Here is a 72089-nt window from a genome sequence, read left to right on the forward strand (position 1 = left end):
GATGATGGATGCAAAGAAGACCCAGCAAGCTGGATGCCACCATTGTTATCACCAAAACCACGGCCGAGGCCAAATGGACTTCCTTGTGAACCTGCAACTGTTGGGCTTAGCGGCGTCTTTATTCTTCCATCCTCTGCAGCACCGACGGTGTAAATGACATCAAAGGTCAATTTTAAAAGGATTATTGAGTACATTGTATGCATACAGAATGCATAATTTATCCCAAAGCAACAGCTAGGTTATATACATACAAAAACCAAAATCATCCGCAGAATATTGGATAATGGGGTTCGTCGGATTTGTGACAACTTCAACCTTTTGATATATTATCAGAATGTAATAATAAAAGTTTTAGTAGTAAAAATTTATCAGGATGTATAATTGTGATGGCCATTAAACTACATTTAATAGTAAAAATTTAACATATAATTGGTATCTGGTAAGCATCTAGGAAAAGCTTTAAACCAAACAATTCATCTGTGAAGTTATTATTGGGTAATCAGGAACCGGTGTTTGTGTAGATAGCTTACCAGAGCTCATTGGACTCCATCGCTGAAATCTAAAAGGAGATTGAATATTAAGAACAGAAGCACCGGAACCACTGTTATGCCTGAAAATTGGAAGATATTGCCTCCGAAATAATCTTGGCTTCCAATTGCCAACACATGATAAAGCACAAAGAAGGACAATAAGAGAAAACAACACAATAGCAATAAAAATAGGAGGATTTATTTTCGTCTGGAGCAATTCAAAGTTCCGAAGCCCGAATCCAGTGGAATATGCCTTCCCAGCTTCTAACAATGCAACCCCAAGTGTCCAAGTGATGCTGCCAGAGCCAACAGAAATTTGATTATCATTAATATGCAAACCCTCTCTTAGTAGTGAGGCAATGTATGGTGCCCTAAAGCAGTACTGCTCAATGAAGGGCTGAGGTGCAACACTCTTCTTTGCAACATCCCATCTTTTTTCACAAAAATCCTCACCCTTTTTCAACACATCATCAAGTGTGGCATCAGAAGACAAGTTGAAAAACCGATACACAACATAAAATCCAGAAATCACATAAAAGTGGCCGTACGGACGAGGGAGATTTTCTCGCAAAGCACAAGGCGTAACTCCGCAATCAAGTCCTGGACTGAGATTGGACCATTCAGACAAATTGACAACAACTTTTGCAAGTGCACTGCATTGTTGCCAATTTGGAGCACCAACAAGCACTAACGAAGTTCGCCGGCCTCCTTGCCTACTCAATTGTTTCTCATTAACACCAAGACTTCCGCCTCTGTCACAACGCGAGCATGTGTACCGACTCTTATACCCTGACTGCAAGCAAGGATGTTTGAGCTCTAGATCTTTACCAGCCATATCTGCACTGGCCGATGATCCAAACTCTTTCTTAAACAAATGCGCCACAGACTTCCCAAACGCCTCATTGAGACCATAACCCTCAAGAGAATAAGCAGTAAGATGATGATTCACCGACCCTATCCTAACATACAAACTAGTCTCAGTATTAACTTGTTGATCACTCTCAAAAGTAACCTGCAACGACGATCCCCCTAAATCAAGTGCACCATAAGTTGCCTTCCTAGGACTAACACCCAAAATACCACTATGATAATTAAGTGAAATCCATCCAAAATAAGCTTCCTCGGTACCAGAAATAATCTTAATCCAATCTTTCTTACACAAAAAAGGAGAATCCTTGATCACATTCCAAGCATTATCTAACAACCACTTAGACTCCTTCCTAGGAAGTCTCCTAACACCAGCAGTAGCATAAAGGAACACAGAAGTACTCTTATGTGAATGCACGGGTATCTGCTTCTTCGCCCACCTAACCAACGGCTTCAACGCACCCCTCAAACCCGACACATTATAAACCAATTTATCAATCCCAGGCTCCGTTTCCATTCGGTCATAAGCACGACCGGTCGGCTTCTTCCTATGCAAGCCATCTCTCAAAGACTTAACTGCTATAGGAAGACTACTATGTCTCTTATATTGAACATAAGCATTATAAACATAAACACGAGTTCCAGTACTACCACAATCAAGAACAACATAGTATTTACCCGACCCAATATTCCAAAAAGAGTAAACAAACATAAAAACAATGTAACTGAGTAAAAGAAACAATGTGAGTAAAATTACAAGCCTGAAAGCTTTGATGCATTTCTTCCTAGAAGAACTTGGTGTTGTTATTGTTGTAACTGTTTCAAGGGGTTGTTTCAAATGGGTATAGGAAGAGAAATCTTGAAGAGAAGAAGAGATTCTGAGATTGTTTTTGTGAGAAAGTGAGGATTGTTGGGTTGGGAATTTGAAGGATACCAATGAAGCGATTTTTGCAAAGACCATGACTTTAAGCGATTTAGATAAAACCCAGATGGAAAATTGGGGTTTTGGTTAAGTGGTTGAAGAAAAAATGGCATTTCGTGTGATGAATCAAGTTGAAGAAGAGTGTGGTGTTATTGAAGAATTTGCGTATGAGAATGAGATTCTGGTATATTGTGATGGAGACATTGTGAAAGAATTTAAATTTTGAAGAGGAAATTTGTGGAAGAGAGAGAGATTGAAGAAGAAAAGGAAGAAGAACATTCGTTTGTGAAGGTCGTCGGTTAGGTCGAAAGCAATCACTGCAGACAAAATACCAACAAGTTCAACAAACATTTTTAGTACACTTTTTATTTTGTCTGAAAAATTAATAATTTGGTTAATTTAATTTTTTTTAATTTTCTTGCATATGGTAATACATGCTTTTATTTATTGTATTCAAAGTTTTTATTAGATTACTAAATAATCAAAAGTTGGTTGGAAAAAAAAAAGAATAAGAATATTAAATTAATATAATTTTTTTTGACGCATTAAATTAAGAATTATAGATTTTCCAAAGTACTTTGTTTGTTAGAACAACTTTTACATCTTCTAAGACTACTAGTACTATGACATTAATTACTACACTGATGATGTATATTTAAATTACACATAAATTTTTAATTGATAAATATGACAACTTATATGTTTTTGTATTCATTAACATGAAGCGAGAGAGAAATGGAAGAATACGAATTTGTGAAAGGTCATCGGTTAGGTCGAAGGCAAAGTTTATGTAAGTTGAACTTACAGAGTTAGAGCAGATATCAAGACTAAAAAAGTGTTTGCTCACAATCACGAGTGAGATCAAACTCAATGGGAGTCACATTGACAACGAAAGTTGAACTCACGATCTTACATGAGTTAACTTTTTATCAATTGAGACAATTTTTATCCTGCATTTTTATTGTCAAATATTTAATAATAATTATTTAGTTAATTTAAATTTGCTTCCATATAGTAATAAATGCCTTTTTTTTACAAAACTAATAAATGCTTTTATATGCTCCTATTCAAAGTTTTTATAAGATTACTAAATAACCAGAGGTGGGTGGAAAAATATAAGAATATTAAACTAAGATACCAACAAACCATAAAATAATATTAGTCAAAAAAGAAACAAACAATTAAATAAGAATTATAAAATTTCCATATTGTTTTGTTTGTTAGACCAACTTTTACAATCCTATAAGTTTAATTTTTTTTTTTGAAGGAATCCTATAAGTTTAATTATTTTACATATATATTTAATGATGGGTTGTCATATTAATTAATAAATATGACAACTCATGTATATTTATTAAATTTGAAGAGAGATTGATAGAAAAATAGAAGAATAAGAATTTCTGAAAAAACGTCGGTTAGGTCGAAGGCAACCACTGTAGACAAAAAACCAACAAGATGACATTTTGATTGTATTTTATTTCAGGCAAAAAAAAAATTAGTTAATTTAATCATTTAACTTTCTTCCATGGTTATAACTTGTATAAAGAACCACCAAAAAAAAAAAACTTGTATAATTAAGATTTTTTAATAACGTCAAAAAATAAATCTGATACTAAATAAATATAATTAAGTTTTTCTTGGTGATCAATGAATTTATTCCATCAGGTTAATCCTCAAATGGTTTTATATTTTTAATTTTTCAACAAAATCCTTGTTATTAATTACAACATTTTCTTACCACAAAGTTTATCTAAACTAGTCCGTGAATTGCACAGGTTTATATCCAATTTATCAATTAATGTGACAGCAGTAACAGATTGAAGAACCATGACAAAACTTTTTTTTACAAGGCATTGATAATTTGTAATTCATTTCCTTAATCAGCTGCTGACTTTGGACTTGCAGATAGACTAGAGGACCCTGAAAAAATTTGACCTATCTTGTCATGGATGAGTGGTTCAGCTTCCCATCCATGAGGAACAACTCCAACTGTTGCATGTCTTTCTCTATATGATCCCCAAGTAACCGTATATAGACCAGCAATGATAAATGATCCTCCTATGATGCTGTTGTCACATGGATAAAAATGACGTAAGAATAATAAGAAACTTCTAAATAAAAATAATTTCAAAATGCATACTACAAAAAAGAGGATGAACTTCTTCATCAAGTAATGACATTTTGATATAAGGGGAGGCTTCTAATATGGTCTAATGGTGGATTTCATGGACTGACTTGCTACAATGCTACATCATGTTTCATTTGTGTTGTTATCAGATTGCAATAATATTAACTTTTCTTCATAGCAACAAAAAATTGGATTAACTTGCTATATCAACTATCAAGTTAACTTCAACTGTCCACCATTGAACCTCCCTTTTCTAAAAGGTTCATATTAGACGCGCCCTTTGTAAAGTCCTAACCAGTAAAATTGTTTCAGAAAATGAAGTGGTAGATTGCAGTTTTCCACATTTTGTTAATGTTAGATTTTGTAGCAATTTATTCCAGTTAGCATAGAGAATGCATGAATCAATAAATGGAAGTAAAAGGAGGTATACTATACCTGCCCAAGTAAATTGGACTTCCGAGGAACATCCGAGACAGTAGGGCAGAAAAGGCAGGTTGAAGTGGATTGTATAGGGCAACCAAAGCTGGCCCTAATATCTTGTTACACCACGTAATGAGTCCATAGTTAAGGGCAGATGCAATAATTCCCTGAACAAAATAAATGAAAATATTTGTTGAAATCTACACGTTAAAAAACCACCAAAATAATCTAAACGAGGTAAAATCTATCAGAATATTTGCAAGAACATCGGATACTCTTCAATCTTTTCCCTCCATTTAACAATCTTGCATCACAGGACAAAGCATGCAACTGAGTCGTAGCAGAAAAATCTCATCTTACTCTATACTACTGTCACTCCAAGGTAGAAACTTTTTCGTGGCTTTTGTCAATAAGGGCAACGGCGAGTTCAGTTGCTTCGGCAACAACGTGTCCTTTCTATGGTTCATACAAATGAGATGATATCACACTAGCATTTGGTTTTGCGCAATCGGAAGAAGACTCAAGAACCAACATTTCAAATTTAGTATGGAGATAGAAAATAGGAACAGCATCAAGTAATGCCAATATTTAAAACTCCAGCATTTGGTTTTGAGCCAAATAATTTACAAATAGTTAAAAAATTTATACCAACAGTCAATCAAAAATAAAACCATTGTTAAAACTTTGAAAAGTAAAACAAACTAGCAAAAAACTTTGACTCCTACATCATTATGTGAGAATGACTTACTTTACCAAACAGTCAATAATTGATAGCTGATATGTTGCAATTAATTAAAATGGACAACATTTTGAAGACAACTCCGGCAATTTAATATAGTAATATAATATGGACCAAAATCATAAGCAATTACTGATAAAGGTTCCTGAAATCGGAGACTGATTTTAAATTTCGGTAACTCACAGCATAAATAACAGCAAGTATTTCTGAAGATGTCAAACTCCAGTCAGTTGACTCATTAGTCATTAAAAACGACACTGCCACCATCAAAGCAGCTCCGAAGAAGTATGAATATGCTGTGACAGATAAGTTTGCAGGATATTTTTTTAATACTGGTGCCTGAAAATAATTAACGGTGATAAATTAAATGCACCAACCATACACAAACTGAAGACCACTAAAGTGTTCGCTGACGCTGTAATTAATAACTAATTAATTTAATAGATATAGTAAAAAGATGCATACTTGTATGGCTAGAAAAGCAGCCATACACATGCAGTTCCCTATCAAGCACAGAACCCCAAGATGAAAATGGTCAAACCCAAGATCCAGTAAACCACCGACAAACCATCCAGAAGGTTCGGGCTGACCTCGCGCACTAATTTCATTACGTGCTACATGATCAATTTCTGAATACCCTATCACAATTGGACCGCGAAACAAAACCATCAAAATGGCACCAGAAACACAGATAAGTGTTCCTAGAACCTTTGCCAAACCTTCATATCTGAGCAAGTTCACTCTTTCTGTACTGCATTAAAAAGTTCATTAAGGTATGTATTACTGTATGTCCTGGTTTATCCGTATAAGTTTATTAATAATTCACATAGTGCAATTTGTGTTTGTGTTTTATGATACACAAAACTGACCCCATAATTACAGCGAACAAAAATGTAAAGACTGGAATGGCAGGCTGTGTGGCAGCAGCATAAGTTGGATTTGTATAGCTTAAACCAATGAGAAACAGAAGCTGGTTGCCAAATATCCTGGTCATGAATCACAAAGCAAAAATGCCACAGCAGTCAATAAAAAGATTCTCTCACTCGTATGTGAAGGAAATAGGAACTAAGTGACTAGTATAAAAAACCTCACCCAGTTAATCCAAGAAAGAAGAATGATGTCAGGAGGTTCTTAGTAATGGGCGGTCGTGTTCGTCTTCAGCCATCATGGTATGATCAAAAATACTCTTACAACGTTAGAAAAGTGAACAATGCAATCAGACTTAGAGGGCACAAAGAAGTTGTAAGTTAAATTTTATTTCTAAAGTTTGAATATGCAGATTGTAGCATAATTAAATGTACATAGCAGGTATTGGCCTATGCTGCTAACAATCAAACTAGTCAACCACATATATACAGAGTAGTTAATAGCGGCGCTATAGCGGCCAATAGCGGCCGCGCGGTGCGGTGCGGTACCGGACCGCTATGCAATAAGCCATGGCGTAGCGTTGAGATAGCGGCGCAATAGCGGCCGCAACACTGCATAGCGGTTTTGCAGTCTAGCACCGCTATTTCATTTTACGTGAAAATACAAGATTCTCCTTGGTTTTAAAAAAAAACAAGGGTATTTTTGTCATTTTTGTCAAACCCTAATAACTTCATTTTCTCTCTTCCTTCTTTCATTCTTTACGGCGCCTTTCATCTTCTCACCCCAAAACGCATTTCTCTCAAAAAACGGACGATTTGTACATCTTCTCACCGTAAAACGCCGTCGTCGCACCGTCATCCGCCGTCGTTCCTTACCGCCGCCGTTCCTCAGGTTTGTAACTTCTTGACCTCGTGTTTGCTCTCTTCTAAAAATCTTCCTCTCTGTTTTGTTCATAAACATATCACAAACATCCTCTGTTTTGTTCATCCTCTATTCTGCTCTCTGTTTCCTTATTTTTGTTGTTTTTGTGGACAACACAGTCATGGCAGCATCAGCTTCTGGTGTTCAATCAAACTCTGTGTCTGTTGACTCATGTGCTCAAAGACATAAACGGACCGGTGATAATCTCGACATTGCTTGGCAATTTAATATCATTGGAAGGATTTGAATGATAAGAAAAAGATTTACTGTGATTTCTGTGATAAGGTCAGCAATGGAGGAATTAGTAGAGCAAGAAGACACCAATTGGGAATTACGGGTGATGTAAAATTATGTCGTAAAAGTTATGAAATAGCGGTCATAGCGCTAGGCGCTATCCCGCTATAGCATTTTTGGGGTCGGCCACTACGCGCCGCTATCCGCTATTAACTACTATGCATATATATCATAAAAGTGGAAGTCTGAAAGCACTGGGCACAAACAAACAATAATATTAGAACAAGATTTTTTAAATAATAATGAATAACATCAAACTAAAGGTGGTCAGACCGGCTCCCAGGTGAAAATTGGTCATTGGCAAAAAATCAGTGGATACTTCGCACCAATAATATGGTTTTTCAAAAAGAAAAAAAACTAATGTGAAAAGGAATAAACAACATCATAAAATATAGTAAGGGAATATATCATATTCTAAAATAACAAATAATTAATACTCTCATTCATATTCTAAAATAACAAATAATCTGATACAAAGAAATGTTCCAAACCGGAACATAATATGAGACCTAGGGAATATTCTCATACTATCCCACACCCTAATCTTAAAAAAATTGTAGGTCATAAAACCCATAATCATAACATTTGTGTTATTTGACATCAAAATACAGATACATATGTATTTATCTCTAAAGTTTAGCCATCACTTGCTTTTGATCTTATATAACTTACACACTGTTAGATCAATCATTGATAAACATTACCATAGGAGACCCAGCTAAGTGGGTTAGTTTCTGATTATTGAAAGAGGGTAGTTATATGTTATGTTTCTTATATATTTGAGTAATAAATGGGAAGTTATGGGAAAAGGAAAGTTGTGGGAAAAGGGAAGTTGGTTATTTGGACTAAGATTTGGGAGGGAGAGATCCAAGCTCTCTAAAACTTGGAAGTGAATCAATGTAACAAACTTGTTCTGAATTGGCCCAAGGTTCAGTCCTTCGTTATCTTCAGACCCATTTCACAAAGACCTTATCCAACGGAACCACTTCCCAACCTTGAATCCTCTCCAATGGCTCCATTAGTAATGCCTCCCAACGGCCACCGGATCCAGGCATTGATAGGCGCCATTCGCCCCTCCATCACTCTCCAACGGCTCCTCTTTGGCACCTCTAAATACCATTCTTCACAGCAATGCAAGGTACACAATTTTTTCCATCTAAAACCTCTCACTTTTCACTTTCTTATTGACTTAAAAGTTGGAATGTTTGCAGGTACCACCCCCAACATCCATCTTGACAAAACACTGTTCAAGCTCGGCCAATCATCTTGATCACCTAAGATCAATACTGACTTTTGACTTTTGTCTATTTGTTCTTACTCATAAATTCTGTTTTCTTCTATACTTACTCAGTCAGATTATCAGAGTCTTACAGAACCAAATAAAAATTCAAATTTTATAAAAGAAGGATTAAAAATAAGGCAACGGATTTCAATCACATCCAAACCCAGATAAATAAAACAACAAAAGAGTACATTTTTATAACAAAAATTCAAAAGGGAAAGGAAAAAGGAACATACTTTTCACGAATATAAGCAATAGGAGCAAGGATAGAAAGGGCAAGTAGATCTCTGTAGAGGCAAAAAACCAACTGATTAACCCCAACATTAAGGGCTACTTTGGTAATAACATGGTAGCCACCATTGAATAACTGCACCATTGCCATAGCCAAATGGGCTTTCCATGTGTCACTTCCCATTGCTGTTGCCATTGAAAAACACCGAATTTCTAGCTTGATTTCTGAAATTGAAACACAAAGATGAATTTTTTGGTAACATGATAGAGAAATAGAGAGGAAATGAATTGTTAATTGGGTTGGTGATGGTTGAAGGGAACAGATACCAAACCTGATGGTTCCTTTCCTTCGTGTTAAAGTCACAAAACAAGATTAACAAGCTCTGATTTGGTGATGCAAAACTATGAGGCAAAAATAAGAAAAATTCTTTATGAAAACTTAAAAATCACGGATTCATTCACATTAATTATTATTATTATTATTATTATTATTATTATTATTATTATTATTATTATTATTATTATTATGCACCTTGGTTATATCGGTGAAGGAAGCAAGCAGAGGGTATGGGATATATGCAAGGCCATATACAAGCTATGGGCGACACTCTTTTCAACATTTAATTTAATGATTATTATTTTATTAAATTGAATGAAATCAATTTGAATCTCATCACTTTAGAATGGAATCCATTTTTAAACGTGTGATCTATATTGATTTTATTCAATAAATATTAATAGTTGTGAACTTAACTTAGTCAATCGAAAAAGACATTCTATAATATTTATAGAGGTCGTTTATGAACTTTAAACACTTCACTCATTTATTTAAAGGTGAATTTTTAGTAATTATCCTACTCGACAAAAAAATCTTAAAGATTGTTCCTAGTACACATCATGATATTTTTTAGTTAAATAAAAGGGTAATAGTCATTTTAGACCCTGAAATGTGTAATAAGTAGCCACAATAATTATTCAATATGCTGAAATTCCAAAATAATACTCTCTCCGTTTCAAAATGAGTGTCGTTTTAGGTGTTTACACACATATTAAGAAATGCAATGATTAAGAGAAAGAGAATGGTTATTTTACCAAATTATTCTTATTAACCATTGGTTAGTTTTAAAAGTAATACTTTGGAAGTAGTGTGCAGAGTATTAATTAGAGGGTACAACTCAAAAGAAAAAGTTATTATTGCATTGGAAACTGAAAGCGACACTCATTTTGAAACAAATTTTTTTGGCTAAAGCGACACTCATTTTGAAACGGAGGGAGTATATGATTGTGCACTTCGCTAGTCAAAATAGTCTCTAACGTTAAAATAGTTTTTCAGTGCTAATATTAACTCTGTACATATAAAGACTAATATGACAATAAATAAATATTTATATTGACTAATATGGATACTGGGGGATTGATAACATACTATTTTGACTAATATAGTGTAGAATCATAAACTATTTTTAAATTTCGATACATTAAAAGATTATTATGGATGTTTATTATACATTCAGAGATCAAAATGACTATTACCTCTTTAACAACTCTTTGAATTATTTTATTTTTTCTAGGAGCTCTTGATTTTCTAGAAGAGAAATTAATGTAGTGGTCTATGAGTTAGTTAAAATGACTTTATTTTTCTAACGACAAATATTAGTATGCAATAGTTAGCATGTTAGTAAGTTTTTATTTTTTGAAAGAAGCATGTTAGTAAGTTATATAAAGTTAATACATCTATGATGTGAGGTGACATCTATAATAGTTTTGTATCTATACTATAAATAAAGAGAATAAAGATTTTTGGCAGACATTTTGTTATTCAAATTATATTTTTAAACAAATTTTTGTATATAATATTATATTGTTGTTGTTATTAAAAAATATAATTTTTTTTGTTATATTTGTTATATTGTTGTTTTTTTTTAACAAGCCAAAATGAAGTATATTACCACTACAAATGTAATTGTTATAGCACAAGGAGTGCTAAACAATCACAAAAAGAACAAGGTCCTGTCAAATTTACAAAGTTTTCAGTCGATACCCATACATACCAAAGGGCTCAACCACCAATTATGAGCAGCAAAGCTAAAAACAACATTACTAGCTTTTAACCACCACAATGAAGATGATTTTACTTTGTCTAACATTTGTGGTAAAGAGCTCTGCTTATTTCTAAAAATTCTGTCATTCCATTCATTCCATGAGACCGCAATACATTGAAGCCAAATCAAATGGAATAAAGATCTACGGGATTTCGAGCAACCTGCATAATGAATAAACTGCAAAAAATGGTCTGAAATATGTTGAGGGTCAACACCTTTAACCCCTAGCCAATCCCTCACCAATGGCCACAAGGCACCAAAAATTTGGGCAAGACAAAAACAAGTGATTCACATTTTCAACATGCCCACAACCAGTAACACATAACCGCCCCTCCATAGGAATGATACCGCGGTTTGCCAAATTTTCTTTCGTAGGTAAACGGTCCCTCAGAAGTCGCCAAGCAAGAATAGAGACTTTGAGAGGAACCTGTTTATGCCAAATTAACTCCATAGATGGATGCAACTGAGGCTGTTCCTGTGATGTCAGCATGTCATACACACCACAGACTGAATACCCGCCTCCATGATCCGGTAATCACAACCATCTATCAAAAAGATTTAAAAATAAATATGGTTTGTTGAGTTTGTTACATTTGAAAGTCACAAATATTTATACTTATAATTTTAATTTATATAAAATAACGTTGATAATCTATACGTTTTAGCGGAACGTCTGTCTTTCCGTTAGTTGAAAATAATACATGTTTAGCTCTTAGAAAGTAAAAATTTATATAAAATAACGTTGATAATCTATACGTTTTAGCGGAACGTCTGTCTTTCCGTTAGTTGAAAATAATGCATGTTTAACTCTTAGAAAGTAGAAAATACCACTTTCAACATGATATGAAGGTTGAAGAGTTTAATTGATTTAAGTTAAGAGATAATAGTTGAAAGTCTCGAGTTTAAATAAAAAGAAGAAGTAAATATTACTCTAATCTTAAGAGTTTTCAAAAAACACTTTTGGCATTAAAAAAAAAACTTTGCAACATGATAATTTTATATTGGCTTGTTCATTTAACCAATGCCTAAGAGCATCTGTTAGAAAAAGTGTGTTAAAATGATGTTGCTAGCATTGCTTTGTTATTAATAACTCACTCATTTTGTCATCCAAAAAACAACACCAAAGTAATATTATGTTGAAAATCTCTTAATAAACTCAGTCACATGGAATGGAAAATGGAGGGAATATTATGTAGAGGGTTTAAGACTGAATATGTGCTACTAACAAATCTTTATCCCTTAACAAATTAATAACTAATAATTTTCCTTGTAAAAAAACATGTTTCACCACTAATCAGGTGTTGTGTTTTGGAGTGTTGATGCTACTGGTGACCAAGCGTAGGACCAAGATTTCGATATTCAGTGAAGATTTATCCTTCCTTTACTTGCTTCCACCAATCATTTTCAATGCCGGAGGAAGCATGATTAGAATCCTTCTCTACCCCTTCATTAATTCATATTTTATTTGTACATTTCCAAATGCCATGTCATTTCCAAGTCAAGAAACAACTCTTAAAATCTCACTATTGTAAATCTGTTTAGACTTGGGAGTCCTTTGGGGTAATTATTTCATTCTGTCAAGATCATACTGTAAGTATGTAAGGCAACCCTTTTGAGTTTCAACTTGTTTTAATATCACTCTGAACCTCTCATAACAGTTTCTTTCACCGTCAATTACTTAATCCGTATAATATGAAAAGAATAAATACTCATATTGTTACTTCTGTATGGGTCTTTCTGCTCTTTAATAGGGTTAGTGTAGCATAAATGAATATAACAAAAACGCAGTTCAATGTCAACTTCTTTAGGTATCTTTATGCTCTTTAATAGGGTTGGCATAGATAACCCAGGCATAAAAGATCACCTAGGTGAGACAGTTTTTGTTTAAAATCAATCTGTATACAAAAACGCAGTTCAATGTCAACTTCTCTAGGTATCTTTATGCTCTTTAATAGGGTTGGCATAGATAACCCAGGCATAAAAGATCACCTAGGTGAGACAGTTTTTGTTTAAAATCAATCTGTATACAAAAACGCAGTTCAATGTCAACTTCTCTAGGTATCTTTATGCTCTTTAATAGGGTTGGCATAGATAACCCAGGCATAAAAGATCACCTAGGTGAGACAGTTTTTGTTTAAAATCAATCTGTATCACTCTCAATCTAATCATCTTTTCTCCTATCAATTCTGTTATACAAAAAAATAAATTACAAGATTCATCAACTATGGATTACCCTCACTTATATTGGAGATGCTCTAGGTTTGTAATCCAATTAACTGTTATTGATTGTTGAGCAATGCCTATTACTGACCTTGTCACAGTAGTTTACACCTTTGACGCATGTTGTTTCTGAGGAAGGGCTCTCCAACCAATATCCCGACGATAGAAGCCCCCTGGCCAGTTCACATTCTCAACAGCTTGATAAGCTCGATTACATGCCTCTTCGAGATCATTTCCCTTTGCTGTAACCCCAAGAACACGGCCCCCAGTTGCAATAAATCTTTCTTCAGAATCTGAAGCAGTTCCAGCATGGAATATCTTGATATCTGGAGCAACACGCTCAGCTTCTTCAAGGTTTTCAATTATAGTTCCCTTCTCATATGATCCGGGATATCCTTTACTTGCCATTACCACAACCATTGCCGATCCAGGAGACCAGTCCAGTGATACACCACTCAACTCTCCCCTGCAAGCAGCAAGCAGAACTTGCACCAAATCAGACTCCAACCGAACCATCAAGACCTGTGTAAAATTTCAAAAGGAAAAATTAAGTTATAATAGCTTCAATTTAGTAACAAAAATTTCAAAATGTCAAAGAATATAAGATGAAAGTTGTGAAAGTGTCGGATATCAATTTGTTTAATAGCAGAAATATCAATTGTCATAAACATGTAATTTGAAAACCAAAACAAAGAAAAGTGAACAATCACAAGCATTATAGACATCAAAGTTACTTAAAACATTTTTAAAAGAACAAAAGGGCAAAAGAATTATAAAGCGAGATTGTGACACACCAACATATCTTAACTACTGACTGTGCTCCATGCATATATGATAACTATAGAATCCTAATACAATTTGTGTCATCGATGCCTTATAAGTTCTAGACTTTAACAATGTATTTCAATTTTCACGGATGAAGTAATAACTATGTACGATAGAAACTGCAATTTATGACTTAACTGACCTGGCACTCTGGATCACCAAATCGCACATTATACTCAATTAACTTAGGCATGCCAGACTTTTTCTCAATCATAAGCCCAGCATACAAAACACCAACAAACTTACGACCTTCTGCTGACATTCCTTTTACTGTTGGCATGATAATAGAATCCATTACTATAGATTGAAGTTCCTTGGTTAAAATAGGAGCGGGAGAGTATGCACCCATGCCACCAGTATTTGGCCCTGTATCACCATCACCAACTCTCTTATGGTCCTGAGCTGATTCTAGTGGAATTGCAGTTTCTCCATCAACCAATGCAAAAAATGAGGCTTCTTCTCCTTCTAGAAATTCCTCAACAATGACGCGACAACCTGCAGAACCAAAATCACCCTTCACCAGCATTGAATCAACTGCTTCATATGCTTCTTCAAGTGTCATGGCAACGGTAACTCCTTTTCCAGCAGCCAGTCCATCGGCTTTGATAACAATTGGTGCTCCTTCTTCTTGAATATATTGCCTTGCTGCGGATGGGTCTGTAAACGTTTTGTACTGCACTAATAAGTCCATTATAAGTAAACACTATGGCAAAAACCTGGGAGGAAAACAGACAAACAGGAAGGACAGGGAAGAACACCATATACATGGAATAAAGAGAACAAATAAGGACAAAACATGATGATTCCATTAGTTATATGCATCATTTCTCAAAACTATATTCCAACCTGACTAATAAAAATATTAAGAGACATGACTAGTAGACAAGTACAACTCTCTTAAGAAAATTCTGCCAGCATTACAATTACAAATACTAGACAGTTTTAATTGAACCTTGTAGGGCCTGTTTGGACCGACTTATCACAACTTATCTACTGACATAATCACTTGTGAGACTATTTGGGAGAGCTCATAGAAACAACTAATGACATGTGTGTAAGCTATTTTCAGCTTATTTTCATAAACTCTCCAAGATGGCTTACGAAAACAACTTATAGCTTATATGAAAACAATTTGACTTTATTCTATCTTTTATTACAGAAATAGTTTATACATAAAACTTACATGATAAACTCTTACGATATAAGTACTCAACTAAGTTGTTTATACAAACATGGTCCTAGTACTGAACAAAATTAAGGGAAGAGAAGTAATGAATTTGTTATGAAGATACAATACATGAAGAAAACACACAAAAATATCATTCCAATTAAACAAGGGTCAATCGTTGATATGTTTGGTGAGATTCAGAACAAGAAGACAGACCTTAGCAGTTGGAATATCATACTTGTCACACAAATGCTTCATGAAATTCTTAGAACCTTCTAGAGCAGCAGCTTCTGCAGATGGACCAAAAGTCGGAATTCCAGCCTTAACTAAATAATTTGAAAGACCTGCAACAAGCGGGGCTTCAGGTCCCACAACAACTAGTCCCACGCCCCATTTCCGGCAAAATGACTCTACAGCTGCACCATCACAAACATCAAGGTCTGAGATGCAAGTCGCATTTCCTGAGCTGGCGATTCCTGCATTGCCAGGAGCACAGAATACAGTATCACAGGACGGTGACCGTTGTAACGCATAGCAAAGTGCATGTTCACGTCCTCCTCCACCAATAACCAGAACAACCATCCTTTCTTCTTAGGAATAAGCACAAAAAAAAACACACACACACACAGTACATGCAATAAAGTTAGTATACAATTCATATTCATGTCATATAAGACATTTAATCTTTTTCACTTCGAATTCACAACAAAAAGAGATTGATTTCTATGCACTGGCAGTGTAAACCTTTTTGGTTTTACATGTACTGATGTATATTCAAAAGGAATTAAAAAGATTGAGCAAGTAGAATGCTTACTTGAATTGTTGCTTGTCTCAACAGCAACAGAAGCTGATGAATCTGAACTCTGAGCAAAACATTTGAAAACACTTTGGAATGATCGTGAGCTAAAGCTATGATGAGTGAAGCTTAAATTCAAGGTTTTTAATAAATGGGTAGAGGAATTTTGGAAAGTAAAGTGGTTTCTGAACCCAAACGGGTTAGAAACTTGATGGTTAATGCATGGATGAAGATTGAAAGAAGTTCCAACATTGAAGGTGGTGCAAGACATTCTGCTACCTGTTTCAAAATTAAACAGTTTTAGAAGATGAAGTAGCGGAATCAGAGTAACGAGAATCAATGGGAATCGTAATTAGTGTCGCAACAAAGCAAAATCAGAGAATAATAAATAGAAAGCGAAAAAGGATTAGGGTTTAGGATTTGCACGAACAGAGAACTTGGAATAAAATAAATAACTTAAGTTTGAAAACCCAAAGAATTTAGTTTTGAATGAATTCACGCTAAACACAAACCAGAAAACACTAATCCCAAATGCAGACAAAAAAAAAATCATAGCTTTCTTACTCAAATCGAACACAGTCCACGGCGAAAGAGATGAAGAATCGAAAACTTACTTGATTGGATTGCTCTTGAAGAAGACACGCGAGCGGAAGGAAAGAGATGAAGCGGCCAAAAATGGAACGTGCGTGTGAGCGATTGGATGGGTCTTGAAGAAGATGCTTCTTTCTGGGTTGGTTTGAGGATGAATACGTGAACTGCTTATGGGTTTTGAGTGACTGAGCAAGATGAAAGGGTTTTGAATTAAATTGAAATTTTTATACATCCCAAATGAAAGGGTTTTGAGTCATTTTTTACGTGAACTGCTTATATAAAATATCGTTTATAATTTACACGCCGCAATAAAAAGAGCAGAAAGACAGACACGTGAGTACCAACTTTTTGCTAGTATAATATAATGTCCATAACAACTGAAATAAACTTATATCGTCTTGTTAAATTAATTTCTAAAATATCTCTACAAATTACTATTTGACAATTTTTTTTTGCGTAAACTAGATATCCTCCACACGCAACTGCGATGACGAATCTATCAAGACATGTGGCACTCAAACAGGTGTCAAACTCTTCTAAAGAGTTTAACGTCGTTGCATTTCCAAGGTGAGCAATTCTTGCCCAGACACAAACCCAAATAAAAAATATTTGGACACACATACATAAATGGAGAGAATTAAAAGAAAAAGAAATTAGTCTCATCATTTTTATTTATCTTTAAATTTTTCTTATCTATGTGTGTGTGCCTAAGTCATTTTTATTTATGTTTGTGACCATGTTAGACTTTCTCTCTCAAGGTTGGATTCAAATACAAAACCTTGGTTAAACTAAAAGAGATCTACGTCATCTCATCTAAGCGTTTTTGGGCAACTATTTGAAATCTCTTGATTGAATGCACGTAAAAAAAATTGCATTTGCTATGTATAGGAATTAAATTCTTTGGAGAAATATTTAAGGAACTAACTTAAAAAGTTTCCCTATGTTTTTTGTAAGGGTAAAGTTGCATTATGTTGTGATTTGATTGGATGTATGCGTAAAAATAAATGTTTATCGTAACTCGTGAATGCATTAAATCTAAAAAAACATTACTTTGAAGTTGGAAGTTTACCTTCGAAGGGTTGTCGATGAGAGGACTTTCATTCCCTTTTTTTAGCTCTTGACCTTTTATTTTCAGAAAATCTGAGGGTACTTTTTTGAGGTCTAATCTAAGCATGTTAACTTATCTATATCTATAAATTATAATATAATATAAGCTTAATTAGCCATTCCGCTGAATCATTTCAACTTCTTTAACACTTGGGTCAAGTTATCAATACACTCATATTGCACATAAACAAGTGTCACAGAAAACATCATTTTAGTTGAAGTAACACCAATGACCTTAACTAACGAAGATATATTTATTAGTTTTGTACGTACTATTAATGAGAAAAATAATGTGAAAAATGTTCAAAAGTGTGATGGCAACTGAATTTGTGTAGAATATATATTTTAAGTCGTTAGAGTAGTCATCATTTATATGCCAGTAAACATATTGATCATATTGCATTATCTTTATCATATGATGCATTTCGATTCTTAAACCTTTTTGAGATCTTGTAGACTATATGCATTGTAAACATACATGATATTAGCAAAGCTATCCACATTCCACACGAGGATTTTTTATATAGTCAGAAAAATACTTCATTATCAAATGTCATGTTTTCGTCTTCTCTTCGATGCACAAGAGACCAATGTATGGATCACCTGCCGACGTTTCTGCTAACTCGTGGCTGTGAAATCCAAAACATTCCAGTCTTCACCACTTTTCATACTCTACCTCAACATTTGGAGAACTCCAAATATAGAAAACCTTTTATCTGGAAATGGAGGGCTCTACTAGGATTTCTGTTGTTTTTGGATTTCCAAACTGTTAAATTTGGATTTCCAAATTCTGTTAATCTACCGAAGTTGTTACTAGGTTGAGTCACGACCAGGTCGCTCTCTTTAAGACGTTTCGTGGCACTACCCAAAGTTGTGCAAGGTAGACTATCAACCACGCCGCCTCCAGGATAAAACAAGCCCAGCTACAACTGTTCGATTAACTACTGCACAGTAGAAAAATCGTTCGAGAATTACACCTTCACAATATGGCTCAATCGTTTGATCGAAGCCACTCGATACGGTACGTAACCGCTCTATTTGAAACCGTTCAAATTAATATGGTATTATTACCATTCTATTATGGTGCTGAGACCACTCAAATATGGTGTTACCACCATTCTAACTTCTCCAAAACATGAATATGGCACTACGACCACTCAAATATGGTGATACCACCATTTCTCCTTAAAAATAATATATATACTGTTAAGATCATTCTTTAATATGATCTTAATAGTACTCTATATTCCGAAGAATCATATATTATCAAAGGGAATATGAACTTAAGACCAAGGGACTATGGTCTTAAGAACACTCTTAATACCGAAGGGACAGAAAGGAGTAGAAGCAGAAGAACGATTTGTTAAAATCGAAAGGGAGAAGAGAGAAAACCGCACAGGAAGCATCAACTGTGAGATTTTGGTGTAAAGAATCAAATGGGGCGAGCTCTCCTTTTATAGGGAGAGTTTGTAACAAAAAACGAGTGACTTGGGGATTAAGTCTGCTTAATCCTTAAGCAAACGCGTTTTGTTTCTTAATTGGATATATCCGAAAGTTTCTGGATATGCTTTTGGATCGGGTCGGATCGTAACAAATTATTTGTTACGCGTGGCGCTTACGGATAATGATTAAATTAATTAATTAATTAATTTAACATTTTCAAGTGACAAAAAAAAATATATCAATTTTTTTTAAGCGTTCACCCGTTCACAAAATTGGGTACCCCAAGGGCACACCCTTGGAGGTCACTTTTCCCATATATAAACACTTACTAGTTGGGGTGACCCTTCAATGTGGGACATTTTTAAGTCACACCCACACACTAGTTTTTTCATAGTGTTTTTCTTTCCAATTTTCTTCACTAGAATTAACTAGTGTTCCAACAATTTCTGTAGAGGGAGATGATGGTATTGCACCTAGTACCAAGAAAGTCGAGACAAGGGCTTATTGAGCAACGCCTAAGTAAATTTTCTGAAGTTGAGTAATTTGTTTTGGATAAAAATGAACTGAAACAGAAAGATAAAAATGGGTAACACCATAGGAAAAGAAATTGAAATGCAGACAAAGCTACACATTATGACGAGGAAGCAAGTTGGTTCCTTTAGGTAGTTGTAATATTGCATTTGGCAGTAACCTAAAAAATAATATTGCATTTACAAATCAACATCGACAATTTGTCCAAAAAAACATCGATACAGACTTCGTGAAACAGATTTAGCAGTCAAAGAATCACACCACCGAAACCAATTTTTACAAGGGATTTACATTTTGAGGAAGAGGGTGAGTCTTTGCGCAATGAGAAATTTGGTATCTTAGATTAAAAAAATAATGACAAAGTTGGTGTAGTGATCTGGAAGTCACACGTTCAAATTCTGAAAACAATTTCTCTGCTGTGGTAAGGCTGTGTATATTTACTCTTTCCAGACTCCACTTGCTGGAAGCCTCGTACACCTTTATTGTCATTCTTTGATTTACTTTTTAATCATACGATTTTTGTGTATGATGATGCGCTGGAGGACCCCGGAAATATATGATCTCTTTGGTGTGCACTTTTTTCATGAATAAGTGGTTCAGAGACCCAAGAGCCATGGGAAGTAATTTCAACAATTCCCTTTTTTTCTTTATAAGATGCCCAGGTAACAATGTAAAGACCAGCTATGATCAAAGATCCCCCTATGATACTGTTGTCACATGGATTATAAAAATAAGTACAATAACAAATTTCTTGATAACATAATTTCAGAATGCAAGCTATAGAAAGAGGAAGAACTTCATTAAGTTTAACTAAATAAGACACAAGGCTAACCCAATAGTAAGGCTGCTAAAGCCCTCTCTTTAGGCTCACCAACAATATAATGTTTTTCATTAGATTTTATAAACAAAAAGGCCTCATATACAGAGAGAAAAATACCCCGTATATTAAAACTTGTTTTAGGCTTCACTTACTATTAAAAATTATTGGACCGTACCAAATAAGACATCTTATTAAGTCTTATCTTAGCACAATTTGTTTCAACTTGGTGAGTAAGTTTGTAGCTATATAGTCAAATTAAAATAGAATGAATGAATCAATAACTGGAACTAAAAAGAGCTGTACCTTCCCAAGTAAATTGGACTTCCAAGAAAAATCTGAGACAATAGGGCAGAAAATCCAGGTTGAAGTGGATTGTAAAGGGAAACTAAAGCCGGCCCCAATATCTTGTTGCACCAACTAATGACTGCATAGTTAAAGGCAGATGCAATAGTTCCCTATACAAATAAGGAAAATATGTCACAATCCAAATGTTGAAAATCCACCAAAATAATCTATTTGTACCTTTTTCCTTAAATATAAGACCCTTTTCAAATTACTAGATAGACTCCTACTTAATACTATTATATTTCTTAGAAGATGAGATGTCAGAGTTGAAAACTTCCCAACAGAAAATGGTATTTTAGAAACATCTAGGCACATCAGATGTATTAAATATACTATCTACTTTTCTTAATGCTATGTGATGATTGATAGAAGTAAACTAGAACATGCCTTATAACCTGCAAATGTTTTGCAGGATCTTGTTTAGTGATTTTGACGATTTTTTTTGCCACCAAAAACTAGCCAAGCAAGACAGTGGCCAAAAATGTATCAAATAATCTACATAAGAAATCGCTAATAAGGGTTCAAGATATTGGAGATTGATTTAAAATCATAGTGACTCACAGCATAAACAACAGCAAGTATTTCTGATTGTGTCAAAGTCCAGTCACTTGACAAATCAGTCATGAATAACGAGACTACTGCCATTAGTGCAACTCCAAAGAAGAATGAATATGCTGTTACAGATAGATTTGCAGGATACTTTTTTAATACAGGCGCCTGAAAATAGTCAATGAAAAGAAATTAAACTTGCTGATGATATCACAAATAGAAAAACCAAAGAGATCACAAAGGAAGACCTATGAGAAGCATGGTTATCAAATATGAGAAGCATTGCTATTTAAAGATTCAAGCCATATATCAAATGATGTTGGTTATACAAAGTTGACAAAAACAAGTGGTTTACTACACTAAGGTTAGATAGTGATTCATTAGAATTAATCGAGATTCATCATAGCGAATTGGGATTTGAGATGAGATTCATGTCCAAATAACCAGAGATTTGTTTTGATTGAGTAAAAATTAGCGTCAAATCGAGATATGACTCACATGTACCATAAAACACTGATAACTATGCTAAGAAGGCTCAATGTGAAACCATTAAAGAAGACCTTGATCTAATTCTAAACCATTGGAATTTCTGTGGAAATGATAATTCCTGATAAGAAGTATTATCAAAAGGGGTCACTTAATGAATTAAAATTTTCATCGAATTGATATAACAAAAAGGTATATACCAGAATGGTTAGGAAAGCAGCCATGCACATAGTGTTCCCAATCAAGAACACAACTCCAAGTTCAAAATTATCTAATCCAAGACCCTGTAAACCACCGATCAACCATCCAGAAGGCTCTGGCTGACCACCAACACTTATGTCATTCTGTGGTATAACGACCAGTTCAGTATATCCTATCAACGACGGACCACGATACAAAACCATCAGTACAGCACCCGAGACACATATAAGAGTTCCTCCAACCTTTGCCAGACCGTCAGAACTCTTCAAGTTCACTCTTTCTACACTGCATACATAATAAGTTTATTAAGCTATGCTGTTACTTTGAAGCTATTTGTATCGACTTACTTGAGCTTATTCACTGACATAAGCACTTGTTCGGATGTTTGAAAGAGCTTATAGAAACAGCTTATGACATGTCCATAAGCAAACAGTTTGACTTTATTCTATCTTTTGTTATAGAAATATCATATGCATAAGCGCTTAATTAGACGGTTTATCCGAACATGGCCTTTTTGTATAAGTGTATTGGATTAATTTTATTGATGTGCACATTTCTGTACTGCGGTTATGAATGTGCATTTTTGCCTATGGTTTCTTGAAAAACATTAACTACTGATGAAAATAAATTTGAAATCGATATAACAAGACTCGAAATATAAATCGGTAAGAGTGAAATTTAATTACCCGATGATTACAGCAAAGAGGAAGGTAAAGACAGGAATAGCAGGTTGTAACGCAGCGGCATAAGTTGGATTAGTATAACTTAAACCAATAAGAAACAGGAGCTGGTTTCCAAATATCCTGATCATAAATCAACAAGAAAAAAACATCAATAAAACACTACCATTCATATATAAGAAAAAATAGGAAATAAGTGGTTATAGCAAGGACCTTACCCAGTTAATCCAAGAAAGAAGAATGACATCAATAGCTTCTTAGTAATGGGTGGCCTTGTCTGTCTGCAGTCACAATGTTTAATTAGGATACTTGCATAAAAAGTAAAGTGAACAGTGTCCTAATTCCTAATTCCTAAACATTGATTTTTGTTGCCAGTGAAAAAAACTTCGATTATTTTTGTTGACTAATAAGGCAAAAATCATTTCAAGGTGAAAATCCAATTCTGCTTTTTGAGTGTGTAGCTTAATTAAATTACAACGTAACTTTGTTTGATATATTATTGAGATTTTCAGTAATATTTTCTCCATCCCTTGATGAATGACATATTTGTAAAAAAATATATTCAAAAACAAATGTGACCTTCAATTTTCGAAAAACCCATCGTGATACCAAACATGTAGTCTCGTCCCACTTTACGTGTCGCATTTGCAAATGAAAAAATTGTCTCAAAAAGATTGTCATTTTAGTTTCCTATGTAACTTTAATTGCTTATTTTCCATTAACACTTTATAATTAATGTTATGTGCATTACTCACAAGTTATTATTCTCCATTTTGCTTTTATCATAATAGAAATACACATATATTTATTTTTGAGGACGGTTGTTTGAGGACAAACAAAGCTCTAAGTTGGGAAGAGTTGATAAGTGTCAAATTATTGTTATTTTTTATAACATTGATCGACTTGTATCGCAAGAAATCTATCATAAAAACCCTCAATTTGATATGATTATCATTTGTATTAGTAATTTGTGCCAGAAAGCTGTTACGTCCAATTTCTATACATTTCTATAGGTTAAAGAGAATGACTACACCAATGCGGAGTAGAGGCAGGCAAGCACACGAGCCAGAAGCTACGTCATAACCACGTCGGGAGAAAACACGATCCACCAGGTTCAGTTTATCATTTTTTTTTTTTTAATTTGTGTGAAATGATCAAATGAAACAAATGTTGTGTGACAAACCAAATATTTAAGGTAACAGTAAATATTTAAAATTGTACCATAAGATTAATTTGGTAAAATTACCATTGAAAAAATAGATTGGAAATATAAACAGGCAGAAAAGGAAAGAATTAAAAGAGTATGGCTTACCTTTCTTTGAAGAAAGCAATGGGAGAAATAATGAAGAGAGCAAGGAGATCCCTATAGAAGCAGAAGACAAGTTGGTTGACTCCAACATTAAGAGCAACTTTGGTGATGACATGGTAGCCACCATATAATAACTGCACCAAAGCCATGCCCATATGAGCCTTCCACGTGTCACCTCCCATTGCCATCACAACTATCTATCTATCTTCCTCTCTGCACCTCCCAAGTCCCAAAACAGACAATATGATTGGTTTGTTGAAACAGAAGTTGTTTTTGTTTTTGTTTTTGAGCTTTAATTCTGACTTAGGTGCTTGATTTTGATCAACTTTTTCTGGCTTCACAACACAAAAACCAAAATAAATCTCATCATATCTGTGGTCATTGACTTTATGACGTGGTTGTTGTTGCTTGCCAAAATGAAGTAAAACTTCTTTTTCTTTTTGACGAAAAATGAATTAAAACTTAAAAATACGTAAATTTCAATTATTGAACTGACACATCAATTTGACAGATAGCTGAAGAAAAAGACAATAAATTAAACACATATTTCTCATACATTTTTAGTTTTTTTGATAAAATTCTCATACTTTTTTTTTTTTTGTCAAGTATTCCCTCCCTCCCATAATACTTGACATAGTTGACTTTATACGCATGCCAATACATAATTTTGAGCTTAAATATCTTGAATAATATATTAGAAAAAATTATGAAAATTTGATATTTTGAAAATACTTATCGAGACAAATCTAACGACATCTTATATGATATTATTTATCTTTGTATATTAGTAGAAAAATACGGTCAAAGTAAGTTAGGTCAAGATTGCACATTTTCAAATAGGTCATCTATTGCGGGACGGAGGGAGTAGTATAGTATATAATTTTTTTTTAAAATAAATAAGTCTAGAGATGATAATATATTGACGCAGTCTTCAAAAATAAATGAGGGAGTAGACTAAAATGGTAGCTAAGATTGCTTTGATGATAACAACACAGCCTCCAATGGATTGGTCTATTTGGTAACACCCAAAAAAGAGTTTATAGCTGATAGCTTATAAGTTCGTCTGACAAAAAAAAGCTCTGTTTGGTAACGTTTTTTTACAACGAGCTTATAGCTTATTTCAGGAGCTTATAAGCTATTTTTCAGAAGCTACTTCAAGTAGCGTTTGAGCTTATAGCTTATAGCGTCTCATTTTTAATTTCAGTTTTACCCTTACTATTTTAATTAAAATCCACTTTTACCCTTAATAATAATAATATGGGTAGTGTTAACTTGTGCCCTTAGGGCACATGTTAAGAAATCCAAAAAAAAAAAAATTCCCTTAAACTTTGTGCATTCAATTCATTAAAACATTAAAGATTAAATTTAATGCACGCATTCCAATACAATATTTCTACATTTGGCTTCTAAACTTGTGCCTCAAGGGCACAAATTAATATTTCCCTAATAATATTACTTATATAATTTAAAACAAAATGAGGCTATTACCTTAACGTACAACATCAAGTGGGCACTTCAAATTAATATATGATTTTTTTATAGCAATTTCTTTTTCTAAAAAAAATGTTATCGTTGCATATATATACAACTTGTCCCTTCAATATATATATGCATCTTTGTTTTTTTCCTTTAGAACTTTTTTTTTTTTTATCTTATGGGTATATTATTTTGTATTTTGATTTAAAATAAAACTTTACACTTTAATTTTTTATAAAGTATAAAAACTGAAATGAAAAATAATCCAAAATAAAATTTTAGGAAAAAAAAAGAAACTAATTTAATAATATATAAATACTTAAATTACCAATTTTTTTTTTAAAAAACAAGAATTTTTCAAATATCTAAAATACTATTAGTTAATATAGATTTTATTACGAATCAGGAATGTCCTTTTATGTCATTTTATATTTATCAGCTAGTTGAACCGCTAATTTTACCAAACACTTTAATTAGCTTATCAGCTATAAGTCACCAGCTATCCGCTATAAGCTATCAGTCACTAGCTATCAGCTATAAACTATCAGCTAGCTTATAAGTTATTCGCTGTTTTTACCAAACAGAGCCTAAGTGTTTGAAATCATTTTACAATTAAGCTCCGATGCTACTTCTTTGAGCCACATTGAGGAAATGTTGATCCCAACAAACAATTTTTTTTGAGAAAATTTACTATGAGACCTACCACTATTCATCATATTCATCATATGTTTTGTTATTTAATCGTAATAAATTGATCTTTTACTTTTTTTCGTACCACTTAGGTACTTTATGTTAATTAATTATAATAAGTTTGTCTTTCACGTTTTTCTTTTCTAATTAAGTATTTTAAGTTATTTAACCATAACAATTTGAGGTATTTTGGATTTTAAAAATGCCAAGTTATTCAAAGTTTAAAAGTTACAATTAAATAACTTAAAAGACTTAAACGTTACGATAAATACTTAAAGGACTAACTTATTACAAGTAAATAACTTAAATGACGTAAGTGGCATTAAAAAAAATTAAAAGACTAATTTATTATAATTAAATAAGTTAAATGACTTTTGGTGCAATTTGCAAATAAGTCCCTTTATAAATTTTCTAATAAACCCTTTACACATTAACTACACTACCAACTTAGGCCAAAGATCTTTCGCAAACATGATAAAATAATGGATATGGGAGAACAAAGCTAACAAAGCCTAACACACACTTTGCAACTTACTTTTTTTTATTAGTAAAAATTCACAAATCACACCAAATTTATATAGAACCCACATACTTTGATAGGACAATATAAATTATAATCAATCAAAAATGGTATGTATTAAAAGTGTTGTTAGCACTCCTCATCGAATGGAATAATGTATTAGATTAGATAGAAGTGTTTGTTTAATTTATTCATTTTTACAGCTATGGAAGCACCAGTGATCAAACTTTTGTCTGTCTGATGAATAATTAATATTACCACGTTTAATTCATTTCCTAACAACAACCACATCAAAAGTCAAAGGCCCCAAAACAAGATCAATGTTTTAATGTTTTGTTTTGTGAAACCAGAAAGTTGATAAAAATGAAGCATCTGAGTCATACATAATCAGAATAGATAGATAGATAGATAGAATAGTTGTGAGTTGTGATGGCAGTGGGGGGTGACCTATGGAAGGCCCATTGTACAGCTATTCAATGGTGGTTACCATGTCATTACTAAGGTGGCCCTTAATGCTTGAGTCAACCAATTAGTCTTCTGCTTCTATAGGGATCTCCTTGCTCTCTTTATTCTTTCTCCCATCGCTTTCTTCAATGAAAGGCAAGCCATCCTTTTCTTCCATCCTTCAATCAACTATCTCTATATTTCATATTAGAGAAATTGTATTTGTAAAACCATTTTGTAACTATTTCTGGACAACTCTCTCATACTTACGTTACATTGTGTTCTTATTCTATCTATTATTTTTTCCCTCTTTTGTTTTTAAGTTGTTTGTACAACTATCTTTACTCTTCACATTATAAAAATTATCATGCACCGTCCACATTCTGCAAATATTGAGCTTGAAGTTGTTGACTAAATTCTATCATTTAGTATTATTAATTTCTATTATATACAAATGTTAGTGTTCTTTTATTGATGCTTGTGATGTTTTCTTGTTGTTGATTTTATGATCAGAATATTTGGCAACCAGCTGTTGTTTCTTATCGGTTTAGGTTATACGAATCCAACTTACGCCGCTGCCTTACAGCCTGCCGATCCTGTCTTTACCTTTCTGCTTGCTGTGATCATGGGGTCAGCTTCACTCTTATCAATTTCCACTCGGTCTTTTAAGTATTTCTTATAAATGTATCAAAAAAATAATAGTAATTATTAGTCCATCTTTTCTAGAACACATAGGCACAAATGCACATTCATAATTGTACTGCAGATCCATAAAATTATTCCAATACACTTATAATAGAGTAATAACATAGTTTAGTAAATAGTAATCTTATGTATGCAGTGTAGAAAGAGTGAATTTGCAGAGTTTTGAAGGTCTGGCAAAGGTTGGAGGGACTGTTATATGTGTTTCAGGTGCCATATTTATGGTTTTGTATCGCGGTCCATCGTTGATAGGATATACAGAGCCAGTGATTATACCACAGAATGAAATAATTTTCAGTGGTCAGCCAGAGCCTTCTGGATGGTTGATTACTGGTTTACAGAATCTTGGATTGGACAATTTTGAGCTTGGAGTTGTGTTCTTGATAGGCAACTGCACGTGCATGGCTGCTTTCTAAGCCATTCAGGTATCTATCTTTTTTGCTATATCCATTAAATGATTATTTTTTGTAATTCATCAAGTAACTGTTGATATCATTAGCAAGTTTAATTAATTTTCATTAATAATTTTCAGGCTCCGGTACTAAAAAAGTATCCTGCATATCTATCTGTGACAGCATATTCATTCTTCTTTGGAGTTGTACTAATGGCGATAGTCTCGTTATTCACAGTGGCGGAGCCCTTCATGGGCTGAGGTGGGCCACGGCCCACCCCAAAAATTAAAAAATCAACGATTATAGTTCTACTTTGCGAGATTTTATACAATTTTGTGTCGGTTTTAGGTTTCGGTTGATCCAAATTCCCGTAAAGTGGTGTAGTGGCTCACCCAAAAAATTTAAATAATTCAATTATAAATCTATTTTGCGAGATTTTATACAATTTTATGTCGATTTTAGGTTTTGGTTGATCCAAAAATAAAACTCTTTTACGCGGTAAATTTGCACATGAAATAATTGGTCACTTGAATGAATAAAAAATAATTTGGCCCACCCCCAGAATATTTTCTAGCTCCGCCACTGGTTATTCATGACTGATTTGTCAAGTGACTGGATTTTGACACAATCAGAAATACTTGCTGTTGTTTATGCTGTGAGTTACTATGACTTATATCTAATTTCATGAACTATATACTTATTAGCCATTGCTTCTGTAGATCATTTTGCCCATTTCACTTCATGGAACTATTATGGGCATTGTCTTGCTAGGTTAATTTTAGAGGAAAAAAAATCCTCAAAATGACTAAAAAAAATTCTGTGAACAGGCAACAAGGCAAGTTCTAGTTTATTTCTATCAATCAAGCAAGCATGCATATTAATAAGAGTGTCACTACAACAAAATTGAGATCTAATAACACTTGAAAATTATTACTAAATCAAGAGAAATGTTACTGATTAAATTTAGTAACATTTGAACAATTGTTAGGTAAAGCCACTGATTAAATTTAGTAACATGTTACTGAAAAATGTATTTTGGTGATACAACTTCATTTTTTTTCTAAAGGATGAAAATATTGATATTATTATATACTTTTATCTTCTGATAATTATAGTGATTTTTTAACATGTGGATTGTGACATATTTTCCTTATTTGTTCAGGGAATTATTACATCTGCCTTTAGTTATGCAGTCATGACTTGGAGGCTGGAGCAACAAGATATTAGGGCCAACTCTGGTTGCCCTTTACGTTCCACTTCAACCTGGATTTGCTGCCATATTGTCTCAGATATTCCTTGGAAGTCCAATTTACTTGGGAAGGTATAGTATTGTATAGTATAGTATATCTCCTTTTACTTCCAGTTATTCATTAATTCATGCACTCTATTCTAACTTGACTAAATGGCCACAAAACTATTCACCAAGTTCAAACAGATTGCGCTAGATTGGACGTAATAAGAGACTTAATTAAGTGTGTATAGCATAAACCCTTATAATATAAAAAATGTTTATGTGTAAGCTATTTCTATAACAAAATATAAGCTATAAGTTGTTTTCATAAGCTCTGGAGAGCTTATGAAAATAAGTTGAAAACAACTTGTCGACATGTCATTAGCTGGTTCCATAAGTTCACAAGTCCTTATATATTGGTAGATAACCTCAAATCAGACAATCTAAACAAATTCTTAATCAAGTTCTTTCTCTTTCTATAGCATGCATTCTGAAATTATGTTATTAAGAAATTTCTTACTATTCTTAACTTTTATAATCCATGTGACAAAAGTATCATAGGGGGGTCTTTGATCATTGCTGGACTTTATACTGTTATCTGGGCATCTTTTAAACAAAAGACAGGCAACTGTTGGAATTACTTCTCATGACTCTTGCATCTCTGAACCACTTATTATTCATGACCAAAGTGCACACCATAGAGGTCATATATTTTCGGGGTCCTCCGGCGCATCCCTAAACCCAAAATCATATGATTGAAATATGAATCATAGAATGTCGATAAAGGACGGCCTAGTGTACGAGCCTTCAACCAAGCGAGTGGAGTCTGGGAAAAGTAAACGTACACAGTCTTATCTCTACAAGCAGAGAGGTTGTTTTTATAATTTGAATGTGTGACTTCTAGATCACAAGACACCAACCTTATCATTGTGCAAAGATTCACCCTCTAAATCATAATGTAAATGCCTTGTAAAAGACTGGTTCTGTGAGTGTAATCATTAACCTGTAAATCTGTGTTGAATGTTGTTTTAGAAAAAACTGTCCATGTTAATTGTTAAATGCAGTTTACTTTTTTGAGGTTGTTGAATGCAATGTTACAAATGAGTGACCCATCTTGCTTCCTCATCATAATTGTTGAATGCAATGTTACAAATGAGTGTCCATGTTAATTGTTAAATGCAGTTTACTTTTTTGAGGTTGAGAACCAACTTGCTTCCTCATCATAATGTGTAGCTCTATCTGCTTTTCAATCCCATTTTTTTATCCTAAACAAATGAGTGAACTTGAGAAAATTTACTTATGGAACTTGATAAGATTTTTTAGTTGAGAGAGATGAAATCAGATCCAATTCATTAATAATAACGTGGATGTGAGTGAAGTTGAGAATGCAATGTGGATGTGAGTAATGTTAAAGAAGTCAATGTAGATGTTCATGTTAATAGACCCAATAAGCTTTTGAGTGAGACCATGTGGATGAGTGTCACTCAAAAATCCTAAATTCATGCAATACTCCATCTACTAAAATATATCAATTAGGCTACTATAATCCAATTTGTGTGATAATCATGTATAACCCTTGTTCCAATGTATGAAACTCTTCATTGTCATAATTTTCATGTAAAATGTTACTTCTCAGAACAAATCCTTTGTGAGTTGTTCAACAAGATCATTAGTTATAAGACATTCTATCTCTGTTTCCAATATATTGATCTCATCATTGCTTATTCCAGACTAAGGGATTGAACTCAAGTGTTGAACCACCTAAGTATAAAGTGAATAAAGAGATATATCAGGTGAAGGACATGACGAAACACCGATATTTTCCCATACTAACTTCAATAGTTCCTTCCCTTGAGGTGGCAGCAACTTGGAAGAGTTGCATAATTTTCTTCTGAATCTAGACAATGTCAACGGTGGTCCAAGACCAACCGAAAGTGATTCATTTAACAAATCAAGCAAAATCTTGTGGTCTAGTTTGTTCTCACTTTGATCCTTCATAGAATTTTCATCATTCTCCTTGATCATTTTCTTATGAAATTCTTCCACTTCTTCAAAAACAGAATTTCCAATAGGCTTTGCATATGTGTCCCTCTTAACGAAGATTTATTCCAAGAACTAAAGTATAAACCAGAAGCAACAAGAAAATCTTTTATGTAAGATTTTGCTGGATCATTTAGTTGCACCAATTCAGACTCAGAATGTTTCTGTTTTATAGTGAATTCCTCAACATCATCAGAATCAAGTTGATTGAATTGTCTCTATAGCTCTGTCAAATCAACAAGCAAAGAGATCTATCAGAAAGAGTTTGACAAAATATTCACACTGCATTGAAAAAAAATATTATTTGTTGATATAATTGCACGTGAAGTAAAAACATTATAAAACAACATTAACCGCCTTTTCTTGAATCAAAACGATGGTCTCATTGCTCAATGCTTGAAGCTTAAGAATTTTATTGTACCATTTAAACCAGAGCTGATGTCTCTGAAAACTTGTGGCACACCAGTATTGTCTCTTGATGACAAATTGGGAGTTGATATTGGATTTAAATATTCGATTAGCCTCCAAAAGTCCTCATGAACACTGATGCACACAGATGCAGGACTAGGAGGTACCTCAGTCTAGTTCTCCCAAAGAGCATATAGCAGGAAATCAAATGATTTTTTGTACAACAACTCTGTTCAAAATATAAAGGTCATCATGGTCAACAATTAAAAATACTCCGTCCGTTCCTTTTTATTGCCATTTTAAGATTGTTTACACATAGTAAGAAAACCAATAAATTTTGTTATTTTTAATGAAATTATTTCTTTTTCTATAACACCCTTAACTTTTTATTATCTTGTTCTATCTTCTTATCCCTCCGCAATAAACAGTTAAGAGTATTATTGACAAAATAATAGTAATGCTGCATTGAGATTTGAAAACAACAAATAAATAAGAACAAATTATTTTGCAGAAGTGACAGTTAAAATGGAATGAGGAATGGAGGGAGTATGATGAACTTACATGTCTCTAACCACCGCAGTTCATAAGAATGTGTCGGACGGTATTCAGTGCCATGTGATTCTGCCATTGATTGATTTCTCTTACAAAAAATCCTCCCTCTTAGAGCAAAACTGTGTCTCAAATTTGAGACCTTTTCTTTAATATTATTAAATCTCTCTTTTTCTGTTTTTTAACATCAAGAGACATATAGTTTCAACTGCTTCATGCTTCCTCCGAATATGTGCCCCGGTTAAAATGTGTCGGTCCTCTGGAAGAAGCTTTCAGAATGATGTTCCTGATCTTGATACAGGAGCAGACAAGGGTCTTACAAGGTTCCTTGGAGACAACAACTCCCTGTGGAACAATATGCTGCTGTCTTCTGTTCATTGTGATAGATGGATTAAACGTGGTGAACACGAGTTAGCTAAACTGATAGAGGATTTTGTGCCTCAAGTTCCACTTGATGATCATTCAACTACTTCCAACTTCCCTGCACCTTGGAACTATGGTACTCCCCCTCAAAAACGCCCTTCCTTTCTGAAAACATTTGGCACTACAATAGTGGCTCTAAACCTATACATGTAGCTTTTCCTTCTGCTCCTTCATCGCATATGATGCTAAAGCCACCAGCTGCTTCCCCTTTGTCCTCAAGCCTTCATTGCTAACACTTATCCTTCAGCTTCAATGTGCTGGTATCCAAATGTTGGTGCTTCCAATCATGTCACTTCAGCTCATTTCTTATTGCATCTATCACTGATAGACACATAGTTCTTCTCGTGTTTGCCTCAATCAGTAATACAAGGTGTTTGAAAGGTAAGGTATCCATTTTACAACTAAGCACCAAAGCTGCATCTTCAAGCCATACTGAGGAAATTTTTATCCCAACCAACAAAGTTTTGTGAAAGTTAACTCCGAGACCAACAACCACCAGTTCAAATAAAAGTAGGTTTGCCTTAATAACACAAAAGTAGGTTTTATAACTTTTTGGTGGATAATTATTGAAGTGATCTAAAATTTGTTCATAAAAAAATTGTTTTACATCTTCATTTAAACTGAGGTTTGTAGGGGCAAACACTTTGGTTGTTCTCCATACAACAAATGGACACAACCTTGGAATAGAAAAGAAGTTATGTGGATAATGTGTTAAACTCCTTCATTTGGCGCTTGTTGTATCTCGACATTTTCAATTCTTCACACAAATGAATCAATGAAAGCATAGCAGATTAACCATCAATCAGAACAAACACACTTACTGGTTTTTGTGTTTGAACAAACTTTGTTGTGTGTGCGTGTGTCTCTTCAAAATTACATGAACATATTATCCGTGATTTTGCAGTAAAAAAATGTAAAATCAGTGATATTCAAAGATTAGTATGTGAATGTTTCGGATTGATAGATGCATGTACTACTACTTCCGTTATAATTATGTTGTAATTTTTTTTTTTTGTCAACTAGGGTGTTCGGGGTCCAGTCCTACATATAATAATGCATGTCACCAACTGAGTTATGCTCACGGGGATATTGCAGTTTTTATTTGGTGCGATTGTTTTTTCAAAATTTGGTTGTTCTCCATACAACAAATACACTTTGTAAAAAATTTGGTTTTGGTCCTTCAGTCAAGTCCAAGTTAAAAAAGAAAAAACCAAAACTAACGGTGTGCCATGTGGACCAATCATTCCACGCCACGTGGCACACTAAAAGGCAAAATTTTCAGATTAAAATATTCCAAAGTTTTCGTATTAGTCCATGCCTTCAACATCTCTGCACATTGGTATTGGTCCCTGAACCCTTTATTTTTTTATTTTTAATTTTTCAATATCTTCCAATGATATTATCATGTTTATTCTTGTTTTGTTCTTTATTTTTTATTGAGAATAATTCTAAAAAAAAAAAAAACTCCCCTAACAAATTTATAAAAAATAAAATATTTTTTTAAGTTTAAATCACCAATATGGATCCTTCAATAATGGTAAATCACCTTCAAAGTTTAAATCACTATTATTTGTGCAATATGACAGTGGTGAGTCGTATGGCCATCAGGCAAACACAACATTACTAAAAGGGAACAAAAATAGGTCGTGAGAGTGGTTAGCCGTTAAACATGTAAATTTAAAATGATGGTCATGTTGTATTTTTGAGTAATTATTAAATATTTAAGAATTTATTTATTAATAGGAATCATTTCCTGAGTAAATTACACTCTAAGGTGTGTTTGGTTTGCAAAACAGTAAGTACTAGACAGAACAGTACAAGATAGAACAACACAACACAAGGTAGAACAACACATGACAAATTTTTATATGATTGAATTATTTTTTTGTTTTATACAATTTTTGGGGGACGAAATGCTATTTTGGTATTTTAGACAACTTGTACGTGGGACAAAAAAGTTGTGTATATTTTTGTCCTGTCCCTTGCCTCCAGTTTGTCTTGTACCTGAAACAGTTTTACAAATCAAACACAAGATAACTTGAGTTGTTCTGTCATATGCTTCATTTTTTAGCAAATCAAACGCACCCTAAGAGAACCTTAATTTATCTTTCCTTTCCATTTTATGTTAAAATATACATTATCTTCCCTTGCAAAGTAAATATATATGAAAAAATATAATCCCCAATGATAATTAAATTTAAGTATTTTATTAATTTGATGATTTTTGAATATAACATATAATTTTAATTAGCTTATTTCATCAATTTCAATAATTTGTCTAATATTCCCCGTGAACATAGCTCAGTTGGCAGTAGGGACGTCACTGTTAGAGAAAAAAGACGATGCAATAAGATTAAAGCTTAATCTTTCATTAAAAATGTTTTTTATTTTATTTTATCAGAATTATTCTCCATGAAAATAATGACCAAAATAATAATAAAACATAATAATATCATTGAAATATTTAAAAAAGAAAAAGAAAAAAAAGTTTCATGGACTAATACCAAAGTGTGGGGACTAATAACAAAAAGTGTTGAAAATGCATGAACTAATAATGAATTGAAAAATCGGAATATTTTAATTATAAAAATTTTGTCTTTTAGTGTGATATGTGGCATAAAATGATTGGTCCACGTGGCAAACCGTTAATTTTAGTTTTTTTTAAACTTGGACTTAATAGAAGGACCAAAGTCAAATTTTTTACAAAGTGCAGGGACCAATGTAAAAAATAATGCAGGGACTAATGTCAAAATCTAGTGAAAGTGGATGAACTAATGACATATTTAAGTCTTTTATTAAAATAACTAATGATTAGAATAAGACACCAAAGTCGTAATTCTCACAATACACTCAAAATATAAGGGACGATACATATTCACTTTTTATTTTAGTAAAATAAAATATTTTCTTAAAAGTTGTGTATTTTCTTCTATTTTTGACGGGAAAGTTGTGTATTTTGATATTTTAAAAATTTGAAAATGTATCTTCTTAAATGTTTGTTATTTGAACAACCTTTTATATGACAACCTATAAGATTATCATAAATTTGTAAAGAAAAGTAGATATTGATACGAAAATCAAAACAATAGAGATAAAATAAAAACATAATATATGAATATTAAAGAAAAAGTTATCACAATTATTTTTCTTGTTTTTAATACAATACTACCTTTTACGTAATTCATATTATAAGTTCTTAACTTGTGACTTTTATAAATAGTACAGTATGTGTTTAATTTATTGCCTTTTTCAGCTATGGAAGCATCCTTGATCAAACTTGTCTGTCGGATCAATATCAATAATTAATGTCAGCACGTTTACAACGCTACAAGTCAAAGGTTCTAGATAACATTGGTGTTTTATTTTTGTGAACCTAAAAAACTGATGAAATTGAAAATGAAGCAACAATATAGTTGTGAGTTGTAATGGCAACAATGGGTGGTGAGACTTTGAAGGCCCATCTGGGCATGGTAGTTGTACAGCATTTCAATGGTGGATACTTTGTTATTACCAAAGTAGCCCTCAATGAAGGAGTCAACCAGTTAGTCTTCTGCTTCTATAGAGATCTCATTGCCCTCCTCATTCTTTCTCCTATTGCTTTTTTCAAAGAAAAGTAAGCAAGCTATCTTCCTTTCATTATTTACTCTTTTTTTTTTTTGACAGTAACCCGTTATTTACTTATTTTGCTTTATATAATATATTGCATCATACAAAGGATATTATAGTAAAATTCATATTAATTTTTCACATTTAACTAACCATCAATATGAATATTATCGTGGCCTTGTCAAAAAAAATGAATATTATCGTGGTATAATGACTGGTTCTGTATATCCTATCAACAGCTTGAAATGTTTTTTTACCTTCTTAGTAGACAAGAGAAAACAATCAAAGCTTTTTCTCACTAGATAGGATCGGATTCACTGTTTAGCACCAATACTTTTTGATATAAAGTGTGTCTAGTGTTTGGCACTGAAATACATGATTATATTTATTAATTCATTTTCTTAAATTATTGTAAAGGCAACAGTGGAGAATCTTTGGACTTTGAAAGCGTTGTTGAGGGGTTTTGAAATGGCATCCGGGTTGAAGGTTAATTTTTTAAAAAGTTGTTTGATTGGGGTGAATGTGGAAAGAGGTTTTTTAGATATGGCTTGTGAATTTTTGAATTGTAGTGAAGGTTGCCTCCCTTTCAAATATTTAGGCTTACCAGTAGGGGCAAATCCCGGTAGAGCCGTAACTTGGCAACTGCTATTGGACTTATAATCGAGTGGACTAAATAATTGGGAAAATAAGTTCATTAGTCTTGGTGGTAGGATTGTGCTCCTCAATTCGGTGTTGAACTCAATTCCAATTTTCTTTTTGTCGTTTATGAAGATGCCTTTGAAGGTGTGGAGGAGGATTGCGACAATTCAAAGGGAGTTTCTTTGGGGGGTGGGGGGTGGGGGGGTGAGGTGGAGTGTGGTGTGTAAACCAAAAGAGGAAGGTGGTTTGGGGTGAGGGACGTGTAACGGTGGTGAATTTGAGTCTACTAGTGAAGTGGAAATGGAGGTTAATTAATGGGGGAAATGCTCTTTGGAAGGAAGTGTTGGTGGAGAAATATGGTACCTCATGTGTTGGGTTGGTGGTGGAAGAGGATTATGTGTGGCCGGTGCATACTTCGCGATGGTGGAGGGATATGGTGGGTTTGGATGAATCAAATTGGTTCAATTCCGAACTCTCTAGAAAAGTGGGAAATGGTGCGAATACGAGATTTTGGGAAGTGCCTTGGAGGGGCGATTTTGCGTTCCGGCATAAATATCCAAGACTTTTCTCTTTATCGAACCAAAAGGAGGCGTGTGTCGGTGATTTGGGGGATTTTAATACAACGGAAACCAATTGGTTGTTTTCTTGGAGACGCCCTCTTTTTGTTTGGGAGAATGAGCTATTAATGGAGTTGTTAGAGGATTTGGAAGGTTTTAGAGGGTCTCTTGAGGAGGATGTTTGGTGGTGGAGGTTGGAAGATAATGGTGGTTTTATGGTGAAATCTATGTATAAGAAATTGGAGGGTTTGATGCTTGAGGAGTGTTCTATATGGGAAGAGCAAGGGAGGATGTTTACTCATATTTGGAAGAGTTCGACTCCGGCAAAAGTGGTCGCGTTCTCTTGGAAGCTTCTCCATGATAGGATTCCAACAAAATTTAATCTATCGCATAGGCAAATTCTACCGCCGGAGAGCTCATTAACGTGTTTTGTGTGAAGGGACTATGGAGACGGCAAATCATTTGTTTATCCATTGTGTGTTTACCATGGGGGTGTGGAATGGACTGTTGAGATGGGTTGGTTTTAATTTTCTGCCTCAGCCGAATCTGTTCAGCCATTGGGACTGCTGGAGTGATGCCGCGAGTAATAATAAGATGCGAGTAATAATAGGATGCGTAAAGGTTACCGGGTGATTTGGCATGCTGCTGTTTGGAGTATTTGGTGGGCAAGAATGATCAGATTTTCAATAATACAATTGCCGAGGCGGAAGAGATTGTGGAGGCTATAAAGGTGCTGTCATGGAGATGGACTTTGTCTCGTCTAAAGGTATCGGCTTGCCTTTTCTACGAATGGTGTTGGAACCCAAAAGAGTGTCTTTTGCGGTAAGGGAGTTTCGGAGCGCATTGTGGAGGTTGAGGCTGGGGTATGCGGCGTCTGTTGGTACCTGTTATGGTTTTCAAAAGTTTGTATATGGCAGCCTCATTTTTCTGTTTTGTAGCTGGGCAGTTCAGCGCTTCTGCTGTTTCTGTTTTTAGGCTAGGCTCCTGATATGTCCTGTAATTTCTGTTAAGCACTGCTGCTGTTTTTTTGTGTTTTGGTAGGCCGGGTGTGGGGTTTAGCTGTTTGGGGATTTCTGGTTTTTCAGTACCCTTTGTTATTGTTTTTGCTGCCCGCAAATCGTGTTGTGCGCCTTGCACACTCTGGTTGTGAATAAAATTTGCTGATTCTAACAAAAAAAATAAATTATTATTAGTAGTAGTATCGGCATATTAGTGTGTTTGAATGTTGAGTGTATCAGAGCTTCATAGTTGCATGTATTAAACTATCTATGCTGCAACTGTTCCATCAAAAATCACATCTAATGACATCATTTAACACCAAATTCATCTTAATGGTTTGTCCCAAAGTTTTGCACTTTTGTACCCATTATTTTATGAGTTAGGAATTAGGATATTGCTCACTTTATTTCTATTGTAAGTTTCCTAATTATATACAATGTGACTATAGACAGACAAGGCCACCCATTACTAAGCAGCTATTCATGTCATTCTTCTTTCTTGGATTAATTGGGTAAGGTCCTTGCAATAGCATCTCATTTCCTTTTTTTTCTTATATACTAATGACATGCTAGTGATACATTTTGGTTGTTGATTTATGATCAGGATATTTGGCAGCCAGGTGTTGTTTCTTTATGGTTTAGGTTATACAAATCCAACTTATGCCTCTGCCTTACAGCCTTCTATTCCTGTCTTTACCTTTCTACTTGCTGTCATCATGGGGTCAGCTTCACGCTTATCAATTTCTACTTTCAGTCTTTTATGTATTTCTTATCAATGTATCAAAAAGAATTGGACTATTAGTCCTTTTTTTTTGCAAAGCACATAGGCACAAATGCACATTCATAATTATAGTGCAGAAATCTCTACATGAATAAAATTATTCCAATACACTTATGCATAAAGTAATGACATAGTTTAATAATCTTATGTATGCAGTGTAGAAAGACTGAATCTGCAGAGTTTTGAAGGTCTGACTAAGGTTGGAGGGACTGTTATATGTGTTTCCGGTGCCATATTTATGGCTTTGTACCGCGGTCCATCGTTGATAGGATATACCAAACCAGTGATTATACCACATAATGAAATAATTGTCAGTGGTCAGCCAGAGCCTTTTGGATGGTTGATTACTGGTTTACTGAATCTTGGATTAGAAAATTTGGAACTTGGAGTTATGTTCTTGATAGGTAACTGCACATGCATGGCTGCTTTCCTAGCCATTCAGGTATCTATCTTTTTTGTTATATCCATTAAGTGACTGTTGATATCAATGGCAAGTTTAACTTATTTCCAAAAACTAATTTTTTTCAGGGGCAGGTACTAAAAAAGTATCCTGCAAATCTATCTGTGACAGCATATTCATTCTTCTTTGGTGTTGTACTAATGGCGATAGTCTCGTTATTCATGACTAATTTATCATCTGACTGGATTTTGACACAATCAGAAATCCTTGCGGTTGTTTATGCTGTGAGTCACTACATATGATTTTAAATCAATATAATGAACCCTTATTAGCCATTTCTGTTGAAGATCATTTTGTTCATTTCACTTTTTGGAACTATTTTGGCCACTGTCGTGCTTGGCTAATTTTAGAGAACAAAATCCTCAAAATCACTAAGCAAATTTCTGTGAAACATTCACAGGCAATAAGGCATGTTATAGTTTATTTCTATTAATTAAGCAAGAATGCATATTAAGAGTGTTGGTGAAAATTGTATTTAGGTAAATACGTCCCAAGGAAGTGTACAGAGAAATGAAAACTACTAGAGTAAAACAACTTCAGTTTTTTCCTAAAGGATGAAAATCTTGATATTATTATCCTCTGTTCCGACAGATACTTTTATCTTCTAATAGATAATTTAGTGATTTTTAACATGTGGATTGTGACATATTGTCCTTATTTGTTCAGGGAACTATTACATCTGCCTTTAATTATGCAGTCATGAGTTGGAGCAACAAGATTTTAGGGCCAACTCTGATTGCCCTTTACATTCCACTTCAACCTGGATTTGCTGCCATATTGTCTCAGATATTCCTTGGAAGTCCAATTTACTTGGGAAGGTATAGTATAGTATAGCTCCTTTTACTTCTGATTATTGATTGATTCATGCTCTCTATTCTAACTTGACTTAATGACCACTAAGCTATTCGCTATGTTCAAACAGATTGTGCAAGATAGGACTTAATAAGAGATTTTTCTGGATAAACAACATAATTAAGTGCTTATAGCATAAACCCTTATTATATAAAAAATGTTTATGTGTAAGCTATTTCTATAACAAAAGGTAAAATATAAGCTATAAGTGGTTTTCATAAGCTCTGGAGAGCTTATGAAAATAAGTTGAAAACAACTATGGACATGTCATTAGCTGGTTCCATATGTTCTCTCAAGCAATTTCACAAGTCCTTATATCAGTAGATATATAACCTCAAAACAGCCAATCTAAACAAACTCTTAATCAAGTTTTTCCTCTTTCTATAACATGCATTTTGAAATTTTGTTATTGAGAAATTTCTTACTATTCTTACTTTTATAATCCATGTGACAACAGTATCATAGGGGGGTCTTTGATCATTGCTGGACTTTATACTGTTACCTGGGCATCTTTCAAACAAAGACAGGCAACTGTTGGAATTATTTCTCACGACTCTTGTATCTCTGAACCACTTATTATTCATGAAAAAAGTGCACCATAGAGGTAATATATTTTCAGTGCATGAATCATAGAATGTCGATAAAGGACGGCCTAGTGTACGAGCCTTTAGCCAAGCGAGTGGAGTCTGGGAACAGTAAATGTGCACGGTAGAGGTTGTTTTTATAATTTGAATGTGTGACTTCTAGATCACAAGACACCAACTTTATCATTGTGAAAAGACTCGCCCGCTAAATCATAATGTAAATCCTTGTAAAAGATTGGTTCTTTGAGTGTGATTCTTTAATCGGTAAATCTGCGTTGAATGTTGTTTTATAACAAACTGTCCATGTTAATTGTTAAATACAGTTTAATTTTTTGAGGTTGTTGAATGCAATGTAACTCTATCTACATAGTGGAACCAAGTTGCATCCTCGTCATAATTTGTAACTCTATCTGATTTTCAATCCCATTTCTTCCTGGAAATAGTGTTAGTTATGTTACCCTTTTATATCACTATGTTCAATTTTATCCTAAACAAAAGAGTTAACTTAAGAAAATTAACTTATGGAACTTGATAAGTTTTTTTGGTTGAGAGAGATGAAATCAGATCAATTCATTATTAATAATGTGGATTTGAGTAATGTTAAAGAAGTCATTCTGGATGTTCATGTTAATAGACCCAATAAAATTTTCACTTTTGAGTGAGACCATGTGGATGAGTGTCACTCAAAAGCCTATATTCCACAACTGAAAGTGATTCATTTAACAAATCAAGAAAAATCTTATTGTCTAGTATGTTCTCAGTTTGATCCTTAATAGAATTTTCATCATTCTGCTTGATCAATTTCTTATGAGATTCTTCCACTTCTTCAAAAACAGAATTTCTAATAGGCTTTGCATATGTGTCCCTCTTAACAAAGATTTATTCCAAGAACCAAAGTATAAACCAGAAGCAACAAGTAAATCTCTTATGTAAGATTCTGCTGGATCATTTAGTTACACCAATTCAGACTCGGAAGGTTTTTGTTTCATAGAGAATTCCTCAACATAATCAGAATCAAGTTGATTGAGTTGTCTCCTTAGCACTGTCAAATCAACAAGCATAGAGATTTACCAGAAAGGTCATCATGGTCAACAGGTAAAAAATACTCCGTCCGTTCATTTTTATTGTTGTTTTAAGATTATTTACACATAATAAGAGAACTAGTAAATTTCGTTACTTTTGATGAAATTATTTCTTTTTCTATTATACTCTTAAATTTTTATTATCTTGTTCTATCTATTTATCCCTTTGCAATATTGACAAAATAATAGTTAATGTTGCATTAAAATTTAAAAACAACAAATAGTATGAAAGAATTCTTCTGCAGAAGAGACAGTTAAAAAGGAATGAGGATTGGAGAGGGAGTATGATGCACTTACATGTCTCTCACCACCGTTGTTCATAAGAACTGTTGGACCATTTTGATATCTCTCATTGTCGGACGGTATTAAGGGCCATGTGATTCTAGCATTGATTGATATCTCTTGCCGAAAATCCCCCCTCTTAAAGCAAAACTGTATCTCAAATTGGAGACTTTCTCTTTAATATTATTAAATCTCTCTCTTTTTTCTGTTTTTTAACATCAAGAGACATAGTTTCAACTACTTCCAAGTTTCCTCTGAATATGAGCCCCGGTTAAAATGTGTTGGTCCTCTAGAAGAAGCTTTCCAAATTATTTTCCTGATCTTGATACAGGAGCAGACAATGACCTTACAAGGTTCCTTGAAGACAACAACTTCATTTGAGGAACAATATATGTTGCTGTCTTGTTCACGCCTGAAGGATCTATTCATGGTTATAGATGGATTATACATGGTGTACATGAGTTAGCTAAACTGATAGAGGATTTTATGCCTCAAGTTCCACTTGATGATCATTCAACTACTTCCAAGTTCCTTGCACCGATATTGGTATAAAGATGTAGTGTGAGTGCTTGAGTGTATTTTCTTTGCTTTTGAAGATATATGCTTCTTATATGTACTCTTTGAGAAATTATGTCATGTTTGAGTGCAATATTTTGGTCTTGGAAGTGCTGAAAAATTTGCTATTTATAGATAATGTTGGACTTTTTGAATCTTGGACAACAAACCAAAGTATATTTGTTAAATTTCCTATAATCAAGTGTAGAATTCAGAGCCTTGAAGGACAAGTTGCATGGTTCTGATGCATGAGTCTCAACCATTGTTCTGATGTCTTGATTTGAACTTGATTCTCAAGTATTTAACTCAATTTTAGGTTGTGATGAATTAATTCTGATGTGATGAATTTTAGTAAAGAAAAAATGGAAGCATCAGGAAGTTATGTGGTTAATGTGTTAAAATCCTTCATTTGGTGCTTGTTGGATCTCAACATTTCGATTCTTCACACAAAATCCTCCACAAATGAATCAATGAAATTATAACAGATTAACCATCAATCGGAACAAACACACTAGTTTTTGTTTTTGAACAAACTTTGTTGTGTGTGCGTGTGTCTGTCTCTTTTTTTCATGGGTGTTTGGGTTAAAACATTCATGAATATAGTGTGGAAATAACTAATAAGATCATGTCGGTTTATTTTAATTCAGTGATCAAATTGGATGCTACACCGTGAGTTGAAGTAGCCCAAAGTACTTTGTATTCTTATATGCTTCTTGACTAAAAGGTATGGACTAATTTTATGGATGAAATTTTTTAGAAAGACCAATAACTAAAAGAGTGGTGCTATATATAGCGAACCACTTCCTTGCGAATTCCTAGCGAAACTTATTTCAACGTATATATTTCACACTCTGTTGTACTTGACTATAATAAATCACCGTCAAAATATTAATAAAAAAACACCACCATAAAAGCACCGTCGTTGTTAATTGCATATTCAAGTTTTAACAAAACACCGTATCAACCTCACTCTTACAAGTTTTTAGCTTGATCAGTTGAACACCTTACAAACAGTGAACAAAAGAAGAGTAAGATAAGAACCAACAATTTTTTGGCAACTTAGAAGCATTAGTTTCCAGCAAAACAAGTAAAATTAAAATCAAAATTAAAGTAAATAACTAATTAATGTGTGAACAACTTGGAAGCCGTGACAGTGAGTTTGAAGCCATGGCAGCAAACTACTTAAGAAGAGAGTGGAAGATGAAAGGAAGATGTGACTGAAACTGAATTATTAAATTAAATAATATTAAATAATGCATGCAAGTTATCCTATTTCAATTCTTTCCTTTACATAACGGTTAAATATATTTTTGATACATATAAATATATCAATTTTCCATTTTAGCTCCTCTGAAAATTTCTTTCAACTTTTAATCCTTGTAAAATTTTCAATCACTACTTTTGGTCCATATTTTTAAGTCTATTGAAAGAAAGAAAACAAGGTTAAATAATTGTTTAATTATTTACCTGGAGAGGAATATAATTTTTTGTTTCTCTTAAATTCTCTCTATTGACGCTAATCCTATTTTGAGGTGTGTGAGAGACTTTGAATGTGAGTTTCTTCCCTGCCATTTTTTTTTACAGAGTGATATTTTTAATGATGTTAAAAATGAGAACCATTTAATATGTCCAGAATACGATAAATTGTAGAAACACAATTATGGTGTATTTTTATACATTTAAAAATAAAATAGTGTGTTGGTCTATATACACACACACGCACACACACAATGCCTCCACCATTTAAAATTCCTGGATCCGTCCCTAGATTCGACAAAGTTTTACGTTGCCTACCGAGGCCTAACACAACCCTCTCCTTTTACCCGGGCTTGGGACCGGCCTTAACAGGATTAACTAGACTACTAACTTAAAAAAAGAGAAAAAAAAAAAACTCAATAACATAAGCCCTATGCATCAACAAGAAACATCGAGCGATATACTCAATGATTTTTTTTTTAGATATACTCAATGATATAAACTCAAAATATTCAATATTCTGACATAGAAAATCATAGATGCATGTATTAAACTATGTATGCTACGATTGTTCCATAAAAAATCACATCTAATGAGAGATCATTTAACACCAAATTCATCTTAACGGCTTGACCCCATGTTTTGTACTTCTGTACACTTTTATTGAGTTAGGAGTTAGGATATTGTTCACTTTATTTCTATTGTAAGTTTCCTAATTATATACAATGTGACTATAGACAGACAAGGCCACCCATTACCAAGCAGATATTCATGTCATTCTTCTTTCTTGGATTAATTGGGTAAGGTCCTTGCTATAGCATCTTATGTCCTTTTTTTTCCCTCATACTAATGGCATGCTAGTGATACTTTTTTGGTTGTTGATTTATGATCAGGATATTTGGCAGCCAGGTGTTGTTTCTTTATGGTTTAGGTTATACAAATCCAACTTATGCCTCTGCCTTACAGCCTTCTATTCCTGTCTTTACCTTTCTACTTGCTGTCATCATGGGGTCAGCTTCACTCTTATCAATTTCTACTTTCAGTCTTTTATGTATTTCTTATGAATGTATCAAAAAGAATTTGACTATTAGTCCATTTTTTTGTAGAACACATATGCACATTCATAATTGTAGTGCAGAAATCTCTACATGAATAAAATTATCCCAATACACTTATGCATTAAGCAATGACATAGTTTAATAATCTTATGTATGCAGTGTAGAAAGGTTGAATCTGCAGAGTTTTGAAGGTCTGACTAAGGTTGGAGGAACTGTTATATGTGTTTCTGGTGCCATATTTATGGCTTTGTACCACGGTCCATCGTTGATAGGATATACCGAACCAGTGATCATACCACAGAATGAAATAATTGTCAGTGGCCAGCCAGAGGCTTTTGGATGGTTGATTACTGATTTACAGAATCTTGGAGTAGAAAATTTTGAACTTGGAGTTATGTTCTTGATAGGTAACTGCACAGGCATAGCTGCTTTCCTAGCCATTTAGGTATCTATCTTTTTTCTTATATCCATTAAATGATTTTTTTAATTCATTAAGTGACTGTTGATATCAATGGCAAGTTTAACTTATTTCCAATAACTAATTGTTTTCAGGCGCAGGTGCTAAAAAAGTATCCTGCATATCTATCTGTGACAGCATTTTCATTCTTCTTTGGCGTTGTACTAATGGCTAGGGCTGGCAATGAACCGAACCAACTCGACAATAGTTCGGAACTCGATTCGATAATTAACTCGTTGAACTTGGTTCATGAACCAAATGAGCTGAACTTGAGCTGAAAAATAAGTTCGTTAAATAAATGAGCTAAATTTGAGTTGTATATAGTTCGACTCGGTTGGTTCATGAGCTAGCTCGATATATATTAGTTAATAAGTATTAATAGAGTACAAACTTCCTATGATATTTATGTACTTGTTTGCAGAGGAAATAATACTAATTTGTTTAACAATTAACAATAATTATAATATAAGAGAATGAAAAGAGCAGACGCTAACAACATACTTGTACGGGATTTGAACCAAAGCTATTTGCACTAAATTAGTCCCACATCGGGGAGTTTAACAACATTAGAGAGGAGCAGTAGTTATAAAAGAGAAGCGTATCCTTACCATACTACAAACTATGCTACAGTAGTACTAAAATTAAGTGCTACTACTATTTTCCTTAGTGGTCTTAAAGACCGACTAGGTCAATGATTTTATTTTATTTTTAATTTTTGTTTTTTTTAATAAATTAAAGGGTCAAGATATACATTTTTGACAAACAAAACAAAAAAAAGTTTTGAATTATGTTACTCGAGCAAACGAGTTGAACCTAATGAGCCGAACCGAGTTGTTCGTGAATATTAAACGAGCCAAACTCGAGTTAAAAAAAAGGTTCGTATCGAACTCGAGTCGAGTTTCGAGCTGAGCTGATTCTTATCGAGTCGAGTCGAGCTCAGACGAGTTCGGTTCGACTCGACTCATTTTCAGCCCTACTAATGGCGATAGTCTCGTTATTCATGACGAATTTGTCATCTGACTGGATTTTGACACAATCAGAAATCCTTGCGGTTGTTTATGCTGTGAGTCACTACATATGATTTTAAATCAATATAATGAACCCTTATTAGCCATTTCTGTTGTAGATCATTTTGTCCATTTCTCTTTTTGGAACTATTTTGGCCACTGTCTTGCTTGGCTAATTTCAGAGAACCAAATCCTCAAAATCACTAAGCAAATTTCTGTGAAACATTCAGAAGCAATAAGGCATGTTCTAGTTTATTTCTATTAATTAAGCAAGAATGGATATAAAGAGTGTTGCTGAAAATTGTATTTAGGTAAATACGTCCCAAGGAAGTGAACGGAGAAATGAAAACTACTAGAGTAAAACAACTTCAGTTTTTTCCTAAAGGATGAAAATCTTGATATAATTATCCTATGTTCCAACAGATACTTATAGATAATATAGTGATTTTTAACATGTGGATTGTGACATATTGTTCTTATTTGTTCAGGGAACTATTACATCTGCCATTAATTATGCAGTCATGACTTGGAGCAACAAGATATTAGGGCCAACTCTTGTTGCCCTTTACATTCCACTTCAACCTGCATTTGCTGCCATATTGTCTCAGATATTCCTTGGAAGTCCAATTTACTTGGGAAGGTATAGTATAGCATAGCTCCTTTTCTGATTATTGATTGATTCATGCTCTCTATTCTAACTTGACTTAATGACCACTAAGCTATTCGCTATGTTCAAACAGATTGTGCAAGATAGGACTTAATAAGATGCCTTAGCTAGTTAAACTTGCGGCTTTCCTTGATAAACAACTTAACGAAGCACTTATAGCATAAACGTGTATCATATAAAAAAGGCTTAAGTTAAACTATTTCTATAACAAAAGATAAAATAAAGTCCAATTGTTTTCATATAACCTAAGTTGTTTTCATAAGTTTTGTAAAGCTTATGAAAAGAAGCTGAAAACAACTTATGGACATGTCATTAGATGTTCGGATAAGCTCTCTCAAACAATCTCACAAATCCTTATGTCCGTAGATAAGCTCAAATATGCCAATCTAAACAGACCCTTAATCAAGTTCTTCTGCTTTCTATAACATTCATTCTGAAATTATGTTACCAAGAAATTTCTTATTGGTTCATTTTTATTCTCCATGTGACAACAGTATCATAGGGGGGTCTTTGATCATTGCTGGTCTCTTTGGTGTTACCTGGGCGTCTTATAAAGATAGACAGGCAACTGTTGAAATTTCTTCTCATGACTCTTGGGTTTCTGAACCACATATTCATGAAAAAAGTGCACACCAAAGAGATCATATATTTCCGGGGTCCTCCAGCGCATCCACAGCCGCAAGATCATGTGGTTAAAAGATAAATCATATAATATCGGCAGCTCAGTGCACGAGGTTTCCACCAAGTTGAGTAATTGTATGCAGCCTTACCTCTACAAGCAGAGAAATAAGTTTTTTTTTTCAGGATTTGAATGTGTGATTTCTAGATCACAAGACACAAACCTTGTAATTGTACAAAGACTCGACCTCATAAACCTTGTCATTGTACAAAGATTCGCCCTCTAAATCATAAAATGCAATCTATGTTGAATGTTGTTTTAGGATAAATGTCAGTGTTAATTGTTAAATGCAATTTGTTTTGTTAAGGTTATTGTTGAATGCAATGTTATAATCTACCTAGAGGGTAGCATCCTCATAATAGGACAAAACTATCTGCATTTCCATCCATTTTCTTCCTGTAACCTATTTTATTTTAAGACAAAACTTAGTGATATTTCCTTACATTTTCCGTATGGTTTTTAACTAAACTTATTCACAATTTCATTAAATCCATAATTTTCTCAGTTTGTTATTATAACAGAAAAAAGTATTTTTATTTAGTTAAAAATCATACAAAAAACATCTAAGGAATTGCACCTAAGTGTTGTCTTTTATTTTATTTAGTTAAATTTTATCCCAAAAAACGAGTAAACTTAAGCATAACTTTCTTTTGAAACGGCCAACACTACTAACTAGTTGTTAAGTTATTATTTTCTCCTTCCCCAAAGTTTGATCCTCGGTTTATCAATTCCTTTAACCCTTAGCTCAAACCAATTGAGCTATTCATCCGCCCTTATTAGTAACTCAATATGAGATACTAATACACACAAGATTGCCTCATATGAAAGCAGAATTTTGCCCTAGATTTACAAGGGTTTGACAGAAATAGTAACAATACCAACACGTGGCTGTCAAGATATATACAGCTTGGTTAATTTGTTAAATTTATTTTGGTTATGGTTCAACACTAACATGCTTTAATTTTGATGTTAAGGTTGCCATTTATACTTCTTTTTCTTCACTCGGATTTTAATATGCTAATCTGATATTATAAGAATTGTGTCTTAGGAGCACAAAACTAGAATCCCTGATACCTTGCAAACAAGTTCACATGCTTCTTTAGGAGCCCAAGCAAAGCAAGGGGAAATCCATTACACTTCATATTTCCAGGGAAAATTAAAAACAAGAGATTTTTTAAACTTAAGCATTCCCTCGAATCAAATAAGGAGAATCTATTATTACTTCATTACCGACAAAATTAATAGAATCCAATAATGTTTAGTATCTCAAGAGTTCAAAATAGATCACAAAAATCTTTTGTTGTTTAATAATACAATTTCAAATGTCAAGAGAGAAGAAATGTTATTTACGTAATTAACAAACATAATGAGCAGGATTGGAGTAAAACATATTACTAGAAATAGAATCTATATCCCTAATATAGTTCTTATCTGATTGGGGGGATGCCTTGCCAACGCCCTGGGATCTGGATAGCCATTCTTGGGTTCCATAATAGCCTTATAAATAAGCTCATAAGCTTCACCCAGTGACCTGGCCACACCTATAGAAGCTTCAGACCGCAACCTTGGAACCTGTATTTGCTCAAACTCAGGCATGGAACTTTCACTTCCCAAAATAAGACCAAACAGAGCTTTCAAGCTCTCTGATAGAACGGCTGGACTTGTGTCTTCCAGTTCAGCCAGTGGGGTACCAACTTCATTGTCCCCGTCCTTATGAATTGAATTATAGAAGTGGGGCATCTTTTCTGATAAATTACATCTACTCAAGATTGCATCAGCTTCTTTCTCCACAAGAACACGCAACTGATTTTCTATCATTGTTCCAAGTCTTTTCACATACTCAGCAGCAACCTCATATCCAGATAGAGGTTGTTGAATAGCACTCAAGCAGTTAATGAGAAAAATCTTTGAGGGTGTCTCACTAGTCTGCAAAAACACGACATAGGTTAAGACACGTCTGAAAAATCTTTGAGGGTGTCTCACTAGTCTTACAGAAGCAAAAGCTAGTCTATTGGATTAAAGTTCTTACAAGAACAAATCAGTAAACTTCAGAGATTGATCATGTCATGTTTCCACATGCTGTAAGTTTTTCCATTAATTTGTTCCACTTCATTTGTTGGTCCAATTACACATCAATAATTATTATGGTATTCCTCTTGGCGCATACGCAGGGTCCGGGAAAGGGTCCCACCATTTCGGTGTATTGTTTCTTTAAAAAAGAAACAATAAAGTTATAGACTATTTCAATTTTATTCTCTTGATTCCAAATTAATTTTTCACTTAATTTCTAGCATGACTAATTTTAAAGTGGGACCTGGACTCATGCAGCCAAATGGGCACGATAAAACCATATATATTGCAGTTCATTGCAACATCTTTTGTTGATAAAGCGGGAATAATAAATTACTAAAATGCACACGAATAATGGTTGTATCAAAAGCAGAGATGCAATAAATAATAAAATATTAAAATCCTACAACCAGCAAAAATCTATAAAACCCAAAAGAGAAGGAAAAACAAGTGTTCCTTTTAGAAAAGAGAGGAAGAACAGACCAGTGATGATGAAGCAGTGCGGCTATTTGACAAGATTGCGTCAACTGATGATTTAGTTAGTTGACTAGAGTCGGAGCTCATCCTACTTCTTCTTGATGAGTTTCCAACTCCCTTTGACTTGTGTGCCTCTGCTGCTTGTTCACACATCTGCAACAAGTAGGAAGCAAAAGCTATGATATCCTCTGATTTCATTGAAAATACAGCCAGTTGACTTCTAAAATGAATAGCCAGTATCCTTGAACTGTCTTTATAAATTGGATGTTTTAGAGATCCTTGAGCTCAGAACTAAAGCAACGAGTTCAGCGATTATGCAAGCATTTAGAGATCCTTGAGCTCAGAACTAAAGCAACGAGTTCAGCAATTATGCAAGCATGAGTTATTAAATCAGCAGGCAAGAACGAAGAATATTGCCCAAAAATACTTCAAGGAATGTCATGTATGCAACAGATTTAAAATAGTGTAAACAGATAATTTAGTTCAGAATTTTTTAAAATAATAGAAATATGTTGCAACACCTTTGCAGATATTTTGCATCATCTAGATAGCTACCAAGTTGAGAATAAAGATTTTCAAAACCACCATTAAGTAAGTAACCCTAAGATATAACATAGGTCAATTTTAGAATAAGGTTCACACTTTCACATCATTTTCTTCAATGACTACACTGAATGGTATTGCAATCAAATCCCGGAATCAGATTCAAAAACACAAACCTGAATTATTGGATCCAATATAGCAGATATAACCGGATCAAAAACAGGTTTTTGGCCAGAAGCAGGAACCATCATGCTGTTGTAGTTCTCAATTATTTCAAGAAGTACAGACACTCCTTCTCTTACAGCCGGGGGAGGAGAAAGATCAACAGCAACAAGTGGGGGATATCGTAAAAGCTTTTCTCCGCGGCCTTTCAAAATATCAAAAAATGTTTTCTGAGCAGCATTTTTCAGCGACCATAGTGTGTTACAAAGAGCAGTTTCTTGCCCAAGTAAATCTGAGATCTAAAAAACCATAAGAAGTCGTCAAAATTAATAAAATTAAGGATTACTAATATAGTGGGGGAAAAATAGAGATGACAACTCACGGTGTAGCAGTAAAACTGAAGTGTATTACTGAGTTTATAGGAGACTATAAGACTTGGTTGTGACTGTAAAACTTGTTCAACTCTCACTTTAAACGGCCGACATACTCCTTCGAAAATTCTATCAAGAACAAACATCAAGTCAATTTCTGTCTTGCCAGATCCATTCTCAGAGTTATTGGAGAGTTGATTTGCTGTTGGTCTGGTATCAACAATTGCATCTGGATCAAGTAATACAAGTACAAGTTCTCGTTCAGATGCCAAGGCCTGCAAGCAGAAATAAATATATATGAATAAATACAGTTAAAATATTTGAAAATATATCTCCTGATATTTGGATTGCATCTTAATAATTTAGATATGTTAAATTAAAAATTAGATGGATAAATAAATAAATAGGGGGTAGAAAGATGCTGGGAATCATTCTGAATCCAAAAGATATTGTGTGAAAGGAGAAATCCTTTGTGAAGGGGAAAACCCAAGGACAAGAGCTCTCTCTTATGTTCTCAATCATTCATTCAATAAAATTGGTCTTTCTTTTAATTAATTTTTCCTTTTTCCTCTCTTGTGTGGTTAGTAAAAACAAACAAGGAGTCTAGTATTCGTACAAAATATGGATAGTACTCAAGTCTTTTGCATATAAACCATTATCACAATTCAAAAAAAGTTTTTACTCATCCCCTTTCCTCCTGTATTTAAGTACCCTACATCTTAAATATAAACCATGGTAGCAAAGCAGCATTCAGAAGTGCTTTGAAGCATTCATCCATAAGGTTTTCATGACAAACCTGATGCAGCCAGCCTAACATATCACCAACATATCGTAATGGGTCATGAGCATGCACTTCAATAGGTCGAGGCATTCCACCAGGTCCTCCACGTGTAAGAGCACTTATAAATCGTCTAAATAGTGCATTGTGTCTCATATTGGCTACCTGCAGAATTGGTAAGAAAATTTATGCTCAAGTAAGTGATGATAAAGACAATCTAAGTTTCAATTTGACAACAAGAACATTCTTTAGATTTTATTATCAACACGAGTTTCACTAGCAATTATTTTATCATAGTCACCATTAGATGGTGCACCATCCATGATAACAGATAATATGTACCAGAATATGAAATATCTTCAACTGAAATATGGAACCAAAACTCGAATGGTTAATATTTCAATTAAGTTATTAAATCCATCGAGAAATTACCTCTTCTGCACAATACTTGAAAAGAACAGATCTTTCCCTGAGGTAGCGCACAGCTGTTTTCAGAAGCTCTCCAACTTCTGGATTGTCAGTGTCACCCAGTTTTCTACATTCAGCCTGAACCCACCTAGATGTAAAGACTATAAGTAATTATACATATCATCAAACTAGTCGATCAGCAAGGTAGTTAAAATCGAGATTTTACTCATAATTGGTGAGGGCAAGTAAAATCATAAATCATGAAATCATAAGATTCTACAAAACCCATAACATTCATGTATATTCATAAAAATTCACACACACACGCACACGCACACACATGCGCGCGCGCGCACACACACAGACCCACACACACACACACACACACACACACACACACACACACACACACATATATATCTATGTATGTATGTATGTATGTATGTATGTATGTATGTATGTATGTATGTATGTATGTATGTATGTATGTATATGTATGTATGTATGTATATGTATGAGAGAAACAATTAATACTCTCTGGGCCAAAACAAGACTTTCTTGATTTCTTCCAAGTACGAGGAGTTTAGGCCATACAGCCCAATGCCTCCAATGGCTAAAGAAGTAAAAACAAAATTGAATTGATTTGGGCCCACAACCCAATATTACTCTATGCAACACGACTACAAAATGGTTGCAAAACTGAGATGCAGAATCGCAAAATATCGAAGATTCCAACGATTATTGCGATTTTCCCAGGTGATTTCACCGACTCAATGCAGAAAACAATTTTGCATGGGATCTGATTGGTATATGCCAAAATAAACTGTTCATTAGGTAAACTGTGATTGTGACTACCATGCCAATCAGATCTCAATAGAAAGACAACTTGTAAGAACTTTAAGAATATCAAATGGAAAATATATATCTTTGGCATTTATATCAACAATAAATACAAAGTTAAAAATTCACACTTCACACATAAACACGCACATGTGTGTGCGTATCACATGGATGAAAAACAAAGCATACTCTAGCCATATGAGCTTAAGTAGATGATTCTTCACCTGCATAGGCGCTCATAAGCTCCTTCTTGATACACCGCCATCATATCCATTAGCTCTAAACCAGCACGCTGCAAATGAAATTTCCGAGTTCAGTAAAAGTTACAATTTTATTTTAAGCTGATAAAGTAGAAGGTAAGTATGGGAAAAACTTCTGCCAGAACAAGATCAATACAAAGCCAAAATTTTGATGCAAAAGGAACATACAACAATTGTTGACCAGAAGAAATAGACACAGCTGCTTCAATAATTTATACAACAACCAAACCTTATCCCACTAGGTGGGATTGACTACCTAGACAAAAAAATAGAATAACCTGGTGCTATAGATCTCATGCAATAGCAGGGTACAGGGAAGGGTCGGACCCATTGCAGATCTATCTATTGTAGTTAATAGTTATCCTTACCTTAGAATAAGTGCTATGATAGGAAGATTAATATTAATTCTCTCTCTCTTAAAGGGAAAACTTTGAAAAACAATACAAATTGTAAAGAAATTTAATACTGCAACCATTTTTTTTTTTAATTTCCGTAATTCAGCCAGCGGAGCCCCACCCTATGTTTAAGGACGGAGATAGTATCAAGTAACAGAAATATGCTATCCTCAAGAAAAGAATTTAGCCAACAGGGTCCTATATTTAGGGACGGAGAGTCGGAGATAGTATCAAGTAACAGTAGCATGCTATTCTCAAGAAAAAATAAGGTAATTTTTTTTCTAAGAAATTGTTTCATGAAGTCTAATCATGAGATTCCTGCACATTAGATTACTTTTTACAGTATATTGACTTACGGATACATATATTCTAATTTGATGATTGTGGGGGCTGATTATTTATATTTCTATTAGCCACATTAATTTAGAGTAATTTTTACAATAGATTGATGACACTATCCACATAAATGTGGCCTCTTTCTGCCAGTTATCCTAGAGATCACTTGGTTGCAAGTTCACTCTATGACCTTGTGATCCTTGTTTTGAGACTGGCACTATGAAAAACAAGACATGTAACCTCTTTCAAACCAACAATGGCTAGTAATAATGGAAGTGGTCTGTGACTCAAGTAAACTTGTGACTTAGGATTTCAAATCCTAAAGTCGCTGTTCAGGGGGAGATGTTATCTAACCAGTACCATCATTTCTGGCCTAAGGATTAACTGATGCGAAATCATGAATAAAGAATACAGGACTTATGCATCCATTAGATTTTCATTTTGATCCCAGACATCTGCCAAACCTTCTTCTCCAATTACACAAGAATATCTATGGATAATCTAAGTTCTAGATATAACACAGGTCTTTTTCGCAATCAACCCTAATGATATTTCAAAATTTGCAGAAACTTCCAGTCCAGCTAGCAGAACTACCACTTAAGTAAACTCATAATCAAATTGGTATTTTGGATTGAGAGTCTAGATTTCGGATATCAGGTTTAGAATTGCACATATAATATGGGGGATAGAGAGGACAAGAATATTACCTGATGATGTGTCCTAAGCAACACTTTACAGTTGGCGTGAATCTCTTGCACATGAGATAGTGCCTTGAAAAAGTTTTCATTCAGATCTTCGTCTCTAAGTGCATTTATCTACAGATGATCAACAATTAATTTTAAGCAAGAATATAATACACTTATTTGATTCACAAAGCCATGGGTCAATAACAGGTAAAACATCAAACAATAATTCAAACCTCTTCAGGGGAGAGCTGATAATCACGTAAGAAACATGTCACAATCTCTTGTCTTTGCGTAGTAGTGTCAAGTTCTTGTTTGAGCCTCTCTGTGGTACTTATAATGTCACTGGTGCTAGCACTACAACTGTCCAAAGCCTTTGCTATCCTGTAAAAATATAGAACCCAAAATTTTATTCAAAGATCTTTAAGCTAGAAAAATAAAGAATCCATTCTCATTGAAAGAACAAAAAGACAATTTTTACTATCAAAAGGAAACTTTATATGCTATAAAGAAAAACATAAATCCTAACCCCAACTAAGTGCTAACCAGAACATGATTTAGAAAACTAATATTTCTAGAGTTGCACTACAAAACCAAAATTGAAAAAGTTATGCCAGCACCTCGCACTAAATACATAAATCAAATGTCTTGACCACAAACCACACTCAGCTCTAACATGCTAGATACTATGGAACTGCCTTCTGCATAATTTAGCGTGCTACTCCTAATAATTTCAGCCAAATCACCCACTATAATCCAGAGAACATCGTATTAAGTGATTTAACGTCACAATAAACATAAACAAGAACTTTTACTAAGCACACACTACAGACTGGGCATCTTATTTTTTTTCCCAACAACAGTATCCTTTTTAACTTATTTCCAGCAAATGAAACATTTTTTCATCTGCGGAAGGCATCTATAATAAGAGGCATCGGGTAGAAATAGCTATGTAGTGAGATAGTGATATAAATACAAACAATAAACAATCTCCTCTAAATGCATTATTTTCCTTCACCTGCATTTTACAATCCCAAAATATAGCAATTAAAATACTTACCATGCAGTTTCTCAATTATGTTATGGACATCGTTCAACAAATCAAACACACCAGCAATTTCCAAAAACAAACTTCACTCTAAAACAAATCAGTGACAATGTATCTAAAAATCATAATCAACTCCAATAAACCGAACAAGCATTTATCGACACTTTCACTATATCTTGAAATCATACATTTCTACCACATGCCTCTTAACTTGGACAAAAAAAAAAAGATAAATTAATCATGATTTCCTACTTGTTTTGAATAACTGTTTCAACATCTATCTATTTTAAGAAATATCGTCTCGTGAGTCGTGACAAAATTTCAGAAATATGTTTCCCGCCATATTTTTTCCACTTCCATGCAAAATTACACATGATCTTTACTACTACACACTTTTTTAAAACACACTAGTTAAAGATAAGCATTTCATGTACAACACACTTTTTTTCATGTTTCATGACTAATTACTTGAACACAAAGTGATAAACATCCATAAAAACATTTTCAGTGAAACGAAGCAAATTCAAATCCAACTCTAATCACAGAAAATAACCTTCAGTTAACAACATTTCAGAATCAAATCACACGCATTCACTTATAATAATCATCCAAACAAATAACGAATTACAGTTACAACTAAAAAAAACTTCAAAAACCAAAAATCGCACCTATCACAGCATTCCGCAAGTGAATTCACCTCATTCTCCACGCTATCCAAAGCCTAACAAATCAAACACATCAAACCGAACCAGATCGGATCAGAATTTAGAATAGCAAAATCAACTGAACTAAATGCATGAAGAGGAATTACCAGTTGCGCGGCATGCGAAGCATCGAGAAACTCGTGATTAATGGAGAGAGAACGCTTTTCGATAGTTGATCGGAGGTTACGGCGAGCTTGAGGAGTATTCTCGTCGTAGAAAGAGGAGAGAGTGTTGAGTGAAGATAAGAGATCCGGTGTATCGATTCGAGATTCTAGAACCTTCTTCAGTTTGCGGGAAAGTCCCGGCGCTAGACCCGCCACCGTCGTTCCCATTCTCGTCTTCTTCTTCTTCTTCTTCTTCTTCTCCGTTCGCGATTCAGATCTTTGATCTAACGAAGATGCTTCATTGGTTTGTTTTTCGTTTTGTTTGTTAGACCCGGTTCGAGGTGAACCGGTTTGTTATGTGGCGGGTTCGGTTTATTGTTCTGGTTTTGGATATTGGCCTGAATTTAATTGGCCTTCGTTTCCTAGAATTTCTGAAGAATTCTGCTCATTACCCAACACATTTTGTTTATTCCCAAATGAAATTCCAAAAATGCTCCTACGTAAAAGTGTTAATCTTTACGGGTGTGTTTGGTTCGGAAGAGAATTTGGAAAGAGAGAAATAGGTAAGAGAGAGTTTGTGAAGAGAGAAAAGAATGAGAAATAGAGAAGATTTGATGTATTGTTTGGTATAAGAGAAAGAAGAAAGAAATAGAAGAGAAAGAAATGTTATTATTTTTAAAAAGACAAAAATATCCTTGATAAGACAACATTATAATTTATGATTAATTAAAAAACCAATGGCATAATAGACTTTTTTCTCTTCTTCCCTCTTTCTTCTCACTTTTGAAGAGAAACAAAAAAGGTATGGGGCCCACCATTTATTCTTCTCTCTTCTCAATTTCTCTTCTTGCCAAACAAGAGAAATCTCCAACTTCTCTTCTCTTTCTCTCTCCTCTATCTCTCTCTCCTCTATTTCTCTCATACCAAACAAAGGCTACGTGAGTTAACTCACGCTAGTTTTCTTTCTCATTTTCCTTCTTGAAATTAATAGCTATAGGATGCATGATGGTGGGCAGAGGTTGAGCACAACATGCATGCTGCCACGTTAACGGTAGAAGTCACTTAAGTCTAAATTGTACTAATTCATAAAATAAAATTTTAGTACTCACCTCTCTCAATCTTGGTGCTAAATATAGGTGAAAACAAAACCAACGTGAGTTAAGTCACGCAACGTTTAACAACTGCGTGACTTAAGTCACGCAGAGGCATTTTTGGAAATTTAGTTGAGAATGGGCAAAATGTGTTGGGTAAAGAGCATATAATTCAATTTCTTATCCCAACTTTCATGTTTTCACGCGCCCTCCAAAATTTAAAGTATCCTTCGATTTTTAGATTCTAGAATTTAAATAGGTTTTTTCGATCATTTTTAAAGTGCGGAAAATTGGCCATGTTTGGTTTAGCCATGGTTCCACTATGGCTAATTGTTTTTTTTTCAGGATTTTTATCAATTTGGGTTTTAGAATCTGAACAAAACAAGTAATTCAAATGTTAGTATTGGAACACTCCTTTTACATTTTTTTAAACCCTCTTGTGCCAAAAAAATAATGAGAATAAAAGAGTAATGAATTTCTACAATTATTTTATGATAACTTTTGGAACAATCTTCTGCTCTCTTTTTATTGGTCAAAAATAATAGAGAGTTGTCCAAAAGTTATTACAAAATTGTTGTACAAATATCATTTTTAGGAAGAAAAAAAATGTTGAATAAATTTTGAGGCAGGAGGGGATCAAAGTATGTAAAAGAGGTGTTTGAATTCTAAGATCTGAATGTTTAAAATAGTTTTTGTTTGAAATAGTTTTTGTTTTCGGTTTTTGAAATATACAAGTCTTTTTCTCACAATGGTTATCCTTTTACATGTTTTAGCTTTTTAGTCTCCAAAACTAAAAAAATTCAAAACAGTTTCCAAAACTGTAATTTTAAAAATAGTTTAGCAAACAAGTTTTTAATTTTCAAGTTTTTAAAAACTAAAAAAGAGTTTTTGAAAAGTGTTTCAAACAGACTCTTTTTTGTTTGAATTCTAGAATCTGAATGAAAACGATCGTGCCTAATTTTGTTCTCTTTGAAAATTAAAGAAAAAAAATTCGGAAGCATTGGATTTTCAAAGCATAGATCAGAAATTCTCCTCGTTTTATCTTGTTAAGAAACCAGTATTGTTTTTGCTCAAAAAAAAAAAAAAAAGAATAGTACTATTCACACTCCTCCTTTACTAATACACTCGCTAACCAGTTAATTCATTTTTTTTTCTTTCAAAATACACATGGTGGAGTAATGGACACGGACAAATTTTCCACTTGTTTTACAACTTCCAAGGAACAATATTAATGTCAGAGAAATCTTGAATTGTTACCAAAGAATCATTTTCAAGCCATGAATTGCTCCAATCTCTAGAATGAGCAATTCAGTAGAATAGATGGAAGCATCATGAAGAGAATTAGCGATACAAATATTAGTACAGAAAACACCGATAAAAACTCCGAGATGACTTTCAAAAATGCATCCACAATTTTAATGGACTAATGGATTTTTTTGATCCATCCATTATGATCCAAATTCATATTCTTCCAATCCATCTATTTTGCCACCCCTACTCTAAATGCACTATCAATGTTACATTTTATCCAATAAACTAAGCGAACTAACCAATGTACCTGCTTAGTTAGAGGAGGAGGATCATGGCACAAAACACTAAACTACTTTAGAATAACAAACTCTTTAATAGATGAGTACATGTGACCTTTAATTTGGAGTGAGTATCTGAATAATGAACTAAACTGAACCAAATTTTGTTTAAACTTAGGAGTGATGTTTTGGAATCTCAAGTTATTTCTACGTTTCCAAACCATCAATTGAATATAAGCGATGGCAATTGGCAACCAATATAAGATCATGAACTAGTGGGCTTCAACTTCTTTCAATAACTGATAGAAGGAAAATATGAGGTGCAGTTTCATCATTATTCCCACACATGCTGCAATAGGAAACAATAGTAAATCCTCTCTAACTAAATTATCATCAGTGACAATCACATAGTGCATAAGTTTCCCTCAAAAAAAAAAAAAGTTTCCAAATCATACCAAATTCGCTGGTGGGATATAAGTTTCCAGATGATTTTTACTCAGTGTATCAGGAAAATCAAGAGTATGAGAATGATAAAAATAAGCATCTTTGAAAGCAAGGGAACATAAACTTGAATCATGCCAAACCAAATTATTGTAATCAGGAGCAGCAATTAAAGAAATGTTATGATTAGATGAGGCAATAATAGGATGCAGATGAACAAAGTCCTTTAGCCGTTTTATGACGGACCGATAGGTTGGCGGATTGACCCGTCAATGTTTTTTTTTTAAATATTAATCAAAAACTTCACAAAAATAGTGTAAAAATATATAAATTTAAAGCCAAATTAAGGAAGTCTAAATATATAACTAATGACTCCACTAAAAATATGAAAATTATCATTCAAACATATAGAAAAAAAATCATATAATCCTTCAAAAATAAACATCATCTATAATAAATCAATAAAGACATAAAAAAATAAAACTTCATGAGTTACCAATTGACTAACTATTAAAATTATGAGGCTAAAATTATGAAACAAAAGTGATAATTTAAATTAATTTTTTTTCTCTATTATATGGAGGAGAAAATTAGAAAATTTATTGTGACTTATAAATAAAAAATAAAAGTTTTTTCTAATAGCAACCTAGCGTCCAACCCCGTCCCATCACAACCCCGTTTTTAGCGGGTAAGGAGAGGCGGATACCCTACTAGTGGTGGGTTCAAAATCCCAACCCACCATGTTGCAAAAGGTGGCTTAAATGGATCAACCCAACATGTCCAACCTTTTTTATCATCCCTAAGTACGAGGTTCACCTTTAAAGATAGGAGCACCTAGATAGCTAAAAGGAGTCGAGCCTAAAGTAAACCTCATAATCTTAGTCAGAGAATTCAATCTAGTTGAAAACACTAAGGCTCCTACAAAAAATTTACACTTTGTGGGACTAATAATTTGACCAGAGTTAGCTCCATATCCTTGGAACAATTGGAGGATGGACCATGCATTTCTTTGATTTGATTTGCAAAATATCATCAAATCATCAGCAAATAAATAATCACTAGGGATAATGGTTCTCCCATTGGAGATGCGACTGAGTGTGCCATGTGCAACAAGTAACAATAGTTGTCTACTCAAGACTTCTTCTGCAGTAGTACAAAAAAGTGGTAAAAGATGATCCTGGGGCAAAAGTAACAGGTAACAATTATTGCTTGGGGCAAAAGATATTTATAAAAAGGAATAGGCTTAAATGCACTTTTGACCCTCTATGTTTCAAATAGTTGCGATTTTGACCCCCTAAGAAAAAAAATGGATATTTTGACCCCCTATGTTTTGTTTCTCTTTTGATTTGCTGATTTTGACCAAGTCAACGCATACGTGGCATGCCACGTGTGTAATTAATTAATTAAAAAAATAAAAAATCGAAAAAATTAATTTTTAAATAAAATAAATGAAAAAAATAATAAAAAATATTAAAAAATTCTGGAAAAATGAAAAATAATAAAAAAAATAGAAAAAAATAAAAAAATTTCCAGATTTTAAATTAAATAAATGAAAAAAAAATTAGAAAATCAATTTTTAAATTAAATAAATGAAAAAAAGAATAATAAAAAATTAAAAAATAATGAAAAAATTCGAAAAAAATAATGTCAAATTTTCCAGATTTTTTAAAAAATTCGCAAAAAATACGGAATTTTTTTTAAAAAATCCGGAAAATTTGACATTATTTTTTTCGAAATTTTTTTTTTCAAATTTTTTCCAGAATCTTTTACAGAATTTTCTAATGTTGAAAATTTGACATTCTAAAGGCGCAAGGAACCGAAAAAAGTATACACAAAAACACCGACGAGAATACAACTTGGCCACAAATTTGGTACATATTTCTTCTTTAGGGAAATGAATGTTTCCATGACATTACTTTTTCGAATAAGTGATTCTTGGAATTGGCCATGAATTTTTGTCAAAATTTTTTCGTTTTTTTAATCATTTTTATTAATATTTTTATTTTTCAAGAATTTATTTCATTTTTTTGTGATATTTTTTCGTTTTTTATTTTTTCATTATTTTTCATTTTTCCAGAATTTAAATATTTTTCCATTATTTTTATTAATATTTTTCCATTAATATTTATTCCATTATTTTTATTAATATTTTTCGAATAAGTGATTCTTGGAATTGTCCGTGAATTTTTGTGAATTTTTTTTCGTTTTTTTAATCATTTTTATTAATATTTTTATTTTTCAAGAATTTATTTCATTTTTTTGTAATATTTTTTCGTTTTTTAAATTTTTTTTATTTTTTCATTATTTTTCATTTTTCCAGAATTTATTTCATTTTTTTGTAATATTTTTTCATTATTTTTTTCGTTTTTTAAAAAATCTGAAAAATTTGACATTATTTTTTTCGAATTTTTTCATTATTTTTAAATTTTTTATTATTCTTTTTTTCATTTATTTAATTTAAAAATTGATTTTCTGGATTTTTTTTCATTTATTTAATTTAAAATCTGGAAAATTTTTAATTTTTTTAATTATTTAATTATTTTCATTTTTCCAGAATTTTTTAATATTTTTTTATTATTTTTTGTTTTTTCCAGAATTTTTTAATATTTTTTTATTATTTTTTTCATTTATTTTATTTAAAAATTGATTTTTTCGATTTTTTATTTTTTCAATTAATTAATTACACACGTGGCATGCCACGTATGCGTTGACTTGGTCAAAATCAGCATATCAAAAGAGAAACAAAACATAGGGGGTCAAAATATCCATTTTTTTTCTTAGGGGGCCAAAATCGCAACTATTTGAAACATAGGGGGCCAAAAGTGCATTTAAGCCAAAGGAATAACATGACCTCCAATGTCATCCATATCATCTTAGTAACTGTCCCAGTGATTAATTCTTGTAATCATGTTGGATACATATGTCTCATTTTAGTAAATTTGTTGAAATATGTAGTGTTTCTATCTCCTTCAAAAAACCATTTAGTTCTAAATTTATCACTCCAAAAATGCCCTTGAATTCCAAGTGTCTCAATAGTGCTTCATTGAGATTATCTTCAGCCTTCTTCTCATCAATAACCAAAGCATTAGTGCAACTAGGATGATTGATAATTTGTTGAATAGAATTCACTTTCCCCATAGCAACAGTAACTGGTTTTAATGATTTTAGTTTAGTAGCAAGAATATACAATATTGGGAATCCTACAACAATTTTAGCCCCTAAAATTGACAGCTGTAGTAATTGTCTGTAGTGTGAGTTCAATTCATGCATGAATATCTGTATCTCCCTTTAACTTATACCAATTCATACAGTACTCTATATAGCTAGCAGGTGATATTGGGACAGGAGAGTGATATCAGGACAAAAGATTAGTTAATGTGTGAATGCGGCTCAGTGCTTAATTACGTGATAATGACTGAAGATGTAGGGATATTACCCTATAAATTGTAGTATATAATTAATTAATATATTAACATTGCAATCTATATTATATATGCACGCATGCTTTATCTAAGCATAAATCATCAACTAGGTCAAGTAGCATATTGCTTAGAGAGGCTGCAGTAGTGGATTCATATATACCAAGATATTATATCATATATTCATATTCAAGCCACGCAATCATTCTAGTGTAGTCATCATGTTCCTCTCCACTTTTAAACAAATCATAGGTCGATGTACATTGGTTCAATTTTTTATTACTTTTATCTTTTTCTTTACTCACACAATATTGAGTGTATATTGACACCTAAATTTACATAGATCCAATATCACATCAACATGATCAACTGACCGTCAATATCTCAACTCAAGACGATCCTTGAATATTATAATACATCATTTCATCAATTATTATGGCTATAGTATTCTACCTAATTGAGTTTGATGTGAGTTAGTTGGGGTTGGGGGGTTAGAATTGAAATCATCTCACACTTACAACTCAGCAGAAAATTCACTTAAAAATTTGAAAAAGTGAAAATAATACTAATATATATAGAAAAGGAAATAGAAAAGGAAATATATGAATTATAGATAAAAAGGGAAGAAACAAGGCGTGGGTTGTGGTGTCTGAAAATCTTGCAGTGGCACCTGGGATTTGCCTGTTGCACTTTTTATGTCATTACCATATTCCACATCATTCCCACTTTCTTGTGAGTGGATTTATCAGTGGCAGTACAGGTCCTGATTTGGAATCTAACACACACATGGGCCAAAGTAAGTGTGTCCTATAACTATTGCTATACATGTGTAGCACAAAACACATGATATCACCCTATGAAGAAAAAGACCAAGTACAATTTTGTTTGTTTTTGGTTTCTAATTATATGTAATTTTATTTCTTACTTGGAAGTAAAGTAATTATATTTCAAGTATTGTTGAATATTAAACCTAGACACCTCTTTTAGCTATGATTTGAAAATTAATTTGTCATGTCGTCAAAATTTAGTTAATTTTGCTAGACTTAATATTCGTTACCGGCCAAACAAGTGATTGTAGAAAATTCTCAACAATGAATTAAAATTCGATGGTTTAGATTTCGAACTTCAGATGTTTTAAAATTGCATGTTGATTGTATGAATAATTTGATTTTTACATAAATATTGATGATTTGAATATATATGAAAGAAAATATATAATAGTGATGAATAACGAGCTGTGTAAATGTAAGAATTGCGTCTAAACAATTAAATTTCATTTTTATCACTACGAATTTTCTTTATATACTCTTGAATTTCGTTATTAAGATTGTCATAAGTTCAATTCAACTGCTAGATTTAGGAAAAGTTACCAAAATAGAACAAAGAAGAAAGTGGATTAAATAAAATAAAAGTAAAAAAGAAGAGTTAACTTAAAAGGCAAAAGCCAATAATTTACTAGCATCACTCATAAATTACCATCGTGTCATGATGCACACCACTCTTTGTCAATTCACCTAAACTTTGTGCATGGTATCTGAATCTTACCCCCCAAGTAAACAAGACTTTAGTATATATGGTAAATTCTGCATTCCACTATTGTCCCTTCCCTATTTACTATTAATAATTACTCTTGGAAGCTTCAAGCTTGGGCATTAATTCTATAAGTAGAACTCAACTAAAGACTTCCATCATAACAACCAAAATGCATTTTCTTCTTTGTTACCTTTCAGTAATGTCTACTTTTGAACCAACTACTTGCCTTTCCCCCTCTTACAACACAACATGCAAATGTTAATTAATAAAGCATTAATAACTAAGCTCAACTAGTCAGTTAGTGATCGCAAAAGTACTCATAAAGTTTAGTCTAATATGATCATCATTGTTAAATAATGATATCATCTTTTATTACAACATATGATTAATATTAATATTAATGCAGTAGTTAAAATAAGATTAAGATAGATAATATAATTAATGTCAGTTAAAAAGAGAATAGAAAATCATGTAGTGCAGTGCAGGTGCTGCAATCCGTTTGAGTTGGCCCATTATTGAAGAAAGTTGTGATCTAAATATGCGTAAGCATGTATATATGTGACACTGAGATCTCCACAACTCCCATCATGTAGCCATAAAAAATAGTTAAATTCAATCAAACAAATACCTTCTTTTCTGGACAATTGGACATGAGTCTTAAACCTAACCATGTCTTAATTTGAATTTTATGTGATACTATAGAAATATTGGAATCTACTACATTTAGCAACCATATGATTGAGGTAGCTAGTTTATTAAAAAAAAAAAAAAAACTAGCTAGTAGATTCTATGGAATCAAGACAAAAAAAAGCATCAGAGGACTCCAATTTGTCACAGATATATGATGGGGGTATCTAAATTCTTTTGAATAAGTATATGTAGCACGATGACGATCCCACTAGAAAATTAATTATTCCCTTGCAATTAAACTAATTTATCATCTATTAAAGTTTTTGCAAAGACATCTACCAAAAAAAAAAGTTTTGTAAAAAATTCATATATTAAAGTGAGTATTAACTTATTCTTTTGACCAAATTAAAGCTAAAACTATATTAATTTCTTTTAAGGAAATGGAATGCAAATGGTGAATCAAATGAAAAACCTTCTCAAACCATAAAAGTAAAAAATAAAATAAAAAAACTTGAGGCGAAACTCATACCCAAAAAAGAGGAAAAAAAACAAACCAAAAAAAGAAAAAGAGCAGGAATAAAAATGAAACCCCAAGAAAGACCTCAAATCAATATGGTAACCTATCCCTAAAGCGGTTATTATCTATCTATCTATATATAAAAGTTGTCTCAAGCCAATTTTGAAGCCCTAATTTTTCCAAAACCCTAATGGCTACAATTACTGTTTTACCCTAACTAAATCGTTAATCTATTTTTATTTATAAAAGTTAACCCGAAACCTTATTTTAGCCCTAATTTTAACCTAAACCCTAATGCTTAAATTTACTGTTTTAACCCTAATCTATCTATATATCTATCTATATATAAAAGTTGTCCCAAGCCAATTTTGAAGCCCTAATTTTTCCAAAACCCTAATGGCTACAATTACTGTTTTACCCTAACTAAATCGTTAATCTATTTATCTATAAAAGTTAACCCGAAAGCTTATTTTAGCCCTAATTTTAACCTAAACCCTAATGCTTAAATTTACTGTTTTAACCCTAATGCTTAATTCCAATTTGTTTAATCTATCTATATATAAAAGTTGTCCCAAGCCAATTTTGAAAAGTTGTCCCAAGCCAATTTTGAAGCCCTAATTTTTCCAAAACCCTAATGGCTACAATTACTGTTTTACCCTAACTAAATCGTTAATCTATTTATCTATAAAAGTTAACCCGAAAGCTTATCTATCTATATATAAAAGTTGTCTCAAGCCAATTTTGAAGCCCTAATTTTTCCAAAACCCTAATGGCTACAATTACTGTTTTACCCTAACTAAATCGTTAATCTATTTTTATCTATAAAAGTTAACCCGAAACCTTATTTTAGCCCTAATTTTAACCTAAACCCTAATGCTTAAATTTACTGTTTTAACCCTAATCTATCTATATATAAAAGTTGTCCCAAGCCAATTTTGAAGCCCTAATTTTTCCAAAACCCTAATGGCTACAATTACTGTTTTACCCTAACTAAATCGTTAATCTATTTATCTATAAAAGTTAACCCGAAAGCTTATCTATCTATATATAAAAGTTGTCCCAAGCCAATTTTGAAGCCCTAATTTTTCCAAAACCCTAATGGCTACAATTACTGTTTTACCCTAACTAAATCGTTAATCTATTTATCTATAAAAGTTAACCCGAAAGCTTATTTTAGCCCTAATTTTAACCTAAACCCTAATGCTTAAATTTACTGTTTTAACCCTAATGCTTAATTCCAATTTGTTTAATCTATCTATATATAAAAGTTGTCCCAAGCCAATTTTGAAAAGTTGTCCCAATCCAATTTTGAAGCCCTAATTTTTCCAAAACCCTAATGGCTACAATTACTGTTTTACCCTAACTAAATCGTTAATCTATTTATCTATAAAAGTTAACCCGAAAGCTTATCTATCTATATATAAAAGTTGTCCCAAGCCAATTTTGAAGCCCTAATTTTTCCAAAATCCTAATGGCTACAATTACTGTTTTACGTACCCTAACTATGAGAATGATGCATGATTATATTTTGCTTTCTTTAGTCTTTAGATATACATTGATGAATAATTTGGAGGCTTATTACTTATCATGTTTTTTGGTTCCTGTAGGAATTTTGGAAGTTGTTTTGATGTATTTTACTTTTTCACATGCCCTGAGTTTTTCATGTCTCGATAGAGAAAAGATATATGATAATAGAGTATGTTGTTTTTACCCTGACATATCACAACCAAAACCTGGCATAATGTGGTCAACTAAAGCTATATTTGATGAGATGCTCTACATGTTTTCTTTAATCTTATTGTTTTTGACACGTTTTCTTATCCAAAAAAGGGGAAGTCAAGTCATGATAGTTTGGTCATTTTGCCTTTGATTTAGCCTGTCTTCGAGTTGGAGTTGTTCTGTCTGAGTAGTGTGTTGTAGTTTTTGCAGTGTTGATATATGCATACTGTTTCAGGATTTTGGTTGCTGTATTGTATCTTCAGTGGGGAGTTGATGTATCAATCAAGAGAGACGTAGCTAGCAGACTATCCATATCACTGTTTTTCAGCTTGCCGAATTCAGTTAGACTGTTGTATTTTGTGAGAGGTGCCTTATAACTGTGCAACTCATGCTTCTCTGTGGCAGAAGTTGCCTCTGTATAGTTTGCTGAGTATAAGTGATCAAGTTTCTTTCAATTGAGGCAAATAATGTGTCTTGATGAATTTTTTTTAGTGGCTTTGGTGTTATAACACTCTTTTTCCCACATTGTAATGGTGTAAGTCCGTGACCAACTTATTGGTGTTGAATACTTATGTAAACTATAGTTATAGTTATGCTGAAATATTCTAATACATTAATTTTACTAACTATATAAAGAACAACCATCAATTCTCCTAAAAAAGTCATATTGTTTTAAGCCAAGAGCACTCCGACGTGATTTTTTATAGTGAAGTGATGTCATCTTGGATCAATGGCTTTCACACTCTTATAAGGGTTCTATTGTTGTCTGATGTATCAAATTATTTATTTTTTAACAGCAAGTGAAGTATCAATTTATTTCCAAGTTTTCAAAAACTACAGGTTTTGCATATTAGGTATGTTCCTAATCAATTGGCACACTTTTAGTAAAATTGAAAGAGAATAAAGAGTAAAATACAATTGTATTCCACTGAAGTGTGTTTATGTCACATTACTAATTCAATCTTAAAAATCATAAATCACTGATATTGAACAATGCATTAATAAGCTTCCTAGACACACTTTTGCGACAAGCTATTGGTTTTTTTTTTTTTTTGAAACAACAAAATAAGCTATTGGATGTATAGAGAGTGAACTGAATTGGATCACAGAGGAAATAATCAAACATGTGGAGGACATTAATATGATTAAGTTGTGATCAAGTTGTCTAAAAAATATCAAGTAGTGATCACGTTCCTATTACCCCATCCAGCAAAAACTTATAACTTAGACTACTTTTGTAAGATAAAATCTTATATTAGTGTAAAGTTGTGATAAATTTATTTTGTTTCATGTCATTATATTCGATTGTCTTATTGCGAATATAATATAAATGTCATACATGTTAGTCGCAACTAGCAATTTAAAAATCATTTGTTCAAAAATAATCTTCATCTATATCAGACCCGTGCGATAGCACGGGTGAAAAGTCTAGTGAACCTAAAAATCCTTATGCGTATTCTTCTTCTTAATCTTAGATACCCCAAAACGAAGGGCTCTTCTATAGTAGGTGAACGATTCTTCAAATAATTGATAACTGCATCTCTTTCTTTTTCATCGTTATATATTTGTGCCCCAATGTCACCACTTTTCTTCCAATGATGCGAAATCTCCATGTCATGAGCGACATTCAGATTGAGATTGAATCAGAAGCAGTGGCATTGGAAGAACTCCCGCTACACTAATATATAATTGATTTTTTTTAAAGATAATATATAATTGATTTTTTTTTTGAAAGAATATAGGTTTAATTACATAAATAGTCCCTTAAATAATTATGAGATTTCAATTTGGTCCCTTTATTAATTTTCGTCCCATTTTGGTCCTTTAAGTTACCACTGTCAATCAAATAAATCCATTCTGTTAACTTTTGCAAAAATATGTTAACATTCATCCTTCCTCTTCATCACCTTCATTGTAAAACCCAGAAAATTAATCTTCTTCATCACTAAACCCAGAAAAATTCATCATCTTCATCACCTTCACCATCAAATTCGAAAAAGAAAAAAAATCAAAAACCTGAATTAAAAAAATTTAAACCCATACCAAATTTAACTATTTTCCCCAAATCATCCTTAGAAAGAAAAAAAAATGCTTTCCCCAAATCATAACAACAACACACGCTTCACAGACGGGAAGCACTTGGGTGACATAATGTCACCGTGACATTAAATCTGGGCCACACAACACACATTGCCACACAACATCTGGGCCACACAACACATACAACACATCTGGGCCACACAACACAACACCTTCGTGTGGCCCAGATTTAATGTCATGGTGACATTATGTCACCCAAGTATTTTCCCTTCACAGACCCTTCACTTATCCTCTTCTCCTTCTTCTCAATTCTCACCATAACAAGCCCAACCTCTCCTCAATTCTGGAACATGAAAATTCCTCTTTGACAAAATCAACTATTTGCAATCATAAAAATTCAACCAATTACAATCACAATCATTCAACCAATTACAATTACACTTACACTCACAATCACAATCATAAATGTTCATCCACTGATTTCCAGATCTGAGAATTTTTTTGAAGGCCCATGAATTGCGTTTCAGCCACTAAGAAATTGGAATCATAATAACCCAGTACCGTTGTTTTCACTTTTTGTCCAATTTTAGAATCTTAATAACAGTGGATGAACATTTAGGTTTGCGTTTCAGTGGCTGAAACCCAGTTCCGCTGCAACCCTTTTCACTTTCTGATTCCTTGAAACCTTAAAAACAATAGTGTGTGACGATGCTGTTGTTGCTGTTGTTTGTTCAAGGATTTTTTTTTTGCTTAATTGAACTTTTTTGTGAAAATTTAGATTTGGAATGGAGGGGATAAAGAAGGTCGATTGAAGAAGGGGAAATTGGAAATCTAAGATTTTCCCCTTTTCTAATTCTTTATGTTTAATTTTAATTTAATTAAATAATTTTTTTTAGTTTTAACATACAAATTTTAATTAAATTTGTGTTAATTTTTTAGGATGATGATAATATTTTGGGCTTTTCTTGAGGGGTTTTTTATTTTTTTTTATGTTTGTGATGA

The 72089-nt window shown here is 33.2% G+C and overlaps 5 protein-coding genes, 1 long non-coding RNA gene and 3 pseudogenes across 12 annotated transcripts in view; 3 read left to right on the forward strand and 6 right to left on the reverse strand.

The window, feature by feature from the left end:
• The window catches only part of LOC146920406 (GDA1/CD39 nucleoside phosphatase family protein), a 4290-nt gene extending 1635 nt beyond the window's left edge, over positions 1-2655 (reverse strand). Inside the window, exons 1-2 of the mRNA XM_085713838.1 lie at positions 531-2655; positions 1-133 (exon numbers count right to left, since the gene is read on the reverse strand). The exon at positions 1-133 is cut by the window's left edge and continues 207 nt beyond it. Coding sequence (XP_085569964.1) covers positions 1-133; positions 531-2358 — 1961 coding nt within the window. The 5' untranslated portion in view covers positions 2359-2655. The remainder of the gene's footprint in view (positions 134-530) is intronic.
• Positions 2656-3971: 1316 nt separating this feature from the next.
• LOC146920407 (WAT1-related protein At4g19185-like) lies at positions 3972-9814 on the reverse strand. Its single transcript, XM_085713839.1, has 8 exons — positions 9534-9814; positions 9207-9426; positions 6699-6761; positions 6476-6592; positions 6072-6357; positions 5790-5945; positions 4883-5034; positions 3972-4385 (listed from the first exon to the last, which is right to left on the reverse strand). Exons 2-8 carry the CDS (start codon positions 9395-9397, stop codon positions 4196-4198), a joined length of 1155 nt encoding a protein of 384 aa, XP_085569965.1. The 5' UTR covers positions 9398-9426; positions 9534-9814; the 3' UTR covers positions 3972-4195.
• A 3218-nt stretch (positions 9815-13032) lies between these two features.
• Positions 13033-17099, reverse strand: LOC146920408 (phosphoribosylamine--glycine ligase-like). 4 transcript variants are annotated; one of them, XR_015011775.1, is made up of 6 exons: positions 16927-17099; positions 16331-16591; positions 15733-16103; positions 14491-15021; positions 13418-14045; positions 13033-13167 (listed from the first exon to the last, which is right to left on the reverse strand). XR_015011775.1 is itself a non-coding variant. In XM_085713841.1 (5 exons), the coding sequence occupies exons 2-5, from the start codon at positions 16581-16583 to the stop codon at positions 13629-13631; spliced, it is 1572 nt and encodes a 523-aa protein (XP_085569967.1). In that variant the 5' UTR covers positions 16584-16591; positions 16927-17099; the 3' UTR covers positions 13204-13628. The 4 variants fall into 4 exon arrangements, 2 of the variants coding, with proteins under 2 accessions (XP_085569967.1, XP_085569966.1); XR_015011774.1 differs by having other exon boundaries at positions 15733-16106; XM_085713841.1 differs by lacking the exon at positions 13033-13167 and having other exon boundaries at positions 13204-14045.
• Positions 17100-20084: 2985 nt separating this feature from the next.
• On the reverse strand, positions 20085-24826 carry LOC146920409 (WAT1-related protein At4g19185-like). Its single transcript, XM_085713842.1, has 7 exons — positions 24378-24826; positions 23284-23346; positions 23072-23188; positions 22385-22670; positions 21711-21866; positions 21108-21259; positions 20085-20691 (listed from the first exon to the last, which is right to left on the reverse strand). The coding sequence occupies exons 1-7, from the start codon at positions 24560-24562 to the stop codon at positions 20493-20495; spliced, it is 1158 nt and encodes a 385-aa protein (XP_085569968.1). The 5' UTR covers positions 24563-24826; the 3' UTR covers positions 20085-20492.
• A 2529-nt stretch (positions 24827-27355) lies between these two features.
• Positions 27356-30916, forward strand: LOC146920410 (WAT1-related protein At4g19185-like; annotated as a pseudogene). Its single transcript, XR_015011776.1, has 7 exons — positions 27356-27660; positions 28018-28134; positions 28346-28631; positions 28739-28824; positions 29184-29253; positions 29761-29919; positions 30383-30916. The product of XR_015011776.1 is annotated as a WAT1-related protein At4g19185-like (transcript).
• A 129-nt stretch (positions 30917-31045) lies between these two features.
• On the reverse strand, positions 31046-34372 carry LOC146920411 (uncharacterized). The gene is made up of 3 exons (XR_015011777.1): positions 32839-34372; positions 32291-32506; positions 31046-32095 (listed from the first exon to the last, which is right to left on the reverse strand). It is a non-coding gene; the product is annotated as an uncharacterized LOC146920411 (long non-coding RNA).
• Positions 34373-36533: 2161 nt separating this feature from the next.
• Positions 36534-49433, forward strand: LOC146920412 (WAT1-related protein At4g19185-like; annotated as a pseudogene). Its single transcript, XR_015011778.1, has 8 exons — positions 36534-36862; positions 45859-45921; positions 46015-46131; positions 46339-46624; positions 46732-46798; positions 47611-47699; positions 48132-48283; positions 48805-49433. The product of XR_015011778.1 is annotated as a WAT1-related protein At4g19185-like (transcript).
• Positions 39299-42023, forward strand: LOC146920413 (WAT1-related protein At4g19185-like; annotated as a pseudogene). The gene is made up of 7 exons (XR_015011780.1): positions 39299-39385; positions 39499-39561; positions 39654-39770; positions 39987-40272; positions 40359-40514; positions 40957-41108; positions 41600-42023. The product of XR_015011780.1 is annotated as a WAT1-related protein At4g19185-like (transcript).
• A 758-nt stretch (positions 49434-50191) lies between the features above and the next one.
• Positions 50192-58457, reverse strand: LOC146920414 (oligomeric golgi complex subunit). Its single transcript, XM_085713843.1, has 11 exons — positions 58172-58457; positions 58029-58081; positions 56549-56696; positions 56337-56444; positions 54863-54930; positions 53823-53946; positions 53409-53555; positions 52624-52887; positions 52256-52540; positions 51543-51689; positions 50192-50915 (listed from the first exon to the last, which is right to left on the reverse strand). The coding sequence occupies exons 1-11, from the start codon at positions 58394-58396 to the stop codon at positions 50397-50399; spliced, it is 2088 nt and encodes a 695-aa protein (XP_085569969.1). The 5' UTR covers positions 58397-58457; the 3' UTR covers positions 50192-50396.
• Positions 58458-72089: the final 13632 nt, after the last annotated feature.

Source organism: Medicago sativa, chromosome 5 (assembly GCF_051527215.1).
Source record: "Medicago sativa cultivar Bolivia chromosome 5, Bolivia_mono, whole genome shotgun sequence".
NCBI lineage: Eukaryota > Viridiplantae > Streptophyta > Magnoliopsida > Fabales > Fabaceae > Medicago > Medicago sativa.

Coding starts and splice junctions, on each gene's coding strand:
- LOC146920407 (XM_085713839.1), bottom strand. CDS start 9,397: ATGGCAACAGCAATGGGAAGTGACACATGGAAAGCCCATTTGGCTATG. Junction 6,358..6,475: donor TTGTTCGCTGTAATTATGGG/GTCAGTTTTGTG, acceptor TTTTTAATGCAG/TACAGAAAGAGTGAACTTGC. Junction 5,035..5,789: donor TACTTGCTGTTATTTATGCT/GTGAGTTACCGA, acceptor TATTTTGTTCAG/GGAATTATTGCATCTGCCCT.
- LOC146920408 (XM_085713840.1), bottom strand. CDS start 16,583: ATGTCTTGCACCACCTTCAATGTTGGAACTTCTTTCAATCTTCATCCA. Junction 15,022..15,732: donor ATGATATTCCAACTGCTAAG/GTCTGTCTTCTT, acceptor TTATTAGTGCAG/TACAAAACGTTTACAGACCC. Junction 14,046..14,490: donor TTGGTGATCCAGAGTGCCAG/GTCAGTTAAGTC, acceptor AATTTTACACAG/GTCTTGATGGTTCGGTTGGA.
- LOC146920409 (XM_085713842.1), bottom strand. CDS start 24,562: ATGGCAATGGGAGGTGACACGTGGAAGGCTCATATGGGCATGGCTTTG. Junction 23,189..23,283: donor TTCTTTCTTGGATTAACTGG/GTAAGGTCCTTG, acceptor ATTTATGATCAG/GATATTTGGAAACCAGCTCC. Junction 21,867..22,384: donor CTGCTTTCCTAACCATTCTG/GTATATACCTTT, acceptor GACTATTTTCAG/GCGCCTGTATTAAAAAAGTA.
- LOC146920414 (XM_085713843.1), bottom strand. CDS start 58,396: ATGGGAACGACGGTGGCGGGTCTAGCGCCGGGACTTTCCCGCAAACTG. Junction 56,697..58,028: donor CTTGCGGAATGCTGTGATAG/GTGCGATTTTTG, acceptor ATATTTTTACAG/GATAGCAAAGGCTTTGGACA. Junction 50,916..51,542: donor GCACTGCTTCATCATCACTG/GTCTGTTCTTCC, acceptor GTGTTTTTGCAG/ACTAGTGAGACACCCTCAAA.